The sequence below is a fragment of the Triticum urartu genome, chromosome 2 (assembly GCF_003073215.2).
Source record: "Triticum urartu cultivar G1812 chromosome 2, Tu2.1, whole genome shotgun sequence".
Taxonomy (NCBI): domain Eukaryota; kingdom Viridiplantae; phylum Streptophyta; class Magnoliopsida; order Poales; family Poaceae; genus Triticum; species Triticum urartu.
The window spans coordinates 602245507-602317595 of NC_053023.1; the positions used below are offsets into that span (position 1 = coordinate 602245507).

Consider the following 72089-nt stretch of genomic DNA (forward strand, 5'->3'; position numbering starts at 1 on the left):
TACTCCACTCATCGACCGCTATCCAGCATGCATCTAGAGTATTAAGTTCATAAGAACAGAGTAACGCATTAAGCAAGATGATAGGATGTAGAGGGATAAATTCATGCAATATGATAAAAACCCCATATTGTATCCTCGATGGCAATAATACAATACGTGCCTTGCTGCCCCTACTGTCACTGGGAAAGGACACCGCAAGGTTGAACCCAAAGCTAAGCACTTCTCCCATTGCAAGAAAGATCAATCTAGTAGGCCAAACCAAACTGATAATTCGAAGAGACTTGCAAAGATAACCAACCATACATAAAAGAATTCAAAGAAGATTCAAATATTGTTCATAGATAAACTTGATCATAAACCCACAATTCATCGGTCTGAACAAACACACCGCAAAAAGAAGATTACATCGAATAGATCTCCACAAGAGAGGGGGAGAACATTGTATTGAGATCCAAAAAGAGAGAATAAGCCATCTAGCTAATAACTATGGACCCGAAGGTCTGAGGTAAACTACTCACAGTTCATCGGAGAGGCTATGGTGTTGATGTAGAAGCCCTCCGTGATGGATACCCCCTCTGTCGGAGCTCCGAAACAAGCCCCAAGATGGGATCTCGTGGATACAGAAAGTTACAGCGGTGGAATTAGGGTTTTGGCTCCGTATCTGATTGTTTGGGGGTACGTAGATATATATAGGAGGAAGGAGTACATCGGTGGAGCAACAGGGGGCCCACGAGGGTGGAGGGAGCGCCTGGGAAGGTAGGCGCGCCCCCTACCTCGTTTTCTCCTCCTTTGTTTCTTGACGTGGGGTCCAAGTCTCCTGGATCATGTTCGGCGAGAAAATCACGTTCCCGAAGGTTTCATTATGTTTGGACTCCGTTTGATATTCCTTTTCTTCGAAACCCTAAAATAGGCAAAAAAACAGCAATTCTGGGCTGGGCCTCCGGTTAATAGGTTAGTCCCAAAAATAATATAAAAGTGGATAATAAAGCCAAATAATGTCCAAAACAGTAGATAATATACCATGGAGCAATCAAAAATTATAGATACGTTGGAGACGTATCAACCATCGTCACCGGCGCGACACCTTGATCTCCATCGTAGCATTGTTGTCTGATGACCCACAAGTATAGTGTATCTATCATAGTCCTTTCGATAAGTAAGAGTGTCGAACCCAATGAGGAGCAGAAGGAAATGATAAGCAGTTTCCAGTAAGGTATTCTCTGCAAGCACTGAAATTATCGGTAACAGATAGTTTTGTGATAAGGTAATTTGTAACGAGTAGCAAGTAATAAAAGAAAATAAGGTGTAGCAAGATGGCCCAATCCTTTTTGTGGCAAAGGACAAGCCTGGACAAACTCTTATATGAAGGAAAGCGCTCCCGAGGACACATGGGAATTATCGTCAAGCTAGTTTTCATCACGATCATATGATTCGCGTTCGGTACTTTGATAATTTGATATGTGGGTGGACCGGTGCTTGGGTACTGTCCTTACTTGGACAAGCATCCCACTTATGATTAACTCCTATTGCAAGCATCCGCAACCACAATAGAAGTATTAAGGTGGACCTAACTAAAAGTGCGTTATATCGACTAGAGGGGGGGGGGGTGAATAGGCGATTTTTATGAAAGTCTTCAAAACGTGGAAGTTATGAATACAAACGATAGAAATAAACCTATTACCCTGCAGCGGAAGGTAGACTACACTAGGCAAGCCATAGTCAAGTATTCAATAGAGTGAAAGCACAATGACTAATAGCAGCAATGTAGTAAGGATCAGGTAGGAAGATATTATGAAGCCAAACAGAACACGCAGTCACTCAGTGAAGATAAAAGATAGTGCAATCATACAATGACTTCACAAGGAGTAACAGTACGTAAAGAGAAGGGAAGGATGAAACCAGTGACTCGTTGAAGACAATGATGTGTTGGACCAGTTCCAGTTGCTGTGACAACTGTACGTCTGGTTAGGGCGGCTAGGTATTTAAACCTGAGGACACACAGTCCCGGACACCCAGTCCTGAACACGCAGCTCAGGACACCCAGTCCTCACCGTATTCCCCTTGAGCTAAGGTCACACAGACCTCGCCCAATCACTCTGGTAAGTCTTCAAGGTAGACTCCCAAACCTTCACAAACTTCGTTCACCGGCGATCCACAATGTCTCTTGGATGCTCAGAACGCGACACCTAACCGGTTGGAGGATTCACAGTCCTCAAGTGTAATAAGTCTTCAGATCACACAGACAAGAAGACTTAAGTGATGCCTAATTCTCTTTGGCTCTGGGTGGTTAGGGCTTTATCCTCGCAAGGAATTCTCTCTCAAAGGCTTCGAGGTGGGTTGCTCTCAAACGACAAAAGCCGTACACTAACTCCGAGCAGCCAACCGTTTATGGTTGTAGGGGGTGGGCTATTTATAGCCACTAGGCAACCCGACCCGATTTGTCCGAAATGACCCTGGGTCACAAAGGAACTGACATGTGTTCCAACGGTTAGATTTCAAACTCACACGACAACTTTACTTGGGCTACAAGCAAAGCTGACTTGTCCGACTCTGGACAAGATTCGCTCTCATAGTCTTCACTTGAAGACATAGGTTTTGGTTAAGCATCACTTCAGTCATTCCGACTGGTTCTCTTGGACCCCACTTAATAGTACGGGGGTTCCTATGACTCAACAAAGAAGAAAAAGAACTACGAAAGATCTAAGTCTTCGAGCTCCATAGGCTTCATGCGATGTCTTCTCTTGTCATAGTCTTCAATGTGAATATCTTCATATACCACCTTTGACATCAATGTCTTCATACATTTTTAGGGGTCATCTCTGGTAGGAAAACCGAATCAATAAGGGACTTCTACCTGTGTTATCCTGCAATTCTCACAAACACATTAGTCCCTCAACTAGGTTTGTCGTCAATACTCCAAAACCAACTAGGGGTGGCACTAGATGCACTTACAATCTCCCCCTTTTTGGTGATTGATGACAAACTAGTTGAAGTTTTCAACGAGGAATATAATATGTGAAATTGTAAAGGATAAGGAATTGTCTTCATAAGTTGCAAGGGCTCCCCCTGAAGATGTGCATATAAGTAGTTTGCTTTTGGAATGCAAATGCACATGGCAGGTTGTGCTTGTGGAGATCCTCTTCAACTTATGATGACAATCCACTATGCATGTGAAGGTATGTGAAGATAATGACATGCATAATGGAAAATGGACGTCTGCAAAATGATCTAAGTGCGGAATTTATCGTCGCACATGCGGAATTTATCATTGCATCACAAAATGGCAAATAGGTAGCAGACGACCATCGAGTTTAAGTGTTACAACTCAAAGAACCAAATGTATCAAAACAAGAGTTGTAAACACGAAGCAAAATATGAAGCACCCGCCCATATGGACCCGCTTGAAGACTATTAAACTCATATGCTTCTCCCCCTTTTGTCAGTAAGGACCAAAAAGGTTTGAAGACATAGAGCCTCTACTCGTTCCCATGAAGAGTAGGTGAAGCAGCAGGGTCATTGGTGGTGTTCGGCGGTGCAGAAGAGCTTGGAGCAGTGTCGAAGCGTGCTGAAGGAGGCGGCGGTGAAGTAGCATCGTAGTCATCCTCGATCACTCTGGCATTTACAGTTGCAGCAGAGGAAGAGAACTCAGAGTCTTCAAGAGATGGAGTTCGTCGCAGCACTGCCCTTCGAGGAGGTGTGGAGTCAAACTTGAAGCGCTCAGAGAAGCCATCCTCTTGAAGATCATCTTCAGAACACATCAGCGTTAGCCCTTTCCATGTGCGTCGAGAGGTTTCATGAGCAACAAAGGCATTCTTGGTGGCAAGATTGCGAATGTGATTAACATCCACCAAGAGGCTTTGCATTTGACGCTTCAGCCAGTCATGATGCCTATCCTGTTTCTGATGAAGAGCCACAAGAAGCTCTCGGTCATTGAGAACACGAGTGCGCTTCTTGGGTCATGGGGCAGTTGTACTGTCAGTGGCTTCAGTGAGAGTAGGATGCGGTGCACGTGTAGTGCCAGCTAAAGGATACACACGAGTGACTGCTTCAACTCCTTCAATGTTCTGAGAAAAACTTTGATGCTCTGCATTCTGAAGACTTAGAGGTTCCTTGGCAGGCTCAGGATAGATGGCTTCAATAGACATATCCACATCAGGCAGAAAAATCCGATGATTGCGAGCAGATGGCTGATATGAGATAGCGGAGTGAAGTTTGATCAGCCGCATTACCCATGGGGCGTAGAACTTCAAGCCAAACAGATCAGAGCCTGATGCAGCAAGTTGGCGAATGAAGAAGTCCTGTGCATTGAAGCATTTTCCATGAAGAATATAGAAGACCAAAGTCTTCATTGCACCTTCCAGCTTGGCATGTGGAGAGTGCCCTTTGATGGGCCAGAGAGTTCTCCTTATGATGTGATAAATAGTCCTTGGCAGATACTCTAGGTCTTCAACAAAGAACTCTTTGGGATATGCAGCATCTTGGGGTAATGGCTTCATCATACTGAGCATCTGACTCATGTTAGGTTCAGGCTTCTGAAAGATGCTCTCCACAGCTTCACTGTGAAGTTGACAGCCAGATTCGTAGAGATCGCCGGGAGTGGGTAGACCAGTGAGCTCAATGATGTCAAAGGCTTTGGCTTCGTGATGAACGTTTCCTGTCATCCACTCCAGGACCCAAGTCTTCGGATCTCTGTTATACCCGCGGATGTGAAGTGTGGCATAGAATTGGAGCAGCAACTCTTCATTCCAATGCTCTTGGTCAGTGACGAACGGCAGCAATCCAACCTCCTTGAAGCAATCCAGAGCTTCTTCCAGAGAGGGCAGACCAGCTATTGCTTCAATGTCAAGACGCTTGTGTGGGAAGATGCGACCTTGATTGTAGAGAATGCAGGAGTAATAGCTTCGCTGCGGATAGCTCCAGAACCGATCAGATGATATTCTTTCCCTTGAGTAGGGGTTCCTGGAGCTATTGAAGAATGTGTTGTCTGCTCTGAAGCCATTGATATTGAAGGATCCAGGTGCTGATGCAGGACCTGGGAACCTGGGCAATCTTGGGATTGGCTTCTGTACCTGAGGCCTGTGCTCAACATGACAGTCGAACTAAGGACTGGCAGCAGGCACGGGAATAGAAGCAGTGGGATCAGTGGCTTCGCTGACTTCTGGTGCTTTTGTTGATGAGGGATCCACATTAGCTTCAGCCATGATAGCGTCAGTGGCTTCAGTGGTGTTGGTGGTGGCAGCCTCAAGATTTTCAACCTCCACTTGACGAGCCGGAGGGTCGGTCACAATCACGTTCTCCTCGAGAACCTCTTCTTGGTGGGACAGGGGAGTAGCAGCTTGTGGGACTTCTTCATCGGCTGATGCAGCCGGAATGTCTTCAGCAGTTTCAGCTTTAGACGCAGAGACTGGAGGCCTTGGTCCTTTGCGAAGCCTGCGCAACGCAGGCGACGCCTATGTAGTTGGAGTTGGCTGGGCCTCAAAGTCTTCTTCCTCTTGTGGGCGATCAGCCCATGAAGCATCCTGAGCAATTGGTGTCAGAGGACGACCAATGCTGATGAGTTCGTTGTGCTCGAGCTGAGGAAGGACTACACCATCTTCTACATGGTCATGGTGACCAATGTCTTCAGCAGCGATGGGATCAGCTGCTGGAAAGTCTTCAGCTTCATGAGCCTATGTGAAAGCAGGCTCATGGATTGTCAGTTGGCGTTCAGCGTCAGGACGAACCATGGAAATGGGTTCAACAATCAAAGGCTCTGTGGGAGCAGCCCGTTCTTTCTTGGTCTTCCACTTCTTCTTGGAGGGGGCAGTAGGAGAGGCTTCAGGATGTTTCCTCTTCCTGGCTTCAGCCTCAGCAGTCCTCGTCTTCTTCAGCTCTGAAGCGGTTGACCGGCCTTTTGGCTTCGAGCCAGTCATTCTAGTTGGGAAGACAATGGGATCTGCTTCCTGCCTTGGTGCGAGAGGTTCGGTCACAATGGGCTTCTTCTTCTTCTTAGCAGCCATCCTAGGATCAATGCCCGGACGCCCAAGGGCCTTGTGCTTCTCAGCTTCGTTGTAGCCTTGCACACACTTGTCAGCCAGGCTCTTCATGCGCTCTCGAGAACCCTGAGCTTCTGCACGTTTCTTGAGAAAGGCTTCTTTCAGCTCGCGCAGCATAATCTTGAAGTTTTTCACCTCTTGCACGCTGAGCTTGGCCATATGCTTCTTGAACTGAGCCTTTTCATAGTCAATCTTTTGCTTCAGCTCGACGATGTGCTGAGCGAGAGCTAGCTCTGAAGCAATGGCGCCATGGAAGGCGACACTGAGGCCAATGGGTAGCTACAGATCTTCGAAGCTGATGTTTGGCGTGTTAAACCACTCATCAATGAAGTTGTGGATGATTGCCACGTCAAAGAGAGGCAGATCATTGAAGATTTCTGCTTCTTCTTTGCTCTTGATGAGTTGCTCAAGAGCGTCATCTGCAAGATCTTCATCACTTGACAGATCAATGGCGTCGTTGCGCAGAATGGCAGCAGCTGTCATCTCGTGGCCGGTGTGTGGCAGAGGCATCTTGACCTTCTGGGGCTTGGATATGCGTGAAAAATCTTCAGACTGCACACTGTCTTCAGGAGGTGCAGTTGCCAGTGGCTTCGCCCGTGAGATTTTTGGTGCAGAGGCCGTCTTTGAAGCTTTTGGCTGCTTCAGCTTCTTTGGCTTCGGCGCTGCAGGCGCTTCATCTGATTCAGCGTCATCTGCAGGCTCATTCACGGCTGTTCCTTGAACCACGATGTGAGAGATGAGGCCTTCAAGATTGTAGAAGGGCCCAAGAAGATTGGGTTTAGCTTCGCGAGTTCCATCGGCACGGGGAGCAGAGGGACCAGGGTTGAAATCTAAACCCAAAGTCTTCTTGTTCTGCTTCGCTGAGTTCTGGGCAAACTGGAAGTTGCGCTTAAATAGATTCTCGTCACGACACCATAGCAGGGACGATGGGTTAGCATCCGCAGGCTGTGGTCCACGGACCATGCAGGGATAGAAGCCTTGTTCAATGGCTTCATCTCTGGTCCTGGGTTGAAGATTTTTGTAAAGGATGTCTCCCCATGGTCGCTTGATGGCATTCTTTTCAGCATATTCCTTGGTCACAAATCTGTACTTGAACCACTGTTCTGCCCAATAGCGTCGAATCCATTGGATTCGCGTCTTGCGCTGATTTTAATCCTCTTCAGGATCTGTCTTGTACAGCTCTGAGAGGTCATCGGGCAGATCTCTTGATGTTTCTCCTCGATGCTTTCTGCCACCCTTCCTTACTGATTTTTCTGAAGCCATGAACCTTAATCTGAAAGGCTTCAATATGTTCAGAGGCTTCAAAGGTTTTCGCTTGCTTGACAAACAGGAACTGGCTTCGGGAGAATTTATGTGATGCTGTAATAATTCTGCAAATGAATGCAGACTATGAGAACCAAGGGATTCTCCCATGGACATGTACCTGTGACAGCATTAAGGTGCGAGGGAAGGGGAAGAGGTCATATGCATTCTTAGAAGATTTTGAAGATAAATCAGTTTAGAAGACATTGACCTCATCGTGCGAAGATATTCACTCATAGATAAGGAGTTGGTTCCAGATTTGTACGAATCCACGGATCAGTACAAGTGAGGAATCTAACTACTGTGTGAAGCATAAGTGAATATACTAGGCATGTTATGAGATGCAGTATGAAAGAGATCCAACTTGTGTGAATAGAAACTGCTTGCGGTGGAAAGTGATAAAGCTATAGGATCAAAGGGGCCGTAAAAAGGAAGTTTTAATTTACCACACGAAGAACTGCTAGACGAAGTGGAAGAGGAGGCCGAGAAGTTCGATCGTCCGTGCCCTAACTTGGCGACGGAGGACACCTACGGCGACGGCAGAGAAGACAATGTCCGCGGTCGGCGTGAAGACGGCGTCGGAGAGGTTGCGGCAGCGAAGCGCTTCGTCGCCGGCGTCGTCGAGGGCTAGCGGTGGCGCTAGGGTTCGTGCGAGAGTGGAAGAAGAGATAATGACTGCTGTGAGGTGTGTATTTATAGGTACAGGGGCGGCACTGCGTTATTACACAGGTGCCCCTGGCGATTCGCATCTGAGGAACACGTGGCCATCATGCAGCATATTGGGGTTTGTTCCATGTCCCACGCACGCCTGGATTGTCGGGTGGTTGTTCCCACTTCTTCGGGTTCCAGGTGAAGGAATGAGCATTGAAAACGGACTTAATGGTTGACTCTGTATCTTCTGCTGACAAGGATGCAGAGAAGACATTCGACAGTTTCAATAGAATGCATATGATTTGGAGAGATAGAGTTTGAGATAGAAAGCATAGAGAGGTTAGGGTCCGATCATATTCACTTAGTTCAAAAGATTCAACAAGAAGACATAGCTATAAGTGAATGCTGTAGAGGACAGAACACTAGTATATATATATATATAATCAACATAGTGAAGATAATCATGAAGACATGTTGAAATTGAAGCCAAACCAAATGTGAAGACATAGCAAATGTAACGCCATGAGTGAAACACTTCAAACAGAACATTTGGTGGTGGCGTTACCCACCGTATAGGAAGTATTAGACCCAGACACGGTGCACAATTATCGTGGCGCTCCGAAGTCAAATTCCACATTAATGTATTCACACTTAGAACGTATGTCTTCATTGACTGAAGATATACTTTACTTCGTGCTTTGCACATCTAAGTCATCAATATGCATAAGTGTTAGGATGTGTGCCTGATGACAGGACATTTGAGGATTCCAGGATATTTAGCTCACACCATAACTTGCAAAATCTCTTCTCATCCAAGGCTTGGTGAAGATATCTGCCAATTGCTCTTCAGTGTTGACGTGTATGATATCAATATCTTCCTTCACAACATGATCTCTGAGAAAGTGATGACGAATTTCAATGTGCTTTGTCTTCGAGTGCTGAACTGGGTTGTTGGCAATCTTGATGGCGCTTTCGTTATCGCAGTAGAGTGGCACTTGCTTCAGATGAATGCCATAGTCCTTGAGTGTTTGCTTCATCCACAGAAGCTGAGCGCAGCAAGATCCAGCAGCAATGTATTCAGATTCAGCAGTGGAGAGAGATACATGGTTCTGCTTCTTTAAAGACCAACATACAAGTGATCGTCCCAGAAAGTGACATGTGCCTGATGTAGATTTGCGATCCACTTTGTCACCAGCATAATTAGCATCCGAGAATCCAACCAGATCAAACTCTGAGCCCTTTGGATACCATAATCCTAGAGTTGGGGTGTGAGCCAAATATCGAAGAATTCGCTTCACAGCTAAGTGATGCGACTCCTTTGGTGCCGCTTGGAATCGAGCACACATGCAAACACTAAGCATGATATCTGGCCTAGATGCACATAGATAAAGCAAAGAACCAATCATGGAGCGGTATACCTTTTGGTCGAACTCTTTACCATTGTTGTCAGGACCCAGATGATGCTTGGCTGGCATTGGCGTCGTGAAGCCTTTGCAGTCTTGCATACCGAACTTCTTCAGGCAATCTTTGAGATACTTCTCTTGAGATATGAAGATGCCGTTGCGTTGCTGTCGTATTTGGAGACCGAGGAAGAACTTCAGCTCTCCCATCATGGACATCTGATATTGCTCCTGCATCATATATCCAAACTCTTCACTGTACTTCTGATTGGTGCAGCCAAAGATAATGTCATCCACATATATTTGGCACACAAACAGTTCACCATCATATGTCTTCGTGAAGAGAGTGGGGTCTAGGGAACCAGGTATGAAGCCTTTGCTCTTCAGGAAGTACTTGAGTGTGTCATACCAGGCCCGAGGGGCTTGTTTGAGGCCATACAATGCCTTGTTGAGCTTGTATACCATGTCAGGATGTTTTGGATCTTCAAAGCCAGGCGGTTGTGCAACATACACTTCTTCTTCAATCTTGCCATTGAGATAGGCGCTCTTCACATCCATTTGATATAGAAGTATGTTGTGATGATTTGCATAGGCCAGCAGTATGCGTATGGCTTCAAGTCTTGCCACAGGAGCAAATGTTTCATCGAAGTCAATGCCTTCCGCTTGAGTATATCCTTGAGCAATGAGACGAGCTTTGTTTCTGACAACTTGACCATGCTAATCTTGCTTGTTGCGGTATATCCATTTGGTGCCTATTATATTGTGCTTCCGAGGATCTGGACACTTAACCAGTTCCCATACATTATTCAGCTCAAACTGTTGAAGCTCTTCTTGCATAGCTTGAATCCATTCAGGTTCCATGAAGGCTTCTTCAACTTTCTTGGGTTTTGTTATTGAGACGAATGCGAAGTGCCCACAGAAATTTGCCAGCTGAGTTTCCCTTGATCGAGTGAGCGGACCGGGTGCATTGATGCTGTCAATTATTCTCTCAATCTGCACTTCATTGGCAACACGAGGATGTACAGGGCGAAGGTTTTGCTCTTGCTGATCATTGTCATTGTTAGTGGGATTGTCTTCAGGCTGAGCATTGTCTTCAGGTTGATCAGGTGCGGAGATGATAAGTTCCTCTTCAGGTTGAGCTTCAGAGGGTATGATTTCTCCGGTTCCCATATGCTTGATTGATTCGCTGGATGGAACTTCATCTAGCATATTTGGGAGGTGCTCTCTTTGTGAACCGTTAGTCTCATCAAACCGCACATCCACTGTTTCAACCACTTTATAATGAAAGAGATTGAAGACTCTGTAGGAGTGCGAATCCTTTCCATATCCAAGCATAAAACCCTCATGTGCTTTTGGTGCAAATTTTGAAGTGTGATGTGGATCTTTGATCCAGCACCTGGCACCAAATACTCTGAAGTAACTGACATTTGGCTTCTTGCCAGTAAGGAGCTCATAAGATGTCTTGTTCAGAAGCTTGTGAAGATAAACACGATTGATTGTATGTCATGCATTATCAATGGCTTCAGGCCAGAATTTTCTTGGAGTCTTGTATTCATCAAGCATCATTCGAGCCATCTCAATGAGTGTTCTATTCTTGCGTTCGACGACGCCATTCTGCTGTGGCATGTACGGGGCTGAGAATTCATGTGTGATGCCCAAGGTATCAAGATATGTATCAAGGCCGGTGTTCTTGAATTCAGTGCCATTGTCACTTCTGATGTGCTTTATCTTGGCGCCATAGTTGTTCATTGCTCGATTGGCGAAGCGTCTGAAGACATCCTGCACTTCAGTCTTGTAGAGGATTATGTGCACCCAAGTATATCTAGAATAATCATCAACAATAACAAAGCCATAGAGGCAAGCAGTAGTAGTAAGAGTTGAGTAATGAGTGGGACCGAAAAGATCCATGTGGAGTAGTTCGAAGGGTCGAGTGGTTGTCATGATTGTCTTCGAGGGATGTTTGGCCCTTGTCATCTTTCCTGCTTCACAGGCACCGCATAAGTGATCTTTCTTGAACTTGACACCCTCGATGCCTATGACATGCTTCTTCTTTGCAAGGGTGTGGAGGTTCCTCATGCCAGCATGCCCTAGCCTCCGATGCCAGAGCCAGCATTCTGAAGCCTTTGCTAGAAGACATACGGCAAGTTGTGGTCCTGCCGAAAAATCTACCACGTACAAATCATCTTTCCGATACCCTTCAAACACTAGAGACTTGTCAGATTCCATTAGTACAAGGTAGCTATATTTTCCAAATATTACGATCATGTTCAAATCGCAAAGTATTGAGACAGACATTAAGTTGAAGTCAAGGGATTCAACAAGCATGACTTTATCCATGTGTTGATCCTTTGAGATTGCAACTCTACCTAGACCCAATACCTTACTTTTACCAGTGTCAGCAAATGTGATGTGACTCTTGTCGGATGGACGTAAGGTTGAGTCCATAAGAAGGCTTCTTTTGCCAGTCATGTGGTTGGTACACCCACTATCAATAATCCATTCTGAAGACGCTGGTGTCGTACCCTACAGTGCAGTTTGGGGGATAGGCTTCACGAAGAGAATTGTGAAGCAAAAACATTTGACGAACCAGTGGGTTATGAAAGCTTAGATCTAGATTAGGACTAATAGGGAGAGTAGCAAGCGATTCAGGGACGAAGTACATAGTAAGACCATTCGGGCATTTGATCTTGCGCCCTACAAGATGTTTAAGGTCCCCAGCAATAGCGTCAGACGATTTTGGTTTTCTGCTGGAGACCTTTCCCTGCAAAAGAGAGTTAAGCTTTCTTAGCCACCCACATCTTCAAGGGTGGCTTAGAAGCAATAAGTCTAAGTGCAGCGTCTGAGAACTTTGGCTTTGGAGCCCTAGCAAAAAGTCTTGCAGGCTGACAATAGTACTCATAAGAATAAGCAGAATAGTTCTTGGTCTTATGAACATGGCGGTTTGATGAACCGCGCTCATATTCATAGGCCTGAGTATGGTTTCCCTGCAAACCATTTGCGTTAGTGCGACTCAGGTGAGTCCTCTGTCTGTATGACGCCTTTGGACCGTATGAAGCCTGTGGTCTGAGGTTTGTCTTCTTCACGTGTCGTGTCATGATGACATTCACAGGAAGATTCTCCAGATGATGAAGCTATGTACCTGGGGTAGGGGCACGGACCCGTCCGAAGAGTCCTACCCAAGGACATCCCTAGAAGAAATCACCTATCAATCGACTTGAAGGTACTCCACTCGACAGGTTCAAGACACTCGACCAAGAAGCTACCACTCGACCATGAAGCTAATCACTCGACTGCCAGGAGACCTACAGTCACTCCGTAGGCAAACGGTCAACTATTAAGTAGTCTTCATGGTCATTATAGCACTTTATTAGAGGCGTTACCAGTAACGCACAATCTTAAATGTACTTTAAACCCTGCATTACTGAGGGCAGGAGGGGGCCGGCGAACTCTATATAAGCCACCCCCCTCCTCAGTAGGAAGGGTTCGCACCCCTGTAATCCATACACGCATAATCCAATCGACCACCTCCGGGCTCCGAGACGTAGGGCTATTACTTCCTCCGAGAAGGGCCTGAACTCGTAAACCTCGCGTGTAACAACTTCCCAATAGCTAGGATCTAGCCTCTCCATACTCACCCCCCTACATCACTGTCAGAGTTAGAACCACGACAGTTGGCGCCCACCGTGGGGCCGGAATCTTAGCGCTTAATTGGAGAAGTTGCGATTTTTTCTGATCCCTTTGATCATGGTTTCTTGTGGAGTTTTGGTGGAGGGCCGCGAGATCCGTCTCGGCGCGCTCACCTTCATTGCCGATGACTCCGCCTGGCTTCAGGAGGCACCACTCGACATCGACACGCTCCCCGTCCGCGGCGCGACGCACTTCCGCGCATGCATTCGTGGCGTCCTCCTGCGGCAGCCATCGACCTAGTATCGGTCGACCCCTGCGTCGTCTCCCCGCCCTGTCTCCCACTAGCGCAAGCGCTCCGGTCGGTCGAGACTTCAGCGGTGGGTGAGGCACACCGTGGCCCGCCAGTCGGCCACCCCACAAGTTGCGGCAATCGAGCCCGTCGAGTCCCTCTATGGCCTGTTCGACTGGCTCCGTGGGGACCGCATCCGAGTGCGACAGCAGCGACCCAGCGGCTGAGGTTCTGGCGGTCGATGGGACACACAGTCCCCCCCGGTTTCCCTCGCGCTGACGGAGCTACGGACGGAGGCGACCCGTCGCGTTCCCACGATGAGTATCTGCCCGAACCTCACACGTCGTTACAGCGGGAGGAGCTTCGCCGCCGGAACATGGACGCACTCCACACTCCTATTGTCGGAGAAACCCCCGAGGCCCGGGCCTTGGAGGACATGCGCCTTGCTAACCTGGCCGAGCGCACTCGACTGGAGAATCTCCAGCGAATACTCGACGAGCAAGCGCGTCGGCGGGCTCCCGAGTCCAGTCGACGTCCGCTAGCTCCCGAGTCCAGTCGGCGCTGGCCCTTCTCACCGCCTCAGGTATATCGAACCCCAGTTCAGAATTTGGCCGCCGCAGCCCGTATAGCAGAATCAATTCAGCCATCCCAGTCAGAGGCAGGCAGGGGCTTGTTGCAGATCAGAGCATTGCTCCGGGCGGCAGGAAACCAGAATTCCGCCGTTTCTCAGTCGCGGGATAGGATCCACAGTCGATCCGTTGCAGCAGACACAGTCCAGTCGGCCCACAGCCCGAGATCGCCCCCGAGGCGTGAGGGACGTGATGACCGGCATGATCAGTACAGGAGGAATGAGCAGTATGATCGTCGATTCGGTCGAGATGATCGACGTCGAGTGCCAACCCCTCCCCCGAGGAGCGGGTTGTATGCGCCTCGACGGCAAGATGACAGACGCCCTCACAGTGTTGGGCAGAGGATTCCAGTCGACCCCAGAGACCCAGGCTTTGATGCGAGGTTTATCCTCGTTCAAGGTTTCGTCGACAGGAACAGGGCTCATCGAGAGGGCCACAACAGAGATGCGCCTACCAGCAGCAGCAGAGTACGTGTTTCAGGGCCAGAGTGCTTCAGTTGAGCCATCAGGGCCGCAGTGATTCCTCCCAATTTCAGGCTGGCAACTGGAGTCAGCAAGTTCACCGGCGAGTCCAAGCCTGACACTTGGCTCGAAGATTACCGAGTGGCTGTACAGATTGGCGGTGGCAATGATGAAGTGGCCATGAAGCATTTGCCTCTTATGTTGGAGGGCTCAGCCAGAGCGTGGATGAATCAATTGGCACCTAGCAGCATTTACACCTGGGAGGACCTCTCCCGAGTGTTTGTCACGACCTTTGAGGGAACATGCAAACGACCTGCAGGCCTCACAGAGTTACGGTCTTGCGTGCAGAAGCCGAATGAAACACTGAGGGATTACATCCAGAGGTGGATCACGCTGCACCACACAGTTGAGAACGTGCCAGACCATCAAGCAGTTTGCGCTTTCAAAGAGGGCGTTAAATACAGAGAGTTGAATCTGAAGTTCGGTCAAACTGGAGAGATGTCTCTGAATCGGATGATGGAGATCGCCACCAAGTACGCTAATGGTGAAGACGAAGATCGACTCCGAAGCGGCAAGCTCAAAGCAGTCGCCCAGGAAACTGGAGGAAACTCCACTCGGAAACAGAAGCGGAAGGCTGAGCCAGCTGCTCCCGGGGAGGCCCTGGCCGTTGCCCAGGGAAACTTCAAGGGGAAACCCAAGGGCACCTGGAAGCCCAATAAGGTCAAAGATCAAGACGGGAATGATGTTTTGGACTTACCGTGTCACATCCACACCAAGAAAGACGAAGAGGGTAATTTTATTTACCCAAAGCATACCACTCGACAGTGCCGCCTCCTAATCCAGCAGTTCCAGGGCAAGCAGCCCAAAGATAAGGAAAAAGAGCCAGACAGAGGTGAAGACAAAGAAGACAGTGACGATGGATACCCCCAGATCAATTCCACCCTGATGATTTTTGCTGATGTTGAGAGCAAGAGTCGACTGAAAGTCATTAACCGTGAGGTGAACATGGTTGCCCCGGCAACACCCAATTACCTGAAGTGGTCGCAGACTGCCATCACATTCGACCAGTCGGATCACCCGACGCACATTGCCACCCCTGGGAGGCAAGCTTTGGTGGTCGACCCAGTTATCAAAGGCACTCGACTGACCAAAGTATTGATGGACGGCGGCAGTGGCCTGAACATACTGTACTCTGAGACTTTGAAAGGGATGGGCATTCCGATGTCCAGACTTAGTACCAGCAACATGAGCTTCCATGGAGTCATTCTTGGGAAGAAAGCCGAGTCACTCGGCCAAATTGCTCTTGATGTAGTTTTCGGTGATTCAAAGAATTACCGCAAGGAAAGGTTGACATTCGAAGTTGTGGACTTCCAGAGTGCCTATCATGCCATTTTGGGTAGGCCAGCTTACGCATGCTTCATGGCTCGACCATGTTACGTGTATCTCAAACTGAAGATGCCTGGCCCCAAAGGAGTGATCACTGTTACTGGCAGCCGAAAGAAAGCAGAAGAATGCTTTCAGAAAGGCTCAAAGATCGCTGACGCTCAGATGGCAGTAGTCGAGCTGAAATAGTACCAAAAGACTGCCGATCCGAGTGATTTGCTGCGAGCCAAGAAGCCCACCTCAGAATCAGCTTTTCAGTCGGCTGGCGAAACAAAGACAGTCCACATTCACCCGACCGACCCCGACGCCGCTCCGACTCACATCTCGACGACGCTCGACTCCAAATAGGAAGAAGCGCTCATCCAGCTCCTCCGTGAGAACTGGGATATCTTCGCATGGAAACCCTCTGACATGCCTGGAGTTCCCAGAGGGCTGGCTGAGCACCGTCTACGAGTCGACCCAAAATTCAAGCCTGTGAAGGAACATCTTCAACGGTCCGCCGTCCAGAAGAAGCAAGCCATTGGCGAGGAAGTGGCTCGGCTCTTAGCAGCAGAGTTCATCCGAGAGATTTACCACTCCGAGTGGCTCGCCAATGTCGTCATGGTCCCCAAAAAGGACAAGTCACTCCGCATGTGGATTGACTTCAAGCATATCAATCGGGCCTGCCCGAAAGATCATTTTGCCCTCCCTCGCATCGACCAAATAGTCGACTCGACTGCGGGGTGCGAGAGACTGTCTTTCCTAGACGCCTATTCCGGGTACCATCAGATCCGTTTGTATGGGCCCGACGAGATCAAAACAGCTTTCATCACTCCATTCGGGTGCTTCTGTTACGTCACCATGCCGTTCAGCCTCAAGAACGCTGGAGCCACGTTCATGAGAATGATTCAGAAGTGTTTACTCACTCAAATCAGTCGGAATGTGGAGGCATACATGGACGATATCATGGTCAAGTCCCGAAAAGGTTCCGACCTGCGGGCTGACCTTGCTGAAACCTTTGCCAATCTCAGGAGGTACGATATCAAGCTCAATCCATCAAAGTGCACATTCGGAGTTCCAGGTGGAAAGTTACTCGGTTTTCTCGTTTCCGAACGAGGGATCGACGCCAATCCTGAGAAAATTGGCACCATACTCCGGATGAAGCGTCCTGTACGCGTGCACGATGTCCAAAAGCTTACAGGCTGCTTGGCCGCTCTAAGTCGATTCATTTCTCGTCTCGGTGAAAAGGCGTTGCCTCTTTACCGACTGATGAAGAAGTCTGACAAATTCGAGTGGACTCCAGAAGCTGATGCAGCGTTCGCAGATCTCAAAGCTCTGCTCTCCACCCAGCCGGTGCTTGCTGCTCCAATCAGCAAAGAACTTTTGCTGCTTTACATTGCAGCCACAGGACAAGTTGTCAGCACAGTACTTACGGTCGAGCGGGAAGAGGAAGGAAAGGCCTTCAGGGTTCAGCGCCCAGTTTATTATGTGTCTGAAGTTTTGACCCCTTCAAAACAAAGATACCCCCATTACCAGAAGCTTGTATATGGGATTTACATGACCACAAAGAAGGTTGCACATTACTTCTCTGACCACCCCATTACATTCGTCAGCGACGCCACTGTCAGAGATTCTACACAACAGAGATGCAACTGGTCGAGTGGCCAAGTGGGCGATTGAACTCCTTCCCTTAGATATCAAGTTCGAGGCAAAGAAGGCTATCAAGTCCCAAGCAATCGCAGATTTCATCGCCGAGTGGATTGAACAGCAACTTCTGACTCAAGTTCACTCGGAGCACTGGACCATGTTCTTCGATGGACCTAAGATGCTTAATGGTTCCGGTGCGGGAGTAGTCTTAGTCTCCCCCCGAGGAGATAAGCTCAGATACGTTCTCCATATTCACTTTGATTCCTCCAATAATGAAGCAGAGTATGAAGCACTTTTGTATGGGTTGCGCATGGCCATTTCACTCGGCGTTCGTCGCCTCATGGTCTATGGCGATTCGGATTTAGTGGTTAATCAAGTGATGAAGGAGTGGGACGTCAGAAGTCCGGCCATGACCAGTTACTGCAACGTAGTAAGAAAGCTAGAAAAGAAATTTGAGGGGTTGGAGCTTCATCACATTCCCCGACTGAAAAATCAGGCAGCTGATGATCTGGCGAAGATAGGCTCCAAGAGGGAAGCCATTCCCAGCAACGTGTTCCTGGAACACATCCACTCGCCGTCAGTCCAAGAAGATCCCTTCACAGAAGAAACCCCGCAGCCGAAAAGTGCCACAGATCCGACTGGAGTCGAAGTTCCTGCCGTGGTCGACCTAATCATGGAAGTCTTGGCGATCACTCCCAACTAGACGGTACCGTACATCGCGTATATCCTAAGAAGAGAACTCCCGGAGGATGAAGAAGAGGCCCGACAGATCGTCCGTCGATCCAAGGCCTTCACAGTCATAAAAGGACAGTTGTACAGAGAAAGCGCGACTGGAATCGGTCAGAAGTGCATAACACCGGAAGAAGGTCAGATGATCCTTGATGAGATCCACTCGGGGTCCTGTGGTCACCATGCGTCCTCTCGGACCATTGTGGCCAAAGCATACCGAGCGGGATTTTACTGGCCAAGAGCAAATGAGATGGCAAAGGAGATAGTCGACAAGTGTGAGGGGTGTCAGTTCTACTCCAACATGTCACACAAGCCCGCATCAGCCCTGAAGACCATTCCACTAGTCTGGCCCTTCGCTGTCTGGGGACTGGACATGGTCGGTCCTCTGAGAATAGGCAGGAGCGGTTTCACCCATGTGCTTGTGGCAGTCGACAAGTTTACCAAATGGATTGAAGCTAAACCCATCAAGAACCTCGATGCTTGCACTGCTATTAGTTTCGTCAGAGGACTAACATTCAGATATGGAGTCCCCCACAGCATCATCACTGACAATGGGTCAAACTTCGATTCAGACCAGTTCAGAGCCTTTTGCGCCTCTCAAGGCACTCGAGTCGACTATGCATCAGTCGCCCATCCCCAGTCGAATGGACAAGCTGAAAGAGCAAATGGTCTGATCCTCAAAGTACTAAAACCTCGACTAATGCGTGATCTCAAGCACGCGGCAGGTGCCTGGGTAGACGAGCTTCCGTCAGTTCTGTGGGGATTAAGGACCACCCCTAACCGGTCGACTGGAAGAACCCCATTCTTTCTTGTTTATGGAGCCGAAGCCGTTCTGCCAAGTGATCTCCTTCACAACGCTCCCCGAGTCGAGCTTTACACCGAGGATGAAGCAGAACAGGCTCGGCAAGATGCAGTAGACCTCCTGGAAGAAGAAAGAGAGATGGCCATGATCAGATCGACCATTTATCAGCAAGACTTGCATCGATTCCATGCCCGGCATGTGAAGAGTCGAGCCTTCCAAGAAGGAGATTTGGTCCTCCGAGTGGATCAACAGAAACCACACAAGCTTGCTCCTACTTGGGAAGGCCCCTTCATCATCACTAGAGTCCTCAACAACGGAGCATATCACCTCTACAATGTTGATCGCCAGATCGACGAGCCGCGAGCTTGGAACGTAGAGCTGCTCCGCCACTTTTACACTTAAGTTCCTTCCTATAAAGATGTAATAAGAGAAACTTCCGCAGTTCATTTTTATCAAAGACATGAGTGTTCCAATGATTGCTGTCACTTTTGTTTACATACAAAAACCCCCAGTGGGTGACTTAGCCGCGAATCCGTTTTTCCTAAGTTCAAAAAAAATCCTACCGAGTGGAGAGCAAACCTCCCACTCGGGGGCTTAGCTGCAGTCCAACACTCGCCTAAGTTCTCCTACGAAGAGACTTAGCTGCAGTCAGCACTCGCCTAAGTTTGAAAAATCCTACTGAGTGGAGAGCAAACCTCCCACTCGGGGGCTTAGCTGCAGTCCAGCACTCGCCTAAGTTCTCCTACGAAGAGACTTAGCTGCAGTCAGCACTCGCCTAAGTTTGAAAAATCCTACCGAGTGGAGAGAAAACCTCCCGCTCGGGGGCTTAGCTGCAGTCCAGCACTCGCCTAAGTTCTCCTACGAAGAGACTTAGCTGCAGTCAGCACTCGCCTAAGTCTGAAAAATCCTACCGAGTGGAGAGCAAACCTCCCACTCGGGGGCTTAGCTGCAGTCCAGCACTCGCCTAAGCTCTCCTACGAAGAGACTTAGCTGCAGTCAGCACTCGCCTAAGTTTGAAAAATCCTACCGAGTGGAGAGCAAACCTCCCACTCGGGGGCTTAGCTGCAGTCCAGCACTCGCCTAAGTTCTCCTACGAAGAGACTTAGGTGCAGTCAGCACTCGCCTAAGTTTGAAAAATCCTACCGAGTGGAGAGCAAACCTCCCACTCGGGGGCTTATCTGTAGTCCAGCACTCACCTAAGTTCTCCTACGAAGAGACTTAGCTGCAGTCAGCACTCGCCTAAGTTTGAAAAATCCTACCGAGTGGAGAGCAAACCTCCCACTCGGGGGCTTAGCTGCAGTCCAGCACTCGCCTAAGCTCTCCTACGAAGAGACTTAGCTGCAGTCAGCACTCGCCTAAGTTTGAAAAATCCTACCGAGTGGAGAGCAAACCTCCCACTCGGGGGCTTAGCTGCAGTCCAGCACTCGCCTAAGTTCTCCTACGAAGAGACTTAGCTGCAGTCAGCACTCGCCTAAGTTTGAAAAATCCTACCGAGTGGAGAGCAAACCTCCCACTCGGGGGCTTAGCTGCAGTCCAGCACTCGCCTAAGTTCTCCTACGAAGAGACTTAGCTGCAGTCAGCACTCGCCTAAGTTTGAAAATCCTACCGAGTGGAGAGCAAACCTCCCACTCGGGGGCTTAGCTACAGTCCCGCGCTCGCCTAAGTTCTCCTACGAAGAGACTTAGCTGCAGTCAGCACTCACCTAAGTTTAAAATCCTACCGAGCGAGAGCAAACCTCCCGCTCGGAGGCTTAGCTGCAGCCCAGCGCTCGCCTAAGTATGAAACACTTCTCATTTCCCAAGGACGACGAGGGGCAGGTCGACTGCCACCTTCTCCTTCGGAGCTGCACCACAGACACAAAGTTATTTCGAGTGAAGATCAAATCCCACTCGACGGATCATCCACAAAGAGATTCAACGACAAATCAAGTTCAAATAAAGCCTAAAAGGTCCCAGAGACCTCAGATCAAAGTACTCGAGCCCCCAGCTCGGCAGAGTTTAACTGTTACACTTCCACTCGGCATTCCGAGGCCAATTTAAAGCAGAGTTTAACGGATTACAAAATACACTCGGCATTCCGAGGCAAGTTTTTTCATTCCTCAGGAGGAGGAGGACTGGCAGGGGCGACAAACTCATCCAAGTCGATCCCATCTGCGATACGGGTAGCAGCAGCAATAAATGTCTCCATGAAGTCCTGGAAGTTGTGCTTCCTCGTGTTGGCGACTCGGAGGGCGGCCAGCTTCTCCTCCCGCACCTCCTTGCAATGGACGCGGACCAGAGACAGAGCCACGTCAGCGCCACACCGAGCTGAAGACTTCTTCCACTCCTGCACTCGGTCAGGGATTCCGTTGAGTCGAGTCATCAGAGACTCGAGATCATTCTGGAGCGTAGACTCTGGCCAAAGCGTCGGGTCGATCCGCGTCATGGCAACCTTCAGCCGAGCCAAGTAATCCACGACGCCGTCAACACGGGATTCCAGTCGGAGCAGGTTCATGGCAGCTTCATCTTTCACCGGAGAGTTGATCGGATCCAAACCTATTTCGATCCGCCCAGTCTCCTCTTCAAAGTTCTAGCAAAGTTCTGCATACACGACCCAAGGATAAGTCAAATTTCGTAAAACTGAGTCGACACAAAAAAAACCCAGTCGGAACTAAGCGTGCACCTTCGAGCTTGATGTACAGCTTCTTGGCAAGGCTCCTCAAGTAGCTCTCCAGGTCGTCCCTCCTGCGAGCGATGCCTTCCATCTTCTCGGTCAGGGTGAGGTTCTCCTTCTTCCAACGCGAACACTCCCTGTTGGCTTCCTTCAGAGAGGCCTTCAACTTGGTATTCTCTCCTTCTAATTGGTCGACTGAAGCCAGCTTCTGCGCGGCCAGAGCGGTCTTGTCATCAACCTCCTTGAGAGCAGCAGCCAAGTCCTGATCCTTCTTCGCCAGAGCTTCTTTCAGTTTTTCTGCAAAAAATGACGATTGAGTCGGAGAAAGCGAAAAGATACTCAAGCCTAAAAACTAACTAGTCGACAAAGGCGTCTTACCTGCGGCGCCATCTCTGACCTTCTGCAGCTCTGTCCTGGCCAGCTCCAGATCAAGGTTCATTTGAATTTGCTGCTTCTCCAAGTCAGCCAAGCGAGTTCCAAGATCACAAGATTTCTGAAGTCAAAGAGGAGGAGTTACAATTTCAGTAAAAAAGAAAAAAGCAACAAAGGCAGTAAATACTAAGACTACGGTCGACTGCCAGCAGTCCACCATAGTCTCGGGGACTACACCCAGTGGGTGCACTTAGCGTGCCCCCACCGGTTCCTGTCCCACCCGACCGACCCCTGAAGTCGAGTCCAAGACAAGTTGCTTCCGAGCAGCTAAGAAACAATAATGGAGTTTCTAAGACTACAGCCAAAGCAAAACATTCGACAGTGCCGGCTCCTGATCCAGCAGTTCCAGGGCAAGCAGCCCAAAGATAAGGAAAAAGAGCCAGACAGAGGTGAAGACAAAGAAGACAGTGACGATGGATACCCCTAGATCAAGCCTCGGGGGCTACACCCAGTGGGTGCACTCAGCGTGCCCCCACAGTAAAAAAAAAGAGAGAAAAGACGTCGACTGCCCGCAGTCGACGGGATACCGTTCCATTCGGCATGACCCGATCAGACAGAGCGAAGAAACTCAACTACGACTCAAAAGACTACAGTCGACTGCTAGCAGTCGACCGTAGTCTCGGGGACTACACCCAGTGGGTGCACTTAGCGTGCCCCCACTCGTCCAAGAATTGGCAAACACACCCACTGGGTGTACAAACTTAAAGATCTTCGGAAAAGAGATTCTTCAAAGGACATATCAAAACAGACCAAGTGTTGAAGTCGACTGACCTGGACATTGCTCTGAAGAGCCGAGCTTGCGTCATAAGCCGCCTGGCAAGCCTCCCGAGCCACTCTCACCTGTTCCATCATGACTCCAGCCTGGCGTACAGCCTCCTTCGCAGCAGCCGCTTGGTCCTCAGGGACGGGGTACGCAGCAAAAAGCGAAGATGGATCCGCAGTCGACGCTGAAGGCCGCACACTCGTCAGAGGAACAGCGAAAGTCACGGAAGCCCGAGTGGGTTCACCATCGTCCCGAACTACGGCCTCGGGCGCCAGAATGGATTGCGGAGTCTTGCCAGCCAACGCCTTCTTCTTCCTCTTCACCCTCAGTGGTTCGTTGTCGTCGTCGTCCGGGAGGTCAATAACATGAGGAGGAGCTGCAAGGAAAACATTCAATCGACCAGAGTCGCAATAAAGTTTCGGTCGACTCGAAAGCAGGACGTCAGTGATCGTACCAGGGTTGGAAGTGACAGCGTCCTCCATCTCTTGGTCGTCGTTCCTGGCGGAGACCTAAGAAGTTGCACCACTACAAATCTCGAAAGTTAGTCAGTTGGCCCAGTAAATCGACCAAGGATCCGTCCACAGTCGACAAAAGAAAGCAAGTGTTATTGTTACCCGGAAATGGTGGGAACAGCTATCCTCATCTTGGGCAAGGCCTTGGGCGGCTTGGATGGCGTCGTTCGTGGGTGCTTGGGAGCCTTCCCGGTCGGCGGAGGAGAAGAAGTCCGAGGGCGTTTCGACGACTGCCCAACAGGAGCAGTCGCCTTGCCACGTTCCTGCGCTGGATCGTGGGCGAGCTTGGACCGCCCCTCCGGGCGGGAGGGTTCAGCCTCCTCCTCCTCTTCACTGGAGAAGATGTCGTCGCCTTCCTCTCCCTCACCGTCGGACTCCCACTCAACCTGGTCGTCCCCGCTCTCGCCTCCGCTCCCCTCACCTTCCTCAGTCGGCCCTTGTGCCCCGTTGGGCGTCGAGTACATCTCAGTGGTAGCCTGGAAGACAACAGACAGGACGAAAGTCAATCGACTTGCCCAAAGAAGACTAATACAGAAGGCCGGATATCCGACACAAAGACGTACCTGATCCACTTCATATGAGTTGTCGAGTGGAATTACCCTTCTGGCTCCTCGGGGGTTGTCTTTGTTCCCCGTGATGCTTGACAGCCACCCCTCCAGCATCTCGTCGGTGACCTCCTCCGGGTGGATCCGAGTGGTGTCGTCAAGGCCAGAATACAGCCACATCGGGCGGTCTCGCGCCTGGAGCGGTTGGATGCGCCTCTGGAGAAAGACCTCTAACAGGTCCATCCCAGTCACCCCCTCACGGACAAGCTCAACCACTCGACCCGCCAATACTTTGACTTGGGCACTTTCCTCCGGCATGACTTTCAGAGAGATAGGCTTCTCGGCTCGGTCGAGAGAAAAAGGAGGAAGACCGGTCGACTGTCCGGGGGTCGCCTGGTCCTGGCAGTAGAACCAGGTCGACTGCCAGCCGCGGACCGACTTCGGGAAGGTGATAGAGGGGAAACAGCTCTTCCCCCTCGTCTGGATCGCCAGGCCCCCCACAGCTGGATCACTTGCGTCTTCTCATCACTCGACTTGGCCTTTTTTTACCGACTGAGAGCGGCAAGTAAAGATATGCTTGAAAAGCCCCCAATGTGGACGGCAACCCAGGAAGGCCTCGCACATGGAAATGAACGCGGCAAGATAGACTATGGAGTTGGGGGTAAAGTGATGGAGCTGCACTCCGAAGAAATTCAAGAAGCTCCGGAAGAATGGATGGGGAGGCAGAGAAAACCCTCGGTCGATGTGGGTGGCGAGGAGCACGCACTCACCGTCGCGGGGCTGCGGTTCGATCTCCCTCCCCGGGAGACGCGCAGCCTCGTGGGGAATGGCTCCTCCCTCGACCATGTCGTCGAGATCTTCCTGCCGGAGCACCGATGGCATCCAGTCGCCCTGAATCCAACCCTTGGGCAGGGTGGTCCGGGAGGAAGATCCGCCTCGTGAAGACTTCTTTCCTTTCCCTGCCGCCGCCGCCTTCTTCACGCGCTCCAAAGCAGTGGTCTTGCCCTTCACCATCGTCGCCGGCGAGGTCTCGCACGGGCTAATGGCGCTAGGGTACGGCCGAGGGTCGCGGGAGGGCTGGCGAAGGGAGAGAGGAAGAAAGAAGGGAGAAGAAGAGAAGCGCGCGGCTTGGAAACCCCGAGCCGGCAACTTATAAGGGGCTGCTCCCGAGTGGCTGACTGGTAGGCCCAGGCAGTCCAATCAAATCCCGCAGCAGACGCGCGCGCAGTACGTGGCGAAAAAGGCGACGCGAGGATCGAGGAGTTTCCGCTTTATCACTTCCGATTACTGCGGCTGCTCCCATCCCGCGCGCTTCCCAAAATCCAAATCCCGTGAGATCCACGGGCCGCAGAACCGCTTGCCAAAAACAGAGTATCCCGCTCGCACCAACATTCGGCATGTCGCAAGCAAAGATATTCACTCGACGAAGGGCCTGGAATGGATCAAGGCGACTGAAAGAGGTTGATGACGTCATCCATGACAACTGACCCTAAATGAGGCACTCATACAGCCCCAAAGAACCAGTCGGAAAGGATCCCCAACTCATCCCCCACTCTAACCTCGATCCATTCGGGGGCTAATGATGAAGCTATGTACCTGGGGTAGGGGCACGGACCCGTCCAAAGAGTCCTACCCAAGGACATCCCTAGAAGAAATCACCTATCAATCGACTTGAAGGTACTCCACTCGACAGGTTCAAGACACTCGACCAAGAAGCTACCACTCGACCATGAAGCTAATCACTCGACTGCCAGGAGACCTACAGTCACTCCGTAGGCAAACGGTCAGCTGTTAAGTAGTCTTCATGGTCATTATAGCACTTTATTAGAGGCGTTACCAGTAACGCCCAATCTTAAATGTACTTTAAACCCTGCATTACTGAGGGCAGGAGGGGGCCGGCGAACTCTATATAAGCCACCCCCCTCCTCAGTAGGAAGGGTTCGCACCCCTGTAATCCATACACGCATAATCCAGTCGACCGCCTCCGGGCTCCGAGACGTAGGGCTATTACTTCCTCCGAGAAGGGCCTGAACTCGTAAACCTCGCGTGTAACAACTTCCCAATAGCTAGGATCTAGCCTCTCCATACTCACCCCCCTACATCACTGTCAGAGTTAGAACCATGACACCAGACACTTTTTCGGAACCCAGATCTTCTTCATAGGTGGTCCATTCCTTCAGTTAGTACCAATGTACCTGGCAAACACTTCACCATTCTGATTCTTAAACAGTTTATAGTTTGCATCAAAGGATTCATCAATGACAATGGGGTTTGCACAAGAGAAGCCAGATAGATTGGATAGATCTGCTGAAGATTCCTTTGCAGCAACCCATGTGGTTTTGGGGTACTGCTCAGGTTTCCAGTAAGAGCCATCAGTATTCATTTTCCTTACGAACCCAACACCCTCTTTCCTCGGGTTTCGGTTCAAGATCTGCTTTTTGAGGACATCACATAGTGTCTGATGCCCTTTAAGACTTTTGTACATCCCTGTTTCAAGCAATGTCTTCAACCTAGCATTCTCATCAGCAATAGCAGTGGAATCCTCAGCAGAGGGGTTAGTTCCCACATCAACAGTTGAAGATATTGCAACAGTAGCAGCAGTAGAACATTCAGCAACAGTAGTAGCATTATCACGCTCAATGCACTTAAGACATGGTGGTTCAAATCCTTCCTGAGCGGAGCTGATCTGTTCGGCGCGAAGTGACTCGTTTTCCTTTTGAAGATCTTCATGAGCCGCTCTCAATTTCTCTAGATCTTGCTTCCTTTGAAGATAATCATAGGAAAGCTTTTCATGAGTTGTTGAGAGCGTTTCATGACGACTTTCAAGTTCCTCATACTTAACGTGAAGATTTTTTATGTCTTCTATTAAGGACCCAGATCGAGTCATTTCAGCGCCTAACAGATCATCACTTTTGTCTAACAGTTTTTGAATATGTTCCATGGCTTTCTGTTGTTCAGTTGCAATTCTAGCAAGTGTTTTGTAGCTGGGTTTTGAACCACAATCAGAGTCATCGTCACTGGATGTTTGATAGTGAGTAGGGCATGTGTTTACCTTGGCACCGCGTGCCATGAAGCAGTAGGTAGGAGTGGAGTAGTCCTTGTCATTTGCATCGGTATCGGTGATGAGGTCATTGTCTTCATTGTTGAAGATGGACTTGGCAACGTATGCTGTAGCTAGACTTGCGACGCCAGAATCGGACTCCTCCTCAGACTCCACCTCCGCCTCCTCAGAAGCAGACTCCTCCTCTGAATCCATTTCCTTGCCAACAAACGCACGTGCCTTGCCAGATGAGCTCTTCTTGTGTGATGAAGACTTTGAAAAAGACTTGGAAGAAGACTTTGAGTATTTCTTCTTCTTCTTGTCGTCAGAGTCATATTCCTTGCTCTTCTTCTTCCTTTTGTTCTCATTGTCCCACTGAGGACACTCAGAGATGAAGTGTCCAGGTTTCTTGTACTTGTGACATGTTTTCTTCTTGTAGTCATGAGCAGAAGCTTCATCATTCCTTGAGCTTGATCGTGAAGACTTTCTGAAACCTTTCTTCTTGGTGAATTTTTGGAACTTCTTCACAAGCATATCAAGTTCCCTTCCAATGTCTTTAGGATCATCAGAACTGCTGTCAGATTCTTCTTCAGATGAGGAGACACCTTTTGCCTTCAAGGCTCGAGTTCGCCCATAGTTTGGACCGTAGATATCTCTTTTCTCAGAAAGCTGAAACTCATGTGTGTTGAGCCTCTCAAGTATGTCAGACGGATCGAGTGTCTTGAAATCAGGACGTTCTTGAATCATCAGGGCTAGGGTGTCAAACGAACTGTCAAGTGATCTCAGTAGTGTCTTGACGACTTCGTGCTTGGTGATCTCAGTAGCGCCAAGGGCTTGAAGCTCATTCGTGATGTCAGTGAGTCGATCAAATGTGAGCTGGACATTCTCATTGTCATTTCTCTTAAAGCGGTTGAAGAGGTTGCGAAGGACACTGATTCTCTGATCTCTCTGGGTTGAGACGCCTTTGTTGACCTTGGAGAGCCAGTCCCAGACTAGCTTAGATGTTTCCAAAGCACTCACCCGGCCATACTGTCCTTTGGTCAGATGACCATAGATGATATTCTTGGCAGTAGAGTCCAGTTGAACGAACTTCTTGACGTCAGCAGCAGTGACACCTTCTCCAGCCTTGGGAACGCCGTTCTTGACAACATACCATAGGTCGACGTCAATGGCTTCAAGATGCATGCGCATCTTATTCTTCCAGTAGGGATATTCAGTTCCATCGAAGACGGGGCACGCAGCGGAGACTTTGATTATCCCTGCAGTCGACATAGCTAAAACCCCAGGTGGTTAAATCGAATCACACAGAACAAGGGAGTACCTTGCTCTGATACCAATTGAAAGTGCGTTATATCGACTAGAGGGGGGGTGAATAGGCGATTTTTATGAAAGTCTTCAAAACGTGGAAGTTATGAAGACAAACGATAGAAATAAACCTATTACCCTGCAGCGGAAGGTAGACTACACTAGGCAAGCCATAGTCAAGTATTCAATAGAGTGAAAGCACAATGACTAATAGCAGCAATGTAGTAAGGATCAGGTAGGAAGATATTATGAAGCCAAACAGAACACGCAGTCACTCAGTGAAGATAAAAGATAGTGCAATCATACAATGACTTCACAAGGAGTAACAGTACGTAAAGAGAAGGGAAGGATGAAACCAGTGACTCGTTGAAGACAATGATGTGTTGGACCAGTTCCAGTTGTTGTGACAACTGTACGTCTGGTTAGGGCGGCTAGGTATTTAAACCTGAGGACACACAGTCCCGGACACCTAGTCTTGAACACACAGCTCAGGACACCCAGTCCTCACTGTATTCCCCTTGAGCTAAGGTCACACAGACCTCGCCCAATCACTCTGGTAAGTCTTCAAGGTAGACTCCCAAACCTTCACAGACTTCGTTCACCGGCGATCCACAATGTCTCTTGGACGCTCAGAACGCGACGCCTAACCGGCTGGAGGATTCACAGTCCTCAAGTGTAATAAGTCTTCAGATCACACAGACAAGAAGACTTAAGTGATGCCTAATTCTCTTTGGCTCTAGGTGGTTAGGGCTTTATCCTCGCAAGGAATTCTCTCTCAAAGGCTTCGAGGTGGGTTGCTCTCAAACGACAAAAGCCGTACACTAACTCTGAGCAGCCAACCGTTTATGGTTGTAGGGGGTGGGCTATTTATAGCCACTAGGCAACCCGACCTGATTTGTCCGAAATGACCCTGGGTCACTAAGGAACTGACACGTGTTCCAACGGTCAGATTTCAAACTCACACGGCAACTTTACTTGGGCTACAAGCAAAGCTGACTTGTCCGACTCTGGACAAGATTCGCTCTCATAGTCTTCACTCGAAGACATAGGTTTTGGTTAAGCATCACTTCAGTCATTCTGACTGGTTCTCTTGGACCCCACTTAACAGTACGGTGGTTCCTATGACTCAACAAAGAAGAAAAAGAACTACGAAAGATCTAAGTCTTCGAGCTCCATAGGCTTCATGCGATGTCTTCTCTTGTCATAGTCTTCAATGTGAATATCTTCATATACCACCTTTGACATCAATGTCTTCATACATTTTTAGGGGTCATCTCTGGTAGGAAAACTGAATCAATAAGGGACTTCTACCTGTGTTATCCTGCAATTCTCACAAACACATTAGTCCCTCAACTAGGTTTGTCGTCAATACTCCAAAACCAACTAGGGGTGGCACTAGATGCACTTACACTAACCATAGCATGAAACATATGGATCCAAATCAGCCTCTTACGAAGCAACGCATAAACTAGGGTTTAAGCTTTTGTCACTCTAGCAACCCATCATCTACTTATTACTTCCCAATGCCTCCCACTAGGCCCAAACAATGGTGAAGTGTCATGTAGTCGACGTTCACATGACACCACTAGAGGGATGACAACATAAATCTTATCAAAATATCAAACTAATACCAAATTCACATGACTAGTAATAGCAAGACTTCTCCCATGTCCTCAGGAACAAACATAACTACCCACGTTCATAATCAGAGGGGTATTAATGTGCATAATGGATCTGAACATATGATCTTCCACCAAGTAAACCAATTAGCATCAACTACGAGGAGTAATCAACACTACTAGCAACCCACAGGTACAAATCTGAGGTTTGGATACAAAGATTGGATACAAGAGATGAACTAGGGTTTGAGATGAGATGGTGCTGGTGAAGATGTTGATGGAGATTGACCCCCTCCCGATGAGAGGATCGTTGGTGATGACGATGGTGATGATTTCCCCCTCCCGGAGGGAAGTTTCCCCGGTAGAACAGCTCCGCAGAGCCCTAGATTGGTTCCGCCAAGGTTCCGCCTCATGGCGGCGGAGTCTCGTCCCGAAAGCTTGCTTATGATTTTTTATCGGACGAAAGACTCCATATAGCAGAAGATGAGCATCGGAGGGCCACCAGGGGGCCCACGAGGCAGGGGGCGCGCCCTACCCCCACCCTCATGGCTGATGGGAATTATGTCATGTGATCCTGTTTAGTTAGTCATCATATCTTTGAATTATGTTATACTATGCTATCCAGTTTAGATAGACATCGTATATATGTGAAATTATGTCATGCTATCTGTTTTAGTTAAACAATATACATGTTAATTATTTAATGCCCTCTTTTTTCCACACTATCTATTGCATCTATCTCTCATACAATGTCTGTACATTCAATTATGTTTCCTGTTTATCATCCATTTGAATTGGAGTGGGTGATGGTAGTATCTAGTGGAGTAAAAACACGGTCTTCAAATAAAACAGTGCTACCTCTTGGTGGAGAAAGCAACCTAGTTGTACATGCACGAGAACCATCCCTACCACACATAACCCAGACTCTCGCAGATTTTACCCCTACTGCGATGGACAGAGAACTAGCTTCACCCAATCTAACCCCAACCCCAGTTCCTGTTGACACAACACTATCTCCACCACAGAGCTCCCAAACAAGAGCAGTTAGTAAGGCAGCTCCAGTGCCCAAAGCGTCGGTACTACCACGGCGAACCCCAACTCCACCAGTTAGTACACCTATTCCTGTGGAGGAAGCACAACTAGCCATTCATTGTTTAGCATCTATCGCATTGATGTTGTTAAATCCTATGTGCGTATCTTCCCATCATGGAAATATTATACTGAAGATGAAGGAAAATTCCAGTTGCAGGTGTTTGTCCAGGAGTTATGTGTAAGTAATGTTATTCATGGCAATTACTTTGCTTTGTCCCATACATTCTACCTCCATGATGGTTATAATACAACAAATTTTCCCATTTTTCTCTATAGAGAATGACCGACTTCGAAACTCAGGATGAGGTAACCTGTGCTATTACCTCTACTATCTTCAAGAATGCTTGGTGGCAGTATCGGAATTACCTAAAGAAAACGTACTTCACTGGCAAAGAAACTCATCAAATTCCCTTACATTTTCCCGAGACACATTTACTAGACGATGACTGGGAACGCCTTGTTCTTTACTGGTCCCGAACCAAGAATGTGGTAAGGTCTATGAGCTCATTTTATTTTAAGTACTATATGCTTGCGTCTTACTGTACTCTGTTCATGTAGAACAAGTGCTTAAACCTGAAGAACAATTATTCTCATTTAAGATTCCATTGCTATCGTGCATACTGCTTTTCTCTTGTATCACTGTATTTACTCATACAAACTTATTTTTAAATTGAAAAATCCAATGGAAACTCCAATTGAACAACAGGTATGTTTACGCATGTTTCTTTAACAGGTTTGCTCTTATAAATAGCTCTTTTGATTTCAATTTCAATTGTGTATACAATTGACTTCTCATATCATGCACATTACTAGCATCATAACAGGGTCAATAGTGTTGTTGTACATGTAGACCCGTGGTACCCATCTGAAATCTTGTTGTGCCGTTTAGTTTCCCACGCTTTGTATTCTTTCAGTGCTGCTTTCTATTGAACTGATATGATTTGAACCGTGTCTCTATTTTGATTTTGCAAGACAATGCAGTGACCATAGGACATAGATATATGTTTGTTTGATGCTTTTATAATGTACTACTTGGCAATATAAGACTTGGTAGTTTAATCTTGTCCACCTTACTAATGAACTGGTTCACCAAAATGAGTTTCATATACTAGTACATGCTAAACCTGTTATGTGTCTGCTTGTTTCTTCTTTCAGAATGCACAAGCTATTCAAACTCACTGTCTGAATTAGTTCGGTTTCTTGAGTCTCAACTACAAGCTGAAAGACATCGATCAGCTGTGCTGCAACAAGAAGCGGAAGGACTGCAGAAGTCCCTGGAGCATTCAGATGCATACTTTCTAGTGCAACGGCAAGGGTTGGAGTATTTTAGCGCCAAACATGACAAAGCTAATAAGCTTGCTATGCTTATTGCTAGCATGGTGGATACCTAGGATAATGTTTCTTGAGCTCTTCTGAAGTTGCTTCAGTTATGGACTTGTTTTTCTACTGCGTTTATTTGCACTGGTGGCCAATTTTGACGGCCAGTGTATGTAATATGCTACTTTGTTCCCTATATTTGCACTGGTGGCGAACTTTGATGCCCAGTGGATGTAATATGTGTAATAGCTGTAATAGGCTAGCATTAGTTGCTTGCTTATTTATTTTATTTTTGTCTTGTTTAGTTGTTTGCTTGTAGTCACTGCAGTTCTTTTTCCGCGTTTTTTTAGTGGCCACAATAACCTAGTTTTGGTAACTAGGCCACAATAATCATGGCAACACACGGATTGTTGTAACCATGGGCCTCCCGCGGGCCGTAGGATCCATGGGCCTTCTAAGGGTCGTAGGATCCATGGGCCTTTTACGGGCCGTAGGATCCATGGACTTTCTACGAGCCGTATGATCCATGGGCCTTCTACGGGCCGTAGGATCCATTGGTCTTCTACGGGCCGTAGGATCCATGGGCCTTCTACGGGGCGTATAATCATTTCGCCAAACATGGGTTGTACTAATCGTGGACCATAACGGGTCGTTAATAGGCCTTATTTGATAACGCTGTGAAAACAGCCCAATGGGTTAACGGGACACAAACAGATCGAATGTAACCACGAGTTGTATTTGGCCCACAAACGAAACATGCCAGTAACAGACCATATCTAACCGAAGTCTAGAAATGAGCCCAAGAATAAATGGGCCCTTAGAAGGCCGAAAGTTAACACGGGCTGTAAACGGCCGACGAAATAATGGGCCGTTAGTGGGTATAAAGCGATACACTGTTCATTATGGGACAGTTTCATCTCGGGCCTTTAATGGGCTGAGAGTTATAAAGGGCCTCATATAGGTCGAAAGACATCATGGGCCATACATGGGCCGGAAGTTACAACGGGCTGGAATCATATTGGACGGCCCAGATGAAGCTACTGGGCTTAATTCCGATAGGCCGTAACGGGCCGGTAGTAAGCGGGCCGTAAATGGGCTATATACGAACATGCCATTAACAGGCTTTCCGTGGGCCGGCCCGTTACCTTTTGACCAAGTCAAACGGGACGGCCTTTTCACCGGAATGGGCCTCTGTTGGGTCATGCCACGTGTCGACGTATCATAGGCGCCTCCTGTACGATGGTTGGATGACATCTGTCCGAACATTGAGCCGACACGTGTTTCCTCTGGCCAATGATAATTTTACACGTGGAAAATTCCCATTGGTCTGGGCTGTTAACGGGTTATCGGATCCAAACTAGACCCGATAACTTAACGGCGTCCCGTTACGGTGAATGCCACATGTCGGTCACCCTTGACGAAAGCACTTCTATGACGTGCGATTTATCGTCATGGAAGTGGACACTTCCGTGATGATAATTTTGGTAATGTCATGGAACACTTCTACGACATCACAGGTATGACTATCTTGATTCTGTCATAAATTTGTCATGTATGTACATGCATGATAGAAAATGTGACCTACTATGACAAACACATATCATCACGGAAGTATCTTTTTTTGTAGTGCTTGAGAGGATTATTGAGACTAAGTTCCATGACCTAGATGTGAAGGTCACTGAGATTCAAACAGTTGTGGAGAAGCTTCAAGAGGATGCTGAGGACAGGGATGATAGACGCACAATAGAAACATTCTAGAGAGTGCCAAGGGCACAAAGATCATCAGCTATGCCAGTTGCCAGAGACTCCAGGACTACCATTTCAACACCTGCAGCCACTGCCACAGTTGCTCCTCCAGTGCCAACTCCTCCAGCTCCACACACTTCTTCATAGGCATTTGCAGATGCCCTCCTCTCCACGCCGCCTACGCACACCAGAGCAACAAGCTAGAAGACCCCTTCAGGAGCTCCCGGAGATCGTGCTTAGAGTGTCGTATAGCACTACATGTTTTCAATTTTTTTTGTAACTTGTTCCCAAAGGGGGAGAAACTGTATAGATCATGGGCTGAGAGAGAGAGAGAGAAAGAGAGAGTGCCTCTTGCTTTTTGTTGGTTTTATTTGCTACTCTTGCTACTTTGGTCGTTTGGTTGTTTAATTCCTATGCTACAATTTGTGTTATGCTCGTGAAATACTTATGTGATCATGTGTTTGATCATATCATGTTTAATGTGTGCTTGCATGATTTTGTCCATGAATGTTTGTGTATGATCAATCACGTGTATTCATGGTTATGAGTCCATGATATTTAACTCTTATCATTTCGAGCACTCCACCAAGATGTATGTGACATGGAAGAGTGACCCATGACCCTAATTGATTGTGCATTTGCATTCAAAAGCAAATTTTAAATAATGCATAAATTTAGAGGGAGCTCTTTCTTATCACATACTTCTTAAAGCGACGATGTATTTCATTCATATTATCATTTATCGAGGCTTTGATCTATATGTTGTTGTCAATTACAAAAAAGGGGGAGATTGAAAGTGCAACTAATACCCGCGTGGTTTTAGTAATTCATAACAACAGATAGCTCATTGAACTAATAACCATTCAAGTTTAACATTTCAAAAAGTTCAATGATTGGCATGGCATGGGCTAGAGATGTGGATCCCTCAAAATGCGAAGGACACATATTGGCAAAAGCTCAATACTCTTCATTTCTATTTTAGTGATCCAAGATCACATTGAGTCCATAGGAAAGCCAATACTATTAAAAGGGGATGAGGTGTTTCTTAATGGTCTACTTTCTCAACATGCTTAGTGATATTGCTCCAAAGCCCTCAACCACTTTCTCATTTCCAAATATGTCCAAAACCCAAAGTCAAACTCGGCCCCACCGAAATGTTCTATCTAGCGCCACGGAGTTCATTTGACCTAGCCACCGTCACAAACCCTAACACCTCGGTCACACCGATACGGATCTCGGTCTCACCAAGATGGCCTTGCAAACTCTTTGTTGCCTATTGCAATTATTTCAGTCTCGTCGAAATGTGTAATCGGTCCCACTGAGTTTGCTTGACCAACTTTCCGTTTGCTATTTGCTGAAATCAATCTCATCGAGTTCAAGCAATCGGTTTCACCGAGATGAGGTTTTGCCCTAGCCCTAGCACATCGGTCCCACCGAGTTGTTCCAGTCGGTCCCACCAAGATTCCTAATGTTCACATTTTGAACTGAATCGGCCTCACCGAGTTCTTCTATTCGGTCTGACCGAGTTGGGTCAAATGTGTGTAACGGTTGGATTTTGTGTGGAGGCTATATATACCCCTCCACTCCCTTCTCCATAAGAGAGAGAGAGCCATCAGAACGTGCCTACACTTCCAGCCTACATTTTCTGAGAGAGAACTACCTACTCATGTGTTGAGATCAAGATATTCCAATCCAACCACAAGAATCTTGATTTCTAGCCTTTCCCAAGTTGCTTTCCACTCAAATCATCTTTCCACCATATCCAAATCTGTGTGAGAGAGTTGAGTGTTGGGGAGACTATCATTTGAAGAACAAGAGCAAGGAGTTCATCATTAACACAACATCTATTACCTTTTTGAGAGTGGTGTCTCCTAAATTGGTTAGGTGTGGCCTGGGAGCCTCCGACAAGATTATGAAGTTGAACCAAGAAGTTTGTTAAGGCAAGGAGAACGCCTACTTCGTGAAGATCTACCCGAGTGAGGCAAGTCCTTTGTGGGCGATGGCCATGGTGGGATAGACAAGGTTGCTTCTTTGTGGACCCTTCATGGGTGGAGCCCTCCGTGGACTCGCGCAACCATTGCCCTTTGTGGGTTGAAGTCTCCATCAACGTGGATGTACGATAGCACCACCTATCGGAACCACACCAAAATATCCGTGTCATCAATGCATTTTCACTCTTCAAACCCTTCCCTTTACCTTCATATGCAATGTTTTACTTTCCGCTGTTACACTTTTAGAATTGCATGTGTAGGTTGATTGCTTGACTTGTGCTAATTGCTAAAATCTACCCACAACTAAAATTGGGAAAATATTAGATTTTTATTTGGTCAAGTAGTTTAATCACCCCCCTCTAGACCTACTTTCGATCCTATAGAGGACACGACCAACTTGGGGTTGATGCACGGGCGATGTGGCAGATTAGCATGGAGGAATTGGTCCATCGCGTCACCCGCGGATGGAGCACGATGGTGGTGTGGGCGCATGCGGCAGTGGTGGTTAAAGCGAAGGCGCTCACTGACTGGCCATGCCGATGGCACCCACCCTAGCTTTTCCTTTGTTGATCCGCCCTTGCCCTGATTCTTGGGGTTCTGGCGACACTTCTTGCCGTAATGAGATGATCCGTTATAGATGATGCAGCAAAGTGGATCTCAATGGTCGATGTTGCAGTGGAGCATGCTAGGGCATTTAAAGTAGAGTCCCTTGAAGCGGCTTAAGAAGATCTCTCTGCCTGGTGACACATTAAAGTCGCATCGCTAGTACAAGCGCTGCCACGAGCGCTGCTGGCTACTAGCCATGTTATCTTTGCGTGATGCTTTATTCTTGCGAGACCTAGGGCGTGACCATCCCTCCTCTTCGGCAACCGAGGAAGTGTTGGCTGAGGGAGCGGATGCTACGATGATGGATCTAAGATTGGGCTGCTCAGTTTGGGGTTGTTGGTTATTGCCCATAGGGTCGACCTAAGAGGAAACCTTTTGGAGCATTCACCCTGCAACAAGATTCAAGGTGTGGACCCGGCGCGAACCGTTGACGCTGGGGAGGGGGAGACCAGATCTGCCACGGAAATGGGTGAAGTGGCGCCAAGGTGGAGGAGAGGGGCTCTTGCTCTCCTTGGCGTTGAGAAGTGTCCTCTAAACGCAATACTTCATGTTTGAAATACACATCGTCTGATGTTTGAACTGAAGCTAATGCATACCGCTCGACCAGTTGGTGCCATAATATAGTTGACCTAAATATAAGAAGCAAGTCTTTTTTATTTGTATTATATATATACATGTCGGATGCTCCTGGTGGGTGAATAACAAAAGCAAATTCCAGACCATCCCACGCCATGTTGCTGCTGGCAAGTCCTATACAGGATCACACTAACCACCTATATACTTTGTTGAGTAATGCTAGACACACGGGTTTTATGGGTGACTAGTAGACTGCCCGTGCGTTGCCACGGGCTTTTGAAAATTTGTATTGGTTGCATGTCAAATTTTACATAGATAGAAAGATAGGCAAGAACATTTTTTTTGAAATAATACGCTTGCAATGTACTTTGATAAAAAAATGTAATTGGACCCTATACACCTGATGCACAAAATAAAGGTGGTACACAAACATTAAACTCTTTATTCTGCACTGCATTACAAATGATAATAACACTTGAATGCCTTTTTTAATTCTTAAAATCATTTTTCTCATGAAAGCATGTGCATGGTTATTATCCATTAATTAAAAACAACACATGAATGATTTTTTTCCTTTTATACAAATGTTCCAAGATGTTACAACCAGAAACTTCATCACAATATGCGATTGGCTGACAAACTATTACATAATATGGACTTAGGTGCTTTACGATAAAGAGTTTCCCCCGCTTTATATTATAAAGCAGCCATCCGATAGAACCAGCTCACTGCACACTGGGGCCTGCAGCACAAACAAGCCCAAAATAAAAATGAGAGAAAAAAAGAGAAACAAATCCTGACATCGGTAGATCAACGAAACAAAGATGACCGGTAACCGGTGCACCCTCCGGCGAAGTACCACCGCACTCCTAGCACCCGAAGCGTTGCGTACCGAGCAACACCTTCAAGAAGGAATGCGACGACTACAACACTGCTGCCCGGACAATTCCTAGGGTTTCCCTCAGTACGCAGAGGACAGTGGGGAAGGTGTATACCCGACGCCCTTTAGGAAGGTCCGGCGGCGCCTGCAGGCGTCACCACATTGATGTCGGACGAGCCCTAGGGATTTCACCGACCCAAACAACCACCACTACCTCGGACGATCTGAAGTGCACCAACCAACCTGCCGCCCACCAGCCTTTGCCACCACGGTCACTGAACCAACTTCGTCGTCTCCTGAGGCCACCGACACGAGACCTGGAGGAGGGAAGAGGATCCCAGGGGCTCAGGGGCATCCGCAACTCAGCCGACGAGAGGGGACAACCTTCGTCGCTGCCACGAAGTCGACCGGATGTGACGGCAGGGGCCTAGCAGGCCCCTACTGGCCCGACCAGGCCCAAATGGGTCTGGGCAACTCCTACTGCCACACTGCAGCACATCGGCCGACAAAAGCCGCCACCACCCGCACCCCTCGATGCCTCGCCACGACTACCAGGGAGCCACACCGCCGCGCATCGGACCGTCAGCCCGCCCCAACCCAGATAGGGCCCAAAAGGGCCCAGATCTGGGCGGAGTGGAGGCCGCTAGCCAGCAGCACCACCACGCGCCCCACAGCCAACAGTCGCGCCGCCGCATCAGGGGTACCCACGACCGCAAATCGCGAGCGGGGAAAGAATGGACCGCCTCCGCCCGAGGAGCACTACCGCCATCAGGAGGCCCCCGCGGCCCCAACGCGCGAGCGGGGAAAGAACGGCCCGCCTTCACTAGCACCGCATGGGAATGGCCCGGCGGACCACGCCGGCAACGGCAAGGGAAAAGATTGGGAGGGGATGGAGGAGAGGGGTGGGGGTCGGGGATTCGCATGTCGCCTGCGAGGAGGGAGGCGAGCGAGCGAACAGATCGAATCAGTGTAGACGTTTTTCTAGGTGCTTGAAACCATACAATTTACCATTTAGAAACTATTACAAAAAAACACATCTTCTAGAACATGCTACTCCTACCTCTCTTGTGATAGGTAGATAATAACATTTATTGTTTAGAATTTCATTGGCATTTATCTTTATTTTTATCATAATTTTCTAGTTTTGTTTAAGTCATGTAACTTCATATTTGGTGTATCGGCTCAAAAGGATTTTCACATAAAACCCAAGGAAATGTGTGTGTGTGTGTGTGTGTGTTGTAATACGAGCTATTACATACAAGGGAAGTGAGCAACCAACCCTAATTCGACATAAACTCAGACATTAACATCAAATATAAGGGTGAATGACATGCAACATCAATTGCAAATAAGAGGGCTAAAACTTGCCCAGAAAATATACTCCATATGTTCCTAAATTTAAGTCTTTTTAGAGATTCTAATACAAACTACATACTTATGTATATAGACATATTTTAGAAACGAACTACATACTTATGTATATAGACATATTTTAGAAAATGTAGATTCACTCGTTTTGCTCCGTATGTTAGTCCTCATTGGAATATCTAAAAAGACTTGTATTTAAGAACGGAGGGAGTAAGGCACAACTCACAAGTTTACAACACATTTTTCCTGTGTTAGCACAAAAGTCAAAGAATACATGGTAGGATTAAAGAGAGAAGGTTTATAACATTAGTCTTGCCGGTTGTTCATAATTCTATTAGCAAGAGGGAGAGAGAGAATTGGCACCCCCAAATTGTCTTCGTATGTCTTGCTATCCCAAAACCCAGGCCATATGTGAGGAGGAAATGGAGTAAGGATGTCTATGAACAGCACGCCACAACAGGCCAAAAAAGGCACAATTTTCTAAAATATTACTCCCTCTGTAAACTATAATATAAGAGTGTTTAGATCACTACGCTCTTGTATTATTTTACGAAAGGAGTACAAGGCACCCCAAAGATATTGATGGTATGAATTGCTATGAACTTAAATGCTACAATCAACCAAAAAGCTACCAGCGTGCTTCTCCATTTTGAGCTAGTCCACCTATTGAGGACTTCTTGATTAAAACCTGCAATCGTTCAAGATAGCCTGCAAAACAGGAGTTTTATGTCAGTAAATAATGTAAAAATAATAATTTCAGTTGAGTTAAAAGGCTTAAATTGAAAACCAACAAATATAAGCAGGCTTATTTCATACTGCTATTTTAATGAGCACCAATAACCTCCTAGTCAACATCATAATATATCATCCAAAATCATATTAACTATTTTGAGCCAACTTTATACTACTTATGAATATAAATAATATAATTAATTAACAAACATTGGATTGTAACAAACGTGAAAAACACTTCATGTTTCAAGAAATACGAATAAGTTGTTTAGTTCATCATCGTTACATGTATAAATGGCGAAAACACGCTATGAATAAGAGAAATAACAAATAAGGATAGAGAGTTGTTAAGTTCATCAAAGTGTTTATTTGCTTTAATGTAGAAATAAGGTAACATCCCCTGTAAAAGAATAATTTTATCGACAAACGGATTCCCACCAGTTCTTAAAAAATGGCTATGTGGTTGACTTGGAAGGCATTTCATAACATGTATATTTTTTGAGGATGACTACCTAAAAAAAGGACCAAAAACATCACTTGGTACATTCAGATAGCAACAGCGAACTAAGCTCCTCGGGCACATCCGCAATTATCAGTGAGTCCTCATGCCGTCCAGCTCTGGCAGCCAAGCTCATGTGCTAGACAGTTTTGTTCCCTCTTGATGGCCTTGGCCTGAACTGAACTGAAGATCCGGCTTGTGTTTTTTATCTCACTAACAACCTAGAAAACAATCCGATCGGCTTGATCTGGCTTGTCCCAATTCATTTGCAATCATTTTGATGTCAGTCTCAATGATCAGTGGGCCTTGGTACAGTCTCGACAGCGATACCAGACCCATCAGGATAGCTTGCCCCTCTGCCTCTTCAACTGATATGCATTTATTCATCGATTTACTCGCCGAGAAGACAACATGCCCCGTATGATCCCGTGCGATCCCGCCAGCCTAGGCTTGGCCCGTGCCTGACAAAAAGGCAGCGTCAGTGTTCAGTTTTACAACACCTTCAGGCGGCTCTTTCCACTGGGCATTTGGCTCGGCGTTCGGATGATTCCTAGGTGTGGTGTGTCTGCATAGATGCAGACAGGGACCAGCAACTCTTGTTTCCCTGTCCAACAACAGATAGCGACAAATTCCTGATTTCCTCCTCATACTGCACAAGGAACATCACCGATCTCGAAATGGTTTCTTTGCCATCACTGTGGATACAGTTATCTCGTAGAAACCAGGCTCTCCATAACAACAACATATTTTTCTTTCTTATCTCTGAATCATACTTGTCCAGTAGGATTTGTAGCCAGTCTGTTCCAGTGTACCAGAACTCCTTTTCTTCTGGAAGCCTCCACTCTTTCCTCATGGCAAATCTCAACGCCTTACTTTTTGTGCATGATATAACAACATGATATTCATCTTCCTCCCCATTCCCACATATGTCACACACACTATCTTGAACAATAGTACGCCTGCATAACATGTATATTTGCCTCAACATCAGAATGGATGGTAGAATTACATAAGAGCACTTTGTACATTTCAGAGATACAACTTTCTGAAGGAACTGTGTCAATACAACAACAACAAAGCCTTTAGTCCCAAACAAGTTGGGGTAGGCTAGAGGTGAAACCCATAAGATCTCGCAACCAACTCATGGCTCTGGCACATGGATAGCAAGCTTCCACGCACCCCTGTCCATAGCTAGCTCTTTGGTGATACTCCAATCCTTCAGATCTCTCTTAACGGACTCCTCCCATGTCAAATTCGGTCTACTCCGCCCTCTCTTGACATTCTCCGCACGCTTTAGCCGTCCACTATGCACCGGAGCTTCTGGAGGCCTGCGCTAAATATGCCCAAACCATCTCAGACGATGTTGGACAAGCTTCTCTTCAATTGGTGCTACCCCAACTCTATCTCGTATATCATCATTCCGGACTCGATCCTTCCTCGTGTGGCCACACATCCATCTCAACATACGCATCTCCGCCACACCTAACTGTTGAACATGTCGCCTTTTAGTCGGCCAACACTCAGCGGCATACAACATTGCGGGTCGAACCGCCGTCCTATAGAACTTGCCTTTTAGCTTTTGTGGCACTCTCTTGTCATAGAGAATGCCAGAAGCTTGGCGCCACTTCATCCATCCGGCTTTGAACTGTGTCAATGATTCCCACAAAAAATATAGTGTCTGATACTGGGAAATGTAATAGCACACTAAGTCATAATTCTGAATGCTTAGGAATCTGGAGAGTGTTATTTCTTCGAAAAAATGGACAAAGCAAATGAGCATGGTCCAATGCAGGTTCTGCAACTTCTGTTTTACGTGTGTTTTTATAAATAATTTATCGGAAACACAAAGGAAGACAATATGTTTGAGTAGGTAATGATATGTTTTAGAAGATGATGGCTTCCTAATATTTAAGCACATAACTGAAATTTTCTGAACCATGGGAGATGGATCGGAGGTACAGTAGAAGAATGAACAAATAGATTTTATTTCTATTTTCCACAACCTACATGTACAACAATGAGAAGTTCCTCGAGAACCAAGCTTACAACAGTGAATAAGATGGGAAAGCAATATGGCAATTTAATGTCTCATCGACCCTGCAAGTTGGCAGCATCCCAAGTGATGATCAATTTTAAACATAATCTTTAACTGCAAGAATGACTACACTACAATTCTATTGTTAAAGATATATTCCTAACACGTGAAGAAGAGGGAAAAGCAATTTGGCAATTTAATGTCCCATCGACCCTGCCTGTTGGCAGCATCCCAAGTAATGATCGATTTTAAACATAATCTGTAACTACAATAATGTGTACAATACAATTCATCATTTCTTTATTCTAGGCATTTTTTTACTCACTCCGTCCCAGTTAGCATCTCAAACAGTGAATAAGAACTCCTATCAGACACTCCAAGTTTTATGTTACCATCTAATTAAACTGTGAACCTGAGAAATGGTTAGGAGCCGGAGAGGTACCTGGAGGGAGGAGGCCGGAGAGCCTGGAGGTCATCAACATGCGGGTATTATGCGATCGTGGAATTGCTGGTGCCACGACGACGAGCAACCTTTCCCCATCGCATTGCCATCATCGCCACCGCTGGCCTCCTCCGACTGATTGCGCTGCCAACGTCGCAACAGGTCGTGATACTGAGGAAAATGGGAGATGGTGGTCGGGTGTGGGTGTGGGTCTAGGGATACAAAGCAACCCTCCCAACTGTTATTGTGTTTTTGTGCTTCACAAATCAATTCATAATGTCAACGTTATGACCATGCTAGAAAATCAACTTACTGGGAAATTTATTTGAATAAACAACTAAAGTACAAATGTACTTAAAATAACAGTTTTGATCAAATTCACTAAAAAATACCATGCACCATATTACTATGTATATTATACAAGGTCAAGGCTGATTCAAGTAAGGTTGTTACCTAGTAGTATGACAATTATAACCACTTGCAAACTCTACAAGCGAGAGACAGTGTTACTTGCAGGAGCCCAAGGTGAGACTTTTTCAGGTAACTCCATGTATATGTGTGCAGTAATTTGCACAAGAACGTAACATCACCCTATATGCAATATGATTTCAGAGTGAAACATATGATTATTTGCTATTGGACCAACCAAGTGTGGTTTCAACTCCACATGAGAAATACCATGTAGGAACTGAAACATACATCCGAGCATACAAAACCAAAGAGTCAAGCAATATTTTTTTCTTCGCGAATACGCAAAGGTTGCGTATCATTTCATTGATAGAAGAAGATAAGAGTGAGTACAGGTGATGGTACAACACATGACACGAACGCGACAGGCATGAACATGGTGCCCGGAGCAGAGAGACATGGGATGCTCGGCCCAGAGAGAAAAACAACACAGCGAAAAATCGCTTCCCAGGAAGCAACCCAAACCAAAACAACATGACGACCAACATCTCAAAAACCACCGCCGAGGACGCCGCAAGCAAACAAGACAGCGCCTTCACGAAGGAGAACGACGCCGAGACGCCGTCGCCGCCCGATCCGGATAGCCGGATCTAGGGTTTCCCCTGATGCTCGAAGATTGGCACATATGCCGGCCATAGCAACGCCTCCAAGAAGGGGACGGCACCCGTGGGTGTCGCCACTGCTAGCATCGAAGGATCGAGCAAGGATTTCTCCTGGCCAGAGTCTGAGCAATCCCAAGCCATCGGAGCAAGATTCAGAGAAGAGGAAGCCAAGTCATCGGTCGGAGCCGCCACCACGGGAAAGGGAGCCACGGCCGCTGCCAAATGAAGCACCGGACGTCGCCGGACGCGTGAGCTACAGATCACGCGGAAGGAGGTGGGCGAGGTTTGGCGGCTGGGAGAAAATGGGAGGAGGTGTAGGGGAAGTGGAGGTGGCCGAGGACCCGGACAAGCCAGGATCTGGAGAGGAGCGCAGATCCGGGCCGTCCGGACCGGAGCCGTAGAGATGCCAACAAGCCAAGGAGCCGGAAAAGAGGCGCAACTCCAGGAGCAAGCGGGAGCCAGAGCCGCGCCGGGGTGGATGACGACCAACCGAGAACACCTGCAGGGGATGGTGCGGAGCCGCCAAACGGCCGGCGAACCGGAGGAGATGGAAGGGACGCAGCACACGCAGAGCACCGGATCTGGAGCTGCATCGGCCAACCATGGGGGAGAGCAGGATGGGGCGTGTCCATGGCTGCCAAGCCGAAGCCACACCTGCAGGGGAGGCGAGGGGGGAAGGGGACTCGCGCCAGCCCCGCTCCCGGCCGGCGCGCTGCGGGAGGCAACCGCCCCGAGCAACCTATGCAACCAAGGGATGTGGATCTGTAGCTCGGGGGGGGGGGGGGGGGAGGGGGGCGCAGCGCAAGACGGGGGCACGTTGGAGTAGATCGAGGGCCTGGCGCGGCCGCGCCGGCCAGCCCGACGGCGGCGGGGATGATGGAGCGGTCGGATGGGGGTGGGGGAGCCCGAAGCGGGAGCGAGTCGGAGAAGAAAGGCCCCGCCGCCGCCATCCCAGGGTCCGGCGCGGCTTCGCCGGCCAGCCCTCCAGCGGCGGCGGCGCGGGAGTGGGCCGAGGGGAGGCTTCGGGGGGCGGCGGCTAGGGTTCCCCCGTGTCGCCCGCTTCGGGCGACGCGGGGGTCGGGCAGGTGATTGGAAAAATTCAAGCAAGAATTTGATAGGGCATCTATGGCACGATAACATTCAGTCACGTTGGTATGCAGTGTTGGTAGAGCGAAATGTGTCAATGCCATGATAACATCCACATGTCCACCGTCATGACTCCCCGGCTCCTCCTGTCAACCACGCGCCTCTGCCAGCAGCAGCGCCAGCAAGAATACCCTGTGTGGTCATTAGAAATCTGTGGGGTCTCCCTTAACCTATTCAGCAAGCTACCATCGACCTTATTGAAGTCCATAAGACAAAGAGACGAACATCTTGTTCTGCTGAAAAGCAACAATATGCTGGAAGACGGCCGCAACCGTCATGTGCTGGAAAACTCCCAGTTCTAACTTCTAACAATACTAACCTCATTCTCCATGCATAACCAACCTTCATGTACTGTATGTAGTGGTTATCTATGCTAATCATTTTTTTGGATTCACAAAACTCCACATTGTAAAACAATTCTGGACACCTTAATGCAGGAGTTTAGTTTATAAAACTGGAAGAAATTCTTAAAATTTTCAAAAAAATTACATTCGAAAGAGTACAGAACCACTCAAAACTCTGTTTTTTGACACACAAAAATTCTGGTAGCTTGCCACTGTAAATTGCGTGTGTGATTGGAAAACTATATTTTATGGTATTATATATAGTAAGAGTCGTCGAAACCATCAAAGGAACAGAGGAAACAATAGCAGAAATGAATACAAAAAGAAATCTGATCTATATCACACTCCACTATAAAACAACAGTGCATCATTTAATGATGATATACTAATGAAGTATTTTCACAAAGCATACCTCTGGAGCAATTGGTGAAATTCCAATAACACAAGCAACTCCATAGATGATATATACTGACACTCGCATCATTTGACATTATGTGTAGTCAGTACGAGTGTATGAAAGTACAAAAGAACAAGCTACAACATTTTAGACCAGAGATTACATCAATTTTCAGTTAGCATGGCAATATGGCAAATGCCTAGCAATCTATGATTGTTATTTTCTAGCACAAGATTATAAACAACTTGAAAAAAAGCTTACGCTATATCAAGTGCTAGGAGTGTCAATATAAGAGCTCTCTTTCCCTACGTACATCTAGTGAGATAATTCTTTGATAGGCTAAATAAGTAGCTCACCCATCCATGTACTACACAACTATCAACTGCCACAAAATGGAAAAAAAGGAGCCACCTAAGAATGATGAGGTAGCACCTCAGGAAATTACTAGGGGTGACTTAATTAAGATCCATAAGGTAAGCCACAAGCATTGATGTAGAATCTGAACAATAGTGAGCAAAGAATGAGTCAAAAATATACTCACGGTGAGGTGAAAAAGTAAAAGCAAATACAACAAGAGAGTTGTAGTTACTAAACAAGGATCAGAAGAAATAGAAAAAAGGTGTTCTTTTTATCAACACCGAAGAACCAAAAAACTTTGTGACTATATTTGTCATCCTGAGTGAGCTTAAAATAGGTATTGTGATAAACACAAGGTTTTGGTTAATGAAATAAGTATGGATGGAGAAGGAGATTGTTGGAGAGAGCTTCAGGTACAGCCAGAAATGCACGCATCCAGAGAGTGGTTTTCTGCATATGTAGATTGAGCAGCTAAATGAAAAGGCCTCACAAAATATGAAGAGTCCAGAACATGGATCTGGGGTCAAGCCATTTGAGTACGACATTTTGGAGTTCAGAACTGAAATATGGGGATTCAGATTTACTCAGGGTAGGAGGGTATGTGTGGGCTGTGCTATATCGACATACACCAGATGATGAAAAATCATATGTTTGGACAAAAATGCACTATAATTTCATCTTAGAATCAATATGGATTCTACCATAGAATTTAATAAACATGGTCACCAGAAAACTGAACTTTACCTTGCCGGAAGAAAGAGAGACTCGAGGGAACTCAACAGTCAATGAGCTGCAGGTCATCTTCTCCACAGGGAACAGAGGAAGGAGTGCTGCTCGCCGACCTCTCATAATCCTTGCCAACCATCTAACTGTCGCCATCATCCACCAGCATACCACGCCGATTGCGGCACCTCATGTTGTCATGCACGCAGCGGCAGACCTAGCAGCATAGATCAAAGAGTATTATATAAAACTGTAGCAATTCATATCTAAACCATTATTTTTCAATCACACACACATATACCCAAATGGAATCGATAACAAACTTACAAAATATAGCTGACACCACTAATGTACTAGGCTACTCAATGCCACAATAACAAAACCAATCAACCAGGTACTCAAGTAGCATTATTTACAACAGTAGTCACTTCAGATTCAAAAGGTGTAGACAGAATGGACAAGCTTAATATCTAGTCTTTCTTGTAGTCTAACCTCACCCGACATTGATGCTAGATAGATGGAATTGCACATATTTAAACTTGGTTCTCCTAGTATTGAAAATCTCCACATGCATCAACTAATTCATCAGTGGCAAAAAGGAGCTTTCGATGGAAGAAAAAGAAATAAAAACCCTGCAGAAAATTGACTGTTGGCAGCAGTGGACGGGAACGACCAACAATAAAACAGCAAAAGCTTGTGTAGTTAACCTGTGTACCATGACCTGGCTCATCGTAATACCATGACCTAGCTAGTTAATTGTCCGTCGCCGATGCTCCCAAATCCTCACGATACACACAAGGAACATCAGGCCATATGCACTCCTCACGATACCTTGGTCTCTTGACCTTCGAGTTCATAAAAGGAAGGTAGTCTGACAAGCAACTTCATTAGATCAGGTTCAGCCTTTCAGGTACCTAATAAGAAATAAAAACATATTCGTTAGGTGGCAACTTGAATACCAACGATGACTGGATCGGCACCATGGCGCCTGCAGCCGCCTCTCTTCGCCAAAAAGCAAATCCCCACCGAGAAGGCCGAGCCGTGTGGAGCGGGCCGTGAGGAGTGGCGAAAAGGGGAGAGATCAAAGGACCGGAGGTAGCGATGGTTTCCATAGGCGACCTTGTCCTCGGTGGCAGTGGTGGCCCCCCTGTAGTCGGCTCGGATCATAGACGGGGGTGGTTGGAGACGGCGGGCCGATGCGCTCAACGGCGAGATCCGACAGGCAGCGTGTGGTGGAGGGAGGGGAAGGAGGCGGCCGCGCCACGGATGAAAGCTCTATTCCTGAATCGTGAAACTTGTAGTAATAAATGAGATAAGAGTACTTGATCATCAATTCTAAAGCTGCCGTCTTGCTCACAACCTTGGATTTCTTGGTGAACTCTATACATCCACTACAAGACAGTGTCTAGTTTCAGTTATCTGAACATGAGTACTGAATTGATTCAGGCAAGATACGATTGTCAAGAAAAAAAAGATAGTAAAGACTGTTCTAAGTTTCTCTCATAGCAGCATGAGGTTCTTAACTGTGCACTTTGCCTGAAGCTGAAACAAAGTTGCAAGATAGGAGTACATTTTTTTCCTAATCCTGGATATTGATAAACATTGCATGAGATAATCCTGAATATTACAACTTGTAATGATCAATGAGACAAGAGTACTTGATCCTTAATTTTTAACCCATCATCTTGATCATAACCTTGGATTTCTCAGTGAAATCTATACATCTATCATTTTATATTACCAACAAACACCTAATCCTGACAGTTATTGTAGAAAAATAATATACAGTAAATGGTAACTGTACGAACACCTAATTCTGAAAGATACAACTTGTAATGATGAATGAGATAAGAGTACTCAATCCTCGTATTGGTCAAAACCATAGATTTCTCAGTGAACTTCATTTGTCTGTCGGTACAGTATGTATTTCCAACAAAGACTACACACAACAGTGTCTAATTCAGTTATCTGAATAATGTCTACTGATTTCATTCAGGCAAGCAACAACCAAAAAAGTTGTGACAACTAAATTCAATCTACAACTTTACATCAAAAGGTTCAAACATTTGTTCAAGGAAATGAATGCAACCTCGGAGTTTAGCAGGAAACGAAATATAACATCACACACTGTGATTCTTTAACATGGTTCTCCTCTCAGTACACGTATATATCAATCAAAAAGGTATTTTGATTGATTCATGTGCCTACTAACATGCAGACTGCTTGCCTACAGAGACAAGATGGGGGTGAGAGAGAAGGAGGGAGAGGGATATGGCTTACCACCTACAGCGGGGATGAGGAAGAACCTGCAACAACAGCAGCTTCTCTTTGGCCGGGCCCCTTCATGCATGCAGAGCAGATCGGAGGGAGCAAACTGACTGCATATATAGACCACACACACGAATCAGATGTGGAGATGAAGAAGGCCAGAAGAAGAGAAGGGATTCATGGCATACCCTTGCGGAAGTTGCCGCTCTTGCTCTCGGAGGAGAGGAAGATGCTGCGGATCCTGAGCTCGGTCACCATGGCCGCCCGCGGGCTAGGGTTTCGGGCGCGAGCAGGGAGGGATGGATGGGTGTGGAGGTGAAAGGAGGAGGGCGCGGTGGTGGCGGCGGTGGTGGGAGGAGGAGGACTCCTCTGCCGCTGCCTGGTCGTGGTGGCGCCAATGCGGGAACGCCGGTGCGGATCTGATCATGGCCGGCGGCTGGGATGTAGGCGGTCGGCGCGGTGAAGTAGGTGGTCGGCATCCAGTGGAGGGAGGCGACCGGCTATGAGGGGCGAGAGGTGGCCGGCGATGGGGGAGGGAGGCAGCCAACGCACCGGCGGCGGCGGATGCTCGTGCAGGAGGGAGGGTGAGATGCGTGAATCGGGTAGGGATCGTGGAGAGGCGTGCGGGGATGGTTTTCTCTGCACTGTAAAACCAGTGGGAGGGGGACGAATAAAAACCGGCGAAAAAAACCGACGAAAAAAAACCCAACGAAAATAGGAGGTGGGAGCGGGGGAATTGAAGGTGGGAGGGAGGATGAAAATAAACCAGAAGAGGTGGGACGAAAATTAAATCCGGAACGCGACCTACCAATTAAGACATTAGGAGTAGAGATTTACGGGCTAATCAGGAATTGGATGCGAGTCCGTTGAAGATTGCCCATGTGTAGTATTATTGTACTTTGTTTGCTTTGTATACAGTACATTGCATCAGGAGACACTATCAGGAGGTTAGAGCAACTCCAACGCGCCGACTCAAACGAACTATAATTTTCTTCGCTCTTTATTCGTTTGGGTCAGGCCGGCGAACGCCCACGACCGTTTGTCCATTTGGATCGGCGCATGAGCCTAACGCTAACCTGGTCTATTTTGACGGCGCGTGGGAAAAAATACCAAAAATATTTTAAAAATAAAAACAAACAATAATTAAACATTAAAGCCGGCCACGAAGACCGGCGAGAGTCCACGCGTCCACATTACATTAATTAAACATTAAAGAAAGCTACACTACAAGGATGGCGCGCTGCCCTAGGCGTCCTCCTCGTTGACGTCGGGGCCGGTGATGTCGATCAACGTCGGCATAGGGCTGGCCCAGGGGAACGCCGTGTTCCAGATGACGGCAATGTCGGCCCCAGGATGTGCTGCCGCGGGTTGTGCCGCCGCACCCTGGGCCTGGCGCGCCTCCACCTCCACCTCGCGCTGCTCCTCCTCGGCGTCGCGCTTCAGCTGCTCTAGGTACTCACCCTTGTGGCGCTCTTCGGCCAGCCCCGGATGGCACCATTGCTCGAGGTATGCCACCTCCTACACCTCGTATCGACGGGGTGCTCACCCACTTGCGTACTACTCCATTCAGGAGTAGCGCTCAGGGGCGGAGCTGGGCCTTGAGCACCCAGGGCCTAGGCCCGGGACGTGGAAAATTTAGCAGGCTATAATTATATATGTTTGTCTACAGGTCAGGGTGCAGCCCAGCGAAAGAAAGAAGGCCCAAAACCTTATAGGTTGTATGTCTTGCAAGAAACGACGCTCGCACGAGGCAACCCACCCCACGATCTAATCTAACTCGCACGCACGCACAGGAGACGTCACGCAGCGTTGTTGCTGAATAAAAGGAGAATACAACGCCCGCGCGGCCGCCGCCGACTCGCACGCACGCAGGACGGCTCGATCGATCTCCACTCCAGCGCTGACGCCGCCGTCCGCCGTGGTCGCCCTCCTGTCCTGTGCATCGTTCGCCCGCGTGGCGCACCATCCACTGGCTGGTTCACTGTTGGCTGCCGCACCTTATATTTTCTTTGATGCATTCCGTGTTTCCCTCTTCGATGCCTTCTATCCGTGTATGAACTGTTTCAAACTGAAATTTAATTGAAATGGTATGTGTGTGTATGTATCCAGTTATATATCTAAGGTATTGTTGAACTCAAATTGATGTAATTGCTAATTTCACTTTATTTGTATAAAAAAAAGGATGAAATTTTTATCAGCGGTGTCTACAACAGGGTGTCTACACCTATCATTTCAGATGAAAGGAATAGGATGAGTGATGACTTGCTGTATTTTGAGCGAGATGTATTTGCAAGTAATGATGATGATATTCTATACGGCTTTTAATCATATAGGTCTCACAAAGTTCTTTTACCTCGTTGAAGTGGTAATTTTTTAGATTTGTATCAGTGATATCACTCGATGTTTATGCATTTTCTTATGAAATGTTGCGTTTGATGTCTTGTAGGTGTTGGCTCTTCTTCCGCCGTTGATAAGGTTATGCGAGGGACTGATGAAGAAAGCCATTGATCTGGTACTCTTTCTTACCACATACTCTCTCCGTTTCAAAATAAGTGACTCACCTTTATACTGACTTTATACTAAAGTTAGTACAGTACTTTACTTGTAGTTTTTCATTTTTATCTATTTTGTTGTATCGATAAGCATGGTGAAAAAAATATGAAAAATTACAATTGAGCCATATTTTGTATGGAGTATCTTTTGAGGTAGATAATAGGCTTATGGGCGTTAAGTGTTTCCCTCATGGTGAAAAAAATAAGCCCAGGGCTTACTCCAATCCTGGCTCCGCCACTGGTAGTGCTCAACAGGGGTCGGCTCCGGCTCAGCCTTGACTGGGGACGGCGGGGCCAGCGGCGGCACGATACAGTCGCCGGCCGCGGACAGCGCCATGGCATCCGCCATGCGTGCCTGGTACACCTCCCTGCGCCGCTCGTCCTCCTCGCTCTCCCAGAGGACAGCCGCCATGGACGCCTGGTAGGCGGCTTCCGCCTCTTAGTCCTCGCCGCGAATGACGATGGGCGGCGGCGGGGAGCTACAGGAGACTTCGCGGATGTTGCGTCGCCTGGCCTCTTCGTGCTCGAAGGTAAACCAACGCACCCAGTAGGGCGAGTCGGCGTTGTAGGCGAAGTCGCGGCGCTGCTCCATCGTCAGCAACGCCTGCAGGCGCCGCACATCCTCTGCGTGCGCCCTTGGCGATCGCGGCGCCGCTGACACTGGGATCCTCTTCGGATCCAAGTGCCTGTCGTGCAGCAGGTGACATTGGGGTAGGGGAGAGGGACGCGGTGCTACCAGTGCCACTTCGCCTAGTGCACTAGCACGTTCACGCGGTGTCTCGGCTGACGGGAAGACGCCGACAGAGGCGAGGGCCTTGCCCTTGGCTTTGCCGTTGCCGGAGAAGAAACTCATTGTGTCGGTGGCTAGGTGGCTAGGGTTGCCGCCGACGAGGGAGCAGAGGGTGGCGAGATGGGAACGAGGGGCTTCTCGAAGCGGATGAGGACCCCCCCCCCCCCACGCTTGGCTTAAAAAAAGCCGACCGCCATCGCTGACGCGTGTGTCCAAGGTCATAAATTAAGCTGACCAAACTGACCGCTGGTAGTTGAACGGCCGTCAGGTGGGGACATGACGGACACTGAAAAGGCGTGCGACACATCTGGTTCGTGTTCGCGCCGATGCATTTGCGGCTTAAAATTTGGGCTGCAAATGCGTCGGCGCAGTCGCAAAACGGACACGTTTTAGGTTTAGGTCAGCACGTTGGGCCTTCATTTTTGTCCGCACCGATCTAAACGGAGGCAGCCGGGCGATTTGGATGGCTGCGTTGGAGTTGCTCTTAGGGCTCAAAATCTGAAGTTAACGGCAGCGAACTCCAGATGATTAGTGAGAGTATGAGAAAATGGGTCCCTTTGCTTCATGTGAAAGATGTGCTGCTGCGGCTGCATCTCTTACAGGACCAGGGAGAACATCAAGTACGGCTGCATCTGCTTCGGCGTCGTCGCCGTCGTGGTCGTCTTCGCCGTCCTCCTGGCCGCCTACGCCTTCCTCCGCCACGTCAGCATCATCGTGGAGGACGCCTCGCTGACCAGGTTTGCACTGCTGACCACCCCGGCGACGGCGCTCGCGTACAACCTCTCGCTGTCTCTCAACGTCCGCAACCCGAACTGGGCGATGAGCATCAAGAACACGGAGCCGTTCGAGGCCGCCTACAAGTTCGACGGCCAGCAGTTCGACCGCGTGCAGGTCTCTGACAAGGGCGACAAGCATCCCCCCAGGAAGACCATGGTTTACCGCCTTGACTCGGGATCAGACGGCGCCCTCGTGTCGCTGGGTAACGCCGGCGTGGTGGAGTACAAGAAGGAGAACGAGACAGGTGTGTTCGAGGTGGAGGTGGCGCTGACCCGCAAAGTGAGCTACACAGCGCGCTACACCAAGTGCAAGATCGAGGCCACCTGCAAGCTCAAGCTCAAGCTCGTGAAGCCGGAGACGACCACGGTGGTGTTCGAAAAAGTGAAATGCAAGCTAGAAAAGGCCGAGAAAAACTGCTAGATACTTCCTCTGTGTGTTTGTTTCTTTCCATTCAATGTATCTGGTATTTTTCCCACTCTTTGATGAAAGATGTGATGATACTTTTTGATGTTGTCTAATTCAGAAACAAAGTTCGATGGTACCATTAGATTCAATTTTTTCTTACGCATTTGTTCAATCTCATGAACTTTAAAAAATTTCTGACCCTGCTTAAATTCGCAGCGAGCCCGAAGGCTGAACCAGGACTTTGCCGGAGACAGGCGTTTCAGAAGTTTGGAACCATCCTCTCGCAAAACCAAAGCGGAGGCGGCGGCGCTGCAGATCCAGGGTGCACGCTGATGACTCCACCGCTCCCCTTCCTCTCCGGCCGCCATCTTGGCACTGCGAGGGGAGGGGAGCCCTGGTTTCTCAGTTGGGCGTTTAGTAATCCTAGATTTTCTAGTTTTTTCGAGTTTCTTCCGTTGATATCATGGTGGGGCTGATGTCGATGGTGCTTTTAGGAATAATGGTCTTCCAGCTCGTGCTCCTGCTTGTTGGTGGTGTTGTTGCCACTGATGAGAGGCTTGTGGAGTCCAAGTTGTTCGAGCGGCTTCGATCCGGCAGTGCATCTTGGTGTGATGGTGGGGATGGGCTGTTCTTGGAGTCGAGTGGTGATGACTGCTGCAGATTTGCGGAAGACGATGGAGGATTCAGCCGCCTGTTGAAGGGTGGGTTGGTGTTGGCCCCGAATCCGGCGTTCAAGAGGCTCGAAGGGCTTCTCCGGCCGATGTTCCTTATCGGGCTAGATCCAGCCTTCCGGGATTGCTGGCTATTGCGACTCGTTAACGCCTCATGGTGTGGACCAGCTTTTGGTGTTTTTCTTCTCCCGCGATGGCGAAGATCGCGGGTGCTAGGTAGTTGTGGCGAAGGCGGTATGCAACAGTACAACCACTTGTTTCTTCATTGTTTTCTGTTGCTTGTATGTATTTTATCCATGTATCATTACTATCATGAATACAAGTAATATATGCCTACGGGTGTACAATTTCGAAAAAAGGACCTCACCGGAGACGGGTGTCGGTGTCAAAACCGGCGGATCTCGGGTAGGGGGTCCCGAACTGTGCGTCTAGGATCGATGGTAACAGGAGACGGGGGACACGATGTTTTACCCAGGTTCGGGCCCTCTCTATGGAGGTAATACACTACTTCTTGCTTGATTGATCTTGATGAATATGAGTATTACAAGAGTTGATCTACCACGAGATCGTAATGGCTAAACCCTAGAAGCCTTGCCTGTATGACTATGGTAATGAATATATCCTTTCCGGACTAACCCCTCCGGTTTATATAGACGTAATGAATATATCCTTTCCGGACTAACCCCTCCAGTTTATATAGACTCCGGGGGGTCTAGGGTTTACATAGAGTCGGTTACATAAGAAGGAATCTTCATAGTCGGTCGCCAAGCTTGCCTTCCACGCCAAGGAGAGTCCAATCCGGCCACAGGTACAGTCTTTGGCCTTAATGTCTTCACAGCCCATCAGTCCGGCCCATGGATAACAGGCCGGACGCCCGAGAACCCATTAGTTCAGGACTCCCTCAGTAGCCCCTGAACCTGGCTTCAATGACGAGGAGTCCGGCGCGCAGATTGTCTTCGGCATTGCAAGGCAGGTTCCCTTCTATCCGAACTTCAAGATAGTCTTCGGATGCGATGATAGTATCCGGACCTGTCGCACACACACCATACATAACCCAGAGAGAACATATTCTTAGACAAGTCTAATCTGCTGACAGCTTTTTACAATATGACATCACGTCTGCCCGGTCATGATTCCAAACTGCTTTCATGTTTCGACGCCCCACGTCCCGAGACGCGGTTACCATTGGCACGTCTTGTCAAAGCAGAGATCGTGTCCCCTTATCGCGGGATTCTCATCAATGCGGGCATGGGTAACCCAACTGTGCCGTTTATACAGCCCTTGGGAATAGGCGAATCTTAAGGCGAGTGAGGAGGCGTTTAATATTCGCTGCCTTTATAAGGGGATAAGGATTCCCTCTTCCTCTCTCACGCCCTCTCTCTGTCTCCACCTTTCGAATCTCGAGCTCCAGCGCCCAAGTTCTCATCTCCTTTCCACTCAAGCAACCATGTCCGGATCCGGAGGTCAAGGAAAGTGGATGGTCTCCTCCGTCAAGGAGGAGGACATTATTGAGCTTCGGGCGGCCGGATACTTGGCGAAGGAGATCACTCACCATCTGCCGACCGAGGGACAAGTCGTCCCCACGCCGAAGCCCACCGAGAGGGTAGTGTTCATCCCCCATTTCTTCCGCGGGCTAGGGTTTCCACTCCACCCTTTCGTCCGCGGGCTGATGTATTATTACGGGATAGATTTCCACGATCTTCCCCCGAATTCCTTCCTCAACATCTTGGCGTTTATCGTCGTGTGTGAGGCCATCCTCCGCATCCAAACCCACTTCGGGCCGTGGCTCAAAGTCTTTAACGTGAAGTCGAAGGTGGTGGATGGCCAGCACGCGGAGTGCGGAGGAGCCATGGTAAGCAAGTTGTCCAACGTCTCCTGGCCCAAAGGTACTTTTGTGGACACGGTAAAGGAGTGGCAGAAGCAGTGGTTCTACATCACAGAACCTCGCGGTACCACCTGGGCCGCAGCTGCCGAATTCCGCTCCAGTGCTCCCATGCGACTCACCTCCTGGGTCGAGAAGAGTCCAGACTGGTGCTCACCTGACGAGCTGATAGCGCTGTAGACGCGCGTTCAAAGCATGGTAACCAAGAACGTCAAGCTCGTTGATGTGATACAGGTGATGCTAGTTCATCGGATCCTTCCGTGCCAGCGCCGAAGCCGCCCTCTGTGGGAGTTCAACCCGAGGAAGCACCAGACCCTAGTGAGGCTCTTCGAGACTACCCACGAAGGTGCATGGAAGTTGCTCTTTAAGGGCAACGAGAAACTGCCGGCCGCAGATTCAGATCGCGGGCACGACGCTAAACGCCTCGCTAGCGAGGTATGTCATTTTTGATGCATTCTCCACTTGTTTGTTTCAAGGACGATGCCTGAGCTTTCATTGTTGCTTTTTCAGGACTGGATGGAGTGGGCGAAGCGGATCCAGTGTTCGGCCCCACTGCCCGAAGAACCGATCATCCCACGTCTGGCGAAGATGCTGGCGCCGGCGCCCTATAAGGCGCCAGAGAAGAAGGCCAAGGGGGCCAAGAGTGGCCCCCGTTGCAAGGGCACTTCGGACGTGACGTCCGAAGACGACGAAACTCATTCCTCTGTTCCTGAGGACAATGGCGAGGAAGAGGAGGAGGAGGAGGACAACAACCCTCCCCCTGAGTTGAGGAGGAAGAAGAGGGCGGCTTCGGCACATCTGGAGGCGGAAACGCCCAAGAAGGGGAAGGGCGTCCCAACGGTCAATACCGCGGGACGTTGACAGCAGTCCGGAACGACGCGCCCGCGCTAAGCCCCCGGCCGCATCGTAAGTGACATGGCTCGCTCATGCGCACATTCAGCCTTTTCTCTTCATTATTTTGACATAGTTAACTGTACTATTGTAGTCCGGCCCGCGACCTTATCCAGTGATCCTCATCTGGAGGTTCGTTGGCTCCATCGGATATGGCGAGCATGTCGCCACCGCCTGCTTATTCCCCCAGGGCCACGAACGACACCGAAGTGTTATCCCGGAGGACCGCTCCGAACCGGGGAGGAGCCCAGGACACCGTCCGGGAGGCGCCACAAGGCGAGACCTCCACTGCCGGACACATGGGGGAGCCGATCCCCATGGAGATTGGCGAAGAGGGACGCATCTAGTTCGACCCTAAGCCGAATACGATTCCGGAGACCCATATGGCTCCAGAGTCGGGCAAGCAACCCCCTTTGAAGGAGGGGGGGGGTGCGTCGCTTCCACTGGTGGCCCCTGTCCATCCAGGGGCGCCGGATAAACTGATGGAGGCGCTTCGAGGCGCCTCCATCGTGGACGAGCACCGTGTCCTTATGGGTGCGGTGATCGAGAACATTCAGTCCGCCAAAAGTGGACTGGATGAAGCCTGCAGCAGCCAGTTGACAGGTTTCGAGGTAAGATAGGAAAAACCCCATGTAGACAGTAGCCCCTGAGACACTGTCCGGTGTTCGGCACGAAGAACCGGACAGAGGATCAATCTTTTGTTATAGGAGACTAACGTAATATGGATGGATAAGCAGGCGTCACTGTTGGCTGCAACCTCGCATGCTGCCGAAGTCTCTGAACTGAGGCAGAGGCTGGAGCGACCGAGAACAAGCTCGGCGAGGTTAGGGTTCGGCTCCAGGAGAAGCAAGGTGAGTGACGAATTGCTGTGTGTTAGGAAGGAGTACGTGCTGTATATTGACCGCGGTGTCGTAATATGTGCAGGAGCCGCGACCGAGGTCGAGGCCCTGAGGAAGGACCTGGGCGAGGCCGAGGAGAAGGTTGTCCAGCAGCAAGCCGCCCATAAGAAGCTCAAGGCCCGGGTCAAAGAAGTCCAGCAGGAGCTCCAGGATGCGGTGAAAAAATGTGAGGCCTTGGAGCATGATGCGTTGGTTCAAGGGGCCGAACTCGCCAGGGCTCGTCAGAGCGCGGAGACCGCACGGAATGAGGCCTAGGCCGCCCTCTAGGAGATCCAGGAGGCCAAGAAGATCACGGCGGGTAAGGCATTTAAGATGCAAAGCAAGTATGCGGAGAAGCAATAGCTTTTACTAACCCAGGTTCGGAGTTCCCCAGAAGCTTTTGCGGATTTACCACGCAGTGTATCAGACGTCGTGGAGTTCTATCGAGCCGAAGGAGGGGGTTCTACGGAGAAGCTATTCTGTTCGCAGTATGTGGCGCCAAAGCATCCCGTGTCCTTCACCAATCAGCTGAAACAGCTGGTGGAGCTGCATAGGGTGGCCGAACTAGCCATTAAGGATTTGATAATCCGGCTATGGCCAGCCAAAGCTATGCCAGGCAACTACTTCGGACTCGTGAGGCGGATGGTGAGCGCCTGCCCTTGGCTGGATGTCGTCAAGCGCTCGACCTGCATTGAAGGTGCGCGCATGGCCTTTGCCCATTGCAAGATGGACGCCATCGAGGTGACTAGAGGGCCACCGGAGGGCAAGGAGCACCGCACACCCGAATGGTATTTTGCGGATGTCCTGGAGGGGTCTCGCCTTGCGGCAGCACAATGTTTGCGGGACGTTGTTTTTGAATAAATGTATTCAAGTTGCCTTTGCCTTGTATTATGAAAACAAAGCATGTTTTGTAATGTAATTTTGTTATGCTTTTAATTGTTTCCTCCTGTGTGGCCCTGTTGTATGTAATCTGAGGGTTGGCTAGTCGTCGGCTTCTGCCCTCACGTAGGTAGTACGAAGGTGTTCGGGATGGAATCTAAACAATCTTGATCCAATTATATGGTCCTTGAAGGAGTTGTTTAGCGCAACGAACAAGGCAATCAGACTGTACAGCTTAAACACCCTCACTTAGTAGTAGGAGTTTTATAATAAAGCGTGGGCGCAGCCCCTGGTTCGAACCAGAGTGATGTCAGCATCTGATTGGGAAGTGCCGATCTTTCGCATAATGCGGAAAAATCTCCAATGATTTGTAACCCTCAAACAACTGACCGACTCTCGCCGTATCATGACAGTCAGTTTTCGGCTTTCTCTACAGAGGCGCTCATCTGGTCAAGGCCAGGGCACAATCGCAGTAGTTCTCCCTTTACTACCCTAGCCGACTTAGCGGAACGTAGGGTAGCAAGCACAGGAGCCGGGCAACCCAACTATTGACCAAAGACATGATTCGGAACCAATGCATATAATGCTAAATTCGGGATGCCAAAATTATCTTTAAGGATTGTTCAGACTTTGTTGCCGTATCGTGGGGTGATGGGGAGGCCCTGGCAAATATGAAATGTACCAAAGTGTACGGTTGCTAGGAAATAAGTAATTTAAAGGAAAACTGAAGGAGAACAGAGATAGGATCTGGGGCCCTTGAACTTGGATCATGAACTGTTTCCATTATAGTTGGGTTAATGCGTCCAAGCACATTGGTACAAAATAATGCAATAAGCAACCGGCTATTTGACATGCCATAACTGAAGGCGAGCTGCGCGTGGGTCCTGAAAATGGTTAGCATCTAGGGCTTCCCATGTACGTCTGTGCTCCGTGTCAATCCGGTGTGTTTATCCTTTGACAGGATCATTAATTAGGTCGTCGAAGGAGGCCCTCATAGGAGAAACCTGAAACAAGGGAAAAGGAGATAGTAAAGTTATATGTGTGTTCGGGATCGGTCTAGCCGAACCGTAGATCCCAGGATAGCTTGTGCCTCCGTCGATGCCCATGGAATTTTGAGTGCGTAGTTATGTACGCGTGGTATGAATGCCACTACCTCATCGGGATTGGGACGGAGGCCGAATTGCTAATCGAGCTCTTGACGAGCCACGCTGTCCTGTTGCAGTGTAGTCCGGACCCTCTTAATGATGTCCAGGGGCTCGGCAGCCAGACTATGATGCTGCTTGAGAAGGCCGCTTTGTACCTCTGCTGCTAGGGCGGCAGTGTGCTCCTCTGACCGGAGGGAGCGTCCTGTGTTTCCGTTGACTGTTATGACGCGCGCGGACCGGGCATCTTCAGCTTGAGATAAGCATAGTGTGGCACCGCATTGAATCTAGCAAACGTGGTTCGTCCAAGCAGTGCGTGGTAGCCGCTGCGGAAGGGGACGATATCGAAGATTAACTCCTCGCTTCGGAAGTTGTCCGGAGAACCGAAGACCACCTCCAGCATGATTGAGCCCGTGCAGCGGGCCTCAACGCCTGGTATGACTCCTTTAAAGGTAGTCTTTGTGGGTTTGATTCGTGAGGGATTAATGCCCATCTTCCACACTGTATCCTGATAGAGCAGGTTGAGGCTGCTACCACCGTCCATTAGGACTCGTGTTAGGTGAAATCCGTCGATGATTGGGTCGAGGACCAGTGCGGCTGAACCGCCATGCCGGATACTAGTTGAGTGATCTCGACGATCGAAGGTGATCGGGAATGACGACCACGGATTGAATTTTGGGGTGACTGGATCTACCGCGTAGATGTCCCTAAGTGCCCGCTTACCCTCCCTTCTGGGGATGTGTGTAGCATATATCATGTTCACCGTTTTGACTTGAGGGGGAAATTTCTTCTGCCCCCGGTGTTCGGCTACCGGGGCTCTTCATCCTCGTCCTCACTTTGTGATCCCTTTTCCTTGTTTTCGGCATTTAACTTGCCAGCCTGTTTGAAAACCCAACAATCCATGTTGGTATGATTGGCTTGTATGTCTGGGTGCCGTGTATCTGGCACGGACGGTCGAGTATGCGGTCCAGGCTGGAAGGTCCTTCATTGTTCCTTTTGTAGGGCATCTTCCGTTGGCCAGACTTGGAGCCGCTGAATCCGGCGTTAACTGTGGTGTCATCGGTGTTGTCTCCATTGCTTTGGCGTTTGTGCCTATTGCGTCAGAGCTTGCCGGTGCTGTTCTTGGCCTCGGAGGGGCTTGTCTCGCTGGCTGTGTTTTTGCTATGAGCCAGCCATCTGTCCTCACCCGCGCAAAAGCGGGTCATGAGTGCCGTAAGGGCTGCCATGGACTTCGGCTTTTCTTGGCCAACGTGGCGTGTTAGCCATTCGTCACGGATGCTGTGTTTAAAGGCCGCTAGGGCTTCGGCATCCGGACAGTCAACGATCTGGTTCTTTTTGGTTAGGAACCTAGTCCATAGTTTTCTCGTTGATTCTCTAGGTTGTTGAACTATGTGGATTAAGTCATGGACATCTGGTGGACGGACATAAGTTCCTTGGAAGTTATCGAGGAAAGCCTCTTCCATGTCCTCCCAGCTGCCGATGGAATTTTCGGGCAGGCTATTTGGGCAGTGTCGAGCTGGCCCTTTGAGCTTTAGTGGGAGGTATTTGATGGCGTGGAGGTCGTCTCCACGAGCCATGTGGATGTGGAGAATAAAGTCCTCAATCCATACCGCGGGATCGGTTGTTCCGTCGTATGATTCAATATTGACGGGCTTGAACCCCTCGGGGAATTCGTGATCCAGCACCTCATCTATGAAGCAGAGAGGGTGTGCGGCGCCTCTATATTGGGCCGCATCACGGCGCACCTCCGATGAAGTCCATCTGCGGTTATCGGCCCGGGTGTGACTAGGTTTGTCACGTCCGAATAGGTAGCCGCCATCCCGAGTCGGGAAGCATCCTCGCGATCCGTAGATTGATCTGGTGTGTCCTGCTCTATTGTCCAGACCCTGCCGAAGGTCGTATGTATGGTCCCGAGCTGTTCTGTCCCTGTTTTTGAGAGGTGGTGGGGCGGGCTGTTGTTCAGCCTGAGTTGCTGTTTTATCCCGACCGCGGGGTGGTCGGTCCGCCACACTATCCCAACCACATGGTGGTCGGTCTGCCACACTATCCCAACCACATGGTGGTCGGTCCGCATTGCGTGAGGGAGGTATGGGATCTGGTGCCTCCTCATTGAACTGAGGTAGCAGTATGCACTTTGGGTAACTCTTGACTGGGCGCTCGAGGACGTATTCTTCAGCTGCCAGGACATCAGTCCACCTGTCAATGAGCAGGTCTTGATCAGCTTGGAGCTGCTGCTTCTTCTTCTTCAGGCTTCTTACAGTGGCTATTAGCTGGCGCTTGAGGCGCTCCTGCTCAAGGGGTGCCTCAGGCACGATGAAGTCATCATTGCCGAGGTTCTCATCATCCTCGAAGACTGGACGATAACTATCATCATTTGGGTCATTGGGCATGGCCTGTTTATCAGGGTTATCTTGCCCGTTGTCTTGTTCCTCCTGTTCGGATGCAGCCCCGACAGGGTCTTCATTGTTTTCGGCGTCGCCCGGAGTACTATTTTCTCCGGTGCCAGTGTTGCCATCTTTTGAGCGATGAGGCTTAGAGCGGCGTTTAGAGCGCCGGCGCTTGGACTGTGTCTCAGAAGGTTTATTCGCAACTGGATCTCCTTTGTCATTGTCGCTAGCTTTTTTAGGTGTGTCGACCATGTACACATCGTATGAAGAGGTGGCCATCCAACATCCAGTAAATGGCGGGTCTTGGCCTTGCTCCTTGTCGGCATCGTCATCCATACCGTCGATGTCTTCAGAGCCGTAATCAAGCACGTCGGTTAAGTCATCTACAGTGGCTATGAAGTGGGTGGCGGGTGGGAAGCGAAATTCCCCATCATCAGCCTCTGGCTCGAACCGAACATAGTTCGGCTATGAGTCCTCCAAGGACAAGTTCTTTAAAGAGTTTAGCACATCACCCAAAGGTGAGTGCTGGAAGATGCCTGCGGCGCTAAATTCGAAAATCGATAACCGGTCCAGCTCGGTGTCCGCAGGCGTGCCCGGTCCGGAACTTATAGCTGGAGACGAGTCCGGAGTTCCATTGATGCAAATATTGCGAGGTGCCGAGCCCGTGTGCGGCTCCAACACCGCGGACTCTGTGGCCTCGGATGGCACGGTCTGCTCCGGTTCTAAGGCCATTGCAGCAACAGGGACCATCTCTTGGATGTGATCCGATGACAGATTTATGTCATGTTCATCGGGGCGAGGGGGAGCGATTGTTGCGGTCTCAAATCCATTGAAGATCAAGTCTCCACGGATATCCGTGGTGTAGTTCAAGCTTCCAAATTGGACCTGGTGGCCAGGGGCGTAGCTATCGATCTGCTTCAGATGGCCAAGCGAGTTGGCCCGCAGTACGAAGCCGCCGAACAAGAAAATATGTCTGGGGAGGAAGGTTTCTCCTTGGACGGCGTCACTATAGACGATTGGAGGGGCCATCAAACCTTTCATTGACGGCACAGTGGAACTCTCAATGAAAGCACCAATGCCGGTGTCAAAACCGGCGGATCTCGGGTAGGGGGTCCCGAACTGTGCGTCTAGGATCGATGGTAACAGGAGACGGGGGACACGATGTTTTACCCAGGTTCGGGCCCTCTCTATGGAGGTAATACCCTACTTCCTGCTTGATTGATCTTGATGAATATGAGTATTACAAGAGTTGATATACCATGAGATCGTAATGGCTAAACCCTAGAAGCCTAGCCTGTATGACTATGGTAATGAATATATCCTTTCCGGACTAACCCCTCTGGTTTATATAGACACCGATGGGATCTAGGGTTTACATAGAGTCGGTTACATAAGAAGGAATCTTCATAGTCGGTCACCAAGCTTGCCTTCCACGCCAAGGAGAGTCCAATCCAGACACAGGTACAGTCTTTGGCCTTAATGTCTTCACAGCCCATCAGTCCGGCCCATGGATAACAGGCCGGACGCCCGAGGACCCCTTAGTCCGGGACTCCCTCAATGGGACAATGTTGCGAGCTGCGACATTTCAGGCGGAGGCGGGTTGACAGGTGGTGTCATCACCGTTGGAGATAGGGTGAGGGGCTTTAGAGAGATGGTCGCGATGGTGGGAAGCATGACGGTAGTGGAGGGTGGGCGGCGACGCGATGTGCGACAACGCCCGCCGAAGGGGAGCAGGTGGATAGGGCGGGGTAGGTCAGGGGCAAGCAGGGGGAAGAAATTGGCGACGAAGAAGAATAAGAATTATGTTGGGGCGCACGATGGGCATTAGAAACTCTACTATAGCCACTTCTATACATTCACTGTACTCTATGGATAGAGGAATACATAAAGTTGAACATAGTAAAATGAGAAACTAAAAGATTTCATTGAAATTGTTCATTCAGAAATTCCTAAAAAGCGATGATATGACACTCCTGCAAATTGACTGACACTAAATGTTTTTTCGGTCATACGCTAAATAGGTGTCCCTTTTTCCAAATATTATCTCGCTGATTATGAGAGAGAGAGAGAGGGAGGGAGAGAGAGATCCCCAGCTCTCGCAACGTCCTGAGTGGGCGACTTGAGGGCGACAAAACCCTAGCCTCCTGAGGCACCCACCTCCACCTTCTCCCCATCCCCACCGCCACCCGAGGACATTGTCGACGGCCGCACGGCCTCTAGTGAAGGTGGTGATGAGGCCCTGCTGCCCTGGATCAACATAGGGAGTTCAGGCAGCTGGGATGTGATGACAAAGAAGTATAGGAGATCGTGACAGTCTTTGAGGGAAGTATTTCAACCCAAATTAATTGATTCGACCCAAGGGGAGCCAAATAATATTTATAAGCCTTAGCAGTTGAGTTGTCTATTCAACCACACCTAGAGAGATAATTTTCTTGCGGCAACTTTTTAGTAGCATTGTAATATGATAGCAGTAGTGATAGAGTAACGGTAGCAGTGTTTTCAGATTGGATCCTTCCGATCTACGCTATTTTTCATCGGTGATGGTTGCTGTTCTGGTGCGCTGGTCCTACGGGGGCTTAGCACGACGATTTCCCGTCTATCTACTACAACAAGTTTTGCTCGACTCCAATGAGGGAGGGGTGATGACGGTCATGTGCCTTCGGCTCGCTTCAGTGCTTGTAGTCGTCGCTAGGTGCTCTACGGATCTGGATGTGATTTTTATTATTTCTGGTGTTCGTTGTACTGTCATGATTAAAGATGAATAGATCAGAAGTTTTGCCGCAAAAGGCATCTCCAATGCTGACCCGCAAACCGAACACCACATTTGTCCGCAAACACGAGTGCTGGAGGCGGCCATCCAATAATAGTCGCATATTTCTGTCTGTAAATGCCAATTTGAAATTGAAATATGTCCACTCCGTAGCACGCGCCGAATCACATCATTGGACAATCACAACCAAAAAGAGGCAAGTATGTTTAGTTTTTACATGCCCGATCTCAAAAGAATATCAGTCCGGCAGTCCATGCATTTTTCCCTACTGGATGACACGTCTCTGATGTATCTATAATTTTTTATTGTTCCATGCTATTATAGTATCAATCTTGAATGTTTTATATGCTATTTTATACTATTTTCTGGGACTAACCTATTAACCCAGTGCCTAGTGTTAGTTGTTGTTTTCTTGCCTGTTTTTGGTTTTCCAGGAAATCAATACCAAACGGAGTCCAAATGCTCCGAAACTTTTTGATGATTTTTTTTCTGGACAAGAGACACCCTAGAAGCTTCGGGAAGAGACCAGAAGGTAAATGAGGAGATGGCAAGGCAACAGGGCGCACCCTGGGGGGCTGCGCCCTGTTACCTTGTGGGCCCCTCTTAGCTCTGTCTGATCTAATTCCGCCTCTGTAAATTCTCTAAAATCAGAAAATCAATAGAGAGCCACCGAAAAAACTTTTTCTGCCGCCGAAAACATCTGTTCTTTCGTGAACCCATCTGGAGGCCTTTCCCGGTACTTTGCCAGAGGGAGAATCATCACGGAGGGCTTCTACATCATTCTTGCTGCCTTCCGATGATGTGTGCGTAGTTTGCCACAGACCTACGGGTCCATAGCTAGTAGCTAGATGGTTTCCTCTCTCTCTTTGATCTTCAATACAATGTTCTCCTCGATGTCCTTGGAGTTCTATCCGATGTAATCTTCTTTTGCGGTGTGTTTGTAGGGATCCGATAAATTATGGGTTTATGATCTGAATATTAATGGAGTCTTTTCTCAACTTTATTATGCATGATTGTTATAGTTTTGTATTTCTCTCTGATCTATCTATTTGGTTTGGCCAACTAGACTAAAATATCTTCAGTGGGAGAGGTGCTTTGTAATGGGTTCAATCTTGTGGTGCTCTATATCCGAGTGACAAAGTAGGGGACAAGACACCTATTTGTATTGTTGCCATTAAGGGTAAAGCGGCGGGATTTATTCATATTGATTGGGTTTACTTTGTCTACATCATGTCATCTTGCTTAAGGCATTACTATGTTTTATACTTAATACCACAGATTCATGCTGGATATCGGTCGATGTGTGGAGTAATAGTAATAAATGCATGCAGGAGTCGGTCTACTTGTCTCGGACATGATGCCTATATACATGATCATTGCCTTAAATATCGTCATAACTAGGCATTTTTATATCAATTTCCCAACAGTAATTTGTTCACCCGTCGTATGCTATGTGCTCAAGGGAGAAGCCTCTAGTGAAAATTATGGCCCCCGGGTCTACCTTTACCATATAAGAAAAATACTTTGTTGTAATTTTCTATTTTCTTTTATTTTTATCTTTACAGTTTATCTATCTACTACTACGAGATTTAATGCTTGCAAGTAACCGCCAAGGGGATTGACAACCCTCTTGATCGTGTTGGGTGCAAGTATTTGCTTTTGTGTGTCCGGGTGTTGTACACGAGGCTTTCTGTGATTATCCTACTGGATTGATAACATTTGTTCTTAAATGACGAAAATACTTATCTCTACTGTAATGCATCTCCTCTCCTCTTCGAGGAAATCCCAACGCAGCTCACAAGTAGCATCGGACCGTCCATCCGAGTCTCCACGCGCAATCTACCATCATAGTCGTGTTAGCTACCTCCGCCTCCTTGTCCGCCGCCTCAATCTCCTCCCGCTCCGCCCTCTCCAGCTCATCCTCCTGCTGCTACAACATCTTGAAATGGACAACTTGCATGACCATTTTTGCATCGTCATCCAACCTTGCCACCTTCAAGGTGAGCATCTTCGCTTCCTCCGAGGCGGCTACGATCTCCACCTTATTCTCCTCGAGCATCACCTTCTTCTCCTCGATCATGACCCTCTTCTCTTCGAGCTTGAGCTTCTTCTTGGTTGCCTCATCAACAAGTCAAACCTCTCTACCTTTTTCCCTCCTTGATTTCGAAGCGCTTGACGTATGTATCCTCCTTCGTCAAGATGAATTTGAACCCCTCCGTCATCTTAGCCGCCGCACCTTCTTGCTTCGCCTTCTCCTCCTCTCATTTCTTTCCCCGAAACTCTCTTATAACCTTCTTGGGTGGTTCATTTGTTGGTTCGGTTGGGTAACCATTTTCTTCCTCGGTGCCTTGGGCGACGGCCTAGGCAATGTATAGGTTCCATTTGGGTTGTCCATTCAACTTCAACCAACAATGCATGACGGTGAAGTTTTTTCTCCAGCTTCTTGAACAAACTACATGCACGAGAAGGATACGAGGCTGTTTGGTTTTCGCCTGTACCTGCCCTGCCAATCTTGGCCAGCCAAAAAATTGGCGCAGGATGTGGCCGCCAGTGACTTGCCAAAATATTGGCACCAAACTGAACTAGATGTGTTGAGATGGGCTGGGCGCAGCAAAATATTGGTGCTCAGCCAAACAGAACTCCTAGCCTGGTCAATGACCAATTTTTTGGATCGGTAGCTGAGGGCTGCAATCCAAACAGCCCCTACAAAATAAAACATTGTCAACAATGCATATCTGGCTACAAATGATATACACAACAATGTTAAATATCCAGCCACAAAACTATGTGTATCCGGCTACAAAAATATGCAATGCATATCCGACTACAGAAATATGCAATGCATATCCGACTTTCAATGATTTAATACAATGCATACATATTCGGTAACAAAACTATGCATATTGGTCTACAAATGATATACACAAAAATGCATGCATATCCGGCTACAAAACTATGTGTATTTGGCTATAAAACTATGCAATGCATATCCGGCTACCAATGATCTATGCAATGCATACATATCCGGCTACAAAACTATGCATATCCGGCTACAAATGATCTACAAAACAATGCATATCCGAAAAGTGATGTACACATATTAACAACTTACTTGCTCGGTGATTTGAGCACCACTTTGCCACTGTGCGATGAGTTATCTCAAGTGGTCGCGATACTTCGATAAGGCCTCTTGGATGGTGTACCATCGATGGTTGAGGGACTTTGATTTACAGTTGTGTATGAGGCGCGTTGTAGACCTCGAAATGCTTGGGTTCATGGAACCAAGTATGAATGTTGGCCCAAAAGGTTGTACCCTTTTGCTTGGTGCAATGGATCAGATCGAGGCTAGTAGCCAACCATGCATCGCACAATGGTTCGTCCTCCCAAATGTTGAAGCTTTCTCCTCTGCCCCTCTTCTTTGAATCGCCACCAAAATCATCTGGATCACCATCCTCGTCGTCCTCCTGCTGCTGCTGCTGTTGTGTGCCTGCGCCCAGCTGGGTGTGGTCCTAATGTTGCGTGCCTGGCTAGGTGTAGGTGCAAGACTGGGTGTATTATTGCATGCCCTGCTAGTTGTAGGTGTCGGACTGGGTGTGCTCTGATTCATCCATCTGCCTGTCCTCATAGGTACCTCCTCCGGCACCCTCGTGGATGATCTCGTACATCTCACTGTCACGTTGTTGTATACCGGCTCTCCTTCTTTAGGCATACCAGCAAACAGTGTGCGGGTGCCCATCTGCTCCACACCCGTTGTCCACGTCCAGACAAGAGGTGACGATGAACACTCATAGAAAAGCAGAGGCACTGCATTGACGTCAGCGATGAACGGTGCCGCGAGAGATGTTGGGGACTACCTACCCACCTGCTTGGAGGCGTAGTAGTACGGAGCCTTGTAATATTCCGTCCATTGCGACATCTACACACTACTAGGAAAACCCTTACCAGTAGCGCTGTTTTTTTGGCTATTAGTAGCACGGGCAGGCGCACTACTGCTACGGCGCTACAGCTATTTTTTAGCAGTAGCGCTTGTTTGAACCAGCGCTACTGCTATCTGCATCTAGCAGTAGCACGCCTCTGTCCATCGCTACTGCTAATACTAGTAGCGTGTCCCTTCAAAATAATACTACTGGTAAGCAGCGCTGCTACTACTCCAATACCCCACGGTACTGCTAGTATTTTATTTTTTTATGTTGTTGTATTCGTATTTTTTCAGGTTTTATACAGCTACAACATACACATACATTGGAACTGTATGAAAAAGGAATGTCTCATCATCATCATCGAAGTGGTACAACATAGTCTCATCATATCAACATAGTCTCAACACAAATGATGTCGATCTCATCATCAACTCGAAATAGCGATACAAGTTAATGATGACATGTCTCTTACATTGTCACCGTAGACACATGTTTCATCATCTGCCTAAACTAAGACATACACGATAAGAGCGATCACGATGATCAAAAGCGGTATAATGTAGTAGTTTTTGCAGCGGCGCTGGTTCTGAATCCCCTGTTGTGCTATGAATCTCAAGTAACTAGCTTTGGCTTCCGCTCTTCTATCAAACCCTTTCTGGCTTCCGCCGGAGAAGCGAGAGACTTGGGCCTGACACTCTGGCCACTCATCATACACCCGGAACATGCCCTACATACACGGCATACCACTTCCTCGCCATCGTTGATCTATATACCTGTCAGAGATGCACATATATATACCATGAAGCAAATTTAACAAAACAGTTATGAAATAGAAGCAACATATATAGTAAACATAGTTAACAAATTTCATCGTACCTAAAGTAATTAACTAGAGCGCGACACCATACATCTAATAGTTTCGTCGTACTGAGAGATTCAAAGTTTCGTCATACAGAAAGTAACAAGTAACGAAACAGACACATTGTTTTTAAGCAGCGCACTCTTCCCATCTGTCCATATCCGGAAGGGTGCACCCAAGCTTAGTGAAAGGCGTCATGTCCTGACGCTGTAGGGCAATGCGGGTTTGGACAACAGCTCACGATATTGGGCCGCCGTAGAACATCCCATTCTCTTCGAGGACATCTTTGATGATGATGGACGCAATTTCCTGTTGGATCCGGTAGAAATCATTTCGATGTCGATTATCCGGCTTGGCTCCAAAGGCTTCGGCCCATCTCTGGATATGGGTATTGGATGAATATTTCATGCAAAGTGATTGCACATCCCTTCTGTACTCCATCATTAGATGGATGACGTAGAATCCATCATTCTCACTTCTTGCCGGTTGCTGGATGCAACAGAAGTCAGTCTTGTGGCTGAAACAAAACCCAGCCTTATTTGTTTTTTGCATTGGATGTAGCCACCCCGCATGCTGAAGCCCAGCATAGCTCTGTCCAGAACATACTTTATGTGTGTGTAATCTTTCTTCTGTATGGTCTTCGACGGTTCCAAATATAGAGCGCGGGAGAAACGAGGGTAAAGAACAATGAGAACGGCATGACACCCACCGCTGCGCAAAATACACGATCAAGTTTAGCCTCCATGCGTGCAAAGTAACTATTGAAATGCACGAAAGGATGTATGTGTTATAGTGCTATCCACAGATGACTTACCTGGGATGATAAGGTAGGAGAATAGTTTCTTTGTCCTTATTGTTGAGCAAGAATTCTTCGATGTACTGACTTGCATATTGACGGTTGGCGTCGTTGATTGATAAGGAGCCCTCATGCATGTAGTATGGGTCCACGACCGCAAGACCGGTGACTTGCTCTCTCCTGACGATGTAGTTCATGTGCAGCGCATACAGGCAGACGAAGGTAAAATCGAGTGTCCTCATTTGAAACATCTTGAAGATGTAATCAAACCTTAGGAAGAAGAGGTCTGCGGGGCATGTGTGGACATACATCTTGCAACTGCTCGGCACATGAACCGTATGAAGTGGGTATCCTGGATCATCCGAGGCGAGGAGGCTTCTCTCTGTCGAAAGCACATGGTCATGGAGTCTCCTGAGATCCCCTTCTATGGCAGCTAGTGCATTCCTGGTACCATTGGCTCTCCCGCGACGTGGATTAATGGCGCATGTTTCATCGGTACACGGTCAACCTTGGTCGAAGGCGGCTAGCTGCTAGAACCAACATTGCCAGCTTTATTGGATTTTCTCGCCGTCGGTCTCTTCCTCTGCTTCTTCTTGGTGGGCTCAGGTGCTGGTGGGTCTGTCAGACCCTCCCTGAGCACCACCCCTAGTGTTGTCGGGCTCAGCTTTGGACGACTCTGGCTAATCAGTTGAGCTTGCGTGGAGCCGGCTTCTGGAGGCGTGTCCTATGAGGATTGCATGAACAAAGACTTCTTGCACTCCCGAGGACATTCTGGCTCTGGTACATGCATCTCATATTCATATGGTTCACTCATTGTTACTTCGTTGTCAAAGGCAATATTGAAATACTCGTTAGGGTCATCGTCGGCCTCCTCCATGTCATGATCCCTATCCTCTTCCATGGGGCAGATGGCATCATCTGCTGGCGGAACGGTTGGCCCTCCTTCCTCATGTCTCTCGATCTCAGCAAGCAGCATAGACGATGGTTGTACTTGTGTAGGTGGTGTTGTGGTCATACCTTCCTGAGATCCCATTGGTGTGCTCCCGGCCACCTCGACATGAAGAAGATTTTTCGGCCACAGGATCGGCCAATTTTTGCA

At 48.4% G+C, this 72089-nt stretch overlaps 1 protein-coding gene and 1 long non-coding RNA gene across 2 annotated transcripts; one reads left to right on the plus strand and one right to left on the minus strand.

Annotated features, from left to right (window-relative positions):
- Positions 1–40818: 40818 nt before the first annotated feature.
- Positions 40819–47728, minus strand: LOC125533756. The gene is made up of 3 exons (XR_007294350.1): positions 47145–47728; positions 43087–43343; positions 40819–41568 (listed from the first exon to the last, which is right to left on the minus strand). It is a non-coding gene; the product is annotated as an uncharacterized LOC125533756 (long non-coding RNA).
- A 5578-nt stretch (positions 47729–53306) lies between these two features.
- On the plus strand, positions 53307–53951 carry LOC125537469 (NDR1/HIN1-like protein 10). Its single transcript, XM_048700788.1, has one exon. The coding sequence runs from the start codon at positions 53307–53309 to the stop codon at positions 53928–53930; it is 624 nt and encodes a 207-aa protein (XP_048556745.1). The 3' UTR covers positions 53931–53951.
- The last annotated feature ends 18138 nt before the right edge of the window (positions 53952–72089 follow it).

Excerpts from the sequence above, each read along its gene's own strand:
- LOC125537469 (XM_048700788.1), top strand. The coding sequence starts at position 53,307 with ATGTGCTGCTGCGGCTGCATCTCTTACAGGACCAGGGAGAACATCAAG.